A 72,089-nucleotide genomic window follows, 5' to 3' on the forward strand; every position below is an offset into this window, starting at 1 on the left:
CTGCTATATACTCGGCTTCCATGGTGGAGTCTGCAATGTTGGTTTGTTTAATACTTCACAAGACTACTGCTGCTCCTCCAAGAGTAAACACTGATCGAGAAGTTAAGTTCTGACTATCTCTGTCTGATTGAAAATCAGAATCAGTGTAACCAGTGGGGTTCAGATCTCCACCTGAATATACAAGTATATAATCTCTAGTATTTCTAAGATACTTGAGAATATTGTTCACTGCAATCCAATGACTCAATCTGGGATTGGATTAATAATGGCTAACTATCCCTACTGCATAACAAATGTCAGGTCTTGTACACAACATGGCATACATTAGACTGCCTACCACTGAGGCAGAGGGATACTATCTCATATTTTCCTCTTCCTGAGGTGTTTTGGGACACTCCTCCTTGGAAAGGAATACTCCAGAGCGGGTTGGCATATCACCCTTTCTAGAGTTTTGCATATTAAAGCGTTCTAGCACCTTATCAATATAAGTTGCTTGAGACAGTGCCAAAGTTTTGTTCTGTCTATCTCTAAGAATTTTAATGCCCAGAACATACTTGGCTTCTCCCAAATCTTTCACTTGGAATTGTTCAGCTAACCAGTTCTTTACCTTTGATAATGATGTTACCTCATTGCAAATCAGTAATACATCATCAACGTAAATAATGAGGAATACTACTACACCATCTTTGATTTGTTTATAGATACAAGGTTCGTCAACGTTTTGTTCAAAACCAAACGTTTTAATTGTGTCATCAAATCTAATATTCCAAGATCTAGAAGCTTGTTTGAGTCCATAGATGGACCTAAGAAGCTTGCAAACTTTTTGCTCTTGACTTTTTACTTCAAACCCTTCTGGTTGAGACATGTAAATGGTTTCGTCAAGGTAGCCATTCAAAAAAGTTGTTTTGACATCCATTTGCCAAATCTCATAATACATGCACGCAGCAATGGATAAGAGTATACGAATGGATTTTAGCATGACTAGAGGAGAAAAGGTTTCTTCATAATCAACCCCTTCTTTCTGTGTATAGCCTTTGGCTACAAGCCTTGCTTTGAAAGTCTCTACTTTCCCATCCGCTCCTCTTTTCTTCTTGAATATCCATTTGCAACCAATGGGTTTGATATTCTCATATGGATCTTCAAGAACCCAGACAGAATTGGAATACATCAATTCCATTTCTTGGTTCATGGTGTCTTTCCATTTGTCCTTGTCAGATTCATTCATTGCATCTTTAAATGTCAATGGATCGTCTTTGTTTGTGTCAGACACAAGCATTTGAACTTCGTGTTCATAGCGAATGGGTTACTTACTAACCCTCCCACTACGATGAGGCTCTCTACTATTTTGACTAGAACTAGAAGTTTCCTCTTGCCGTTTTTCATTGGTTGTTGCTGGTGATTTTTCAACTTCATTCGAGACCATCTCCTCCAGTATAACTTTATTGCGAGGTTTGTGGTAATTGACATTGTCATGTTCAAGAAAAGTTGCATTTGTTGATACAAATGTTTTATTTTCTTTTGGACTATAGAAAATTCCACCTCTAGTCTCTTTGGAATATCCCACAAACATGCATACTTCAGAGCGTGATTCCAACTTCCTGGTCTTTCCTTTAAGCACGTGTGCAGGACACCACCAAATTCAAAAATGGTGTAAACTAGGTTTACAACCATTCTGTAATTCCATGGGTGTCTTCTGGATAGACTTAGATGGAACAATATTCAATATGTATAGAGCACATTGAATTACATAGCCCCAGAATGATAGTGGTAATGATGAGAAACTCATCATTGATCTAACCATATCTAATAACGTTCTATTCTGTCTTTCTGAAACACCATTTTGTTGTGCGCGTTCCAGGTGCTGTGAGTTGGGATTGAATACCATGCTCACGCAGATGGTCCTCGAATTCAAAATCCAAGTACTCCGCTCCTCGACCAGATCGAAGAACTATTAGTGATTTACCTAATTGCTTTTAACCCTCTGCTTGAAATTCTTTGAACTTTCCAAAAGTTTCAGATTTTCTTTGCAATAAGTATAGGTAACCAGATCTTGAATAATTCTCAATGAAAGTGACGAAGTATTCATAACCTCCTCTTGCTTGTACATTAAGTGGACTGCAAACATTCGTATGCACCAGCTGAAGTGGTTCTGTAGATCTTGAACCTTTAGCAGAGAAAGGTATGTTGGTCATCTTGCCTTCTAGAAAGGATTCACAAACAGGAAGAGATCCAATAGATAGTTCTCTTAAAGGACCATCCTTTACAAGCCTATTAATTCTATCTAGACCAATATGGCCCAATCTCAAGTGCCACAGCTATGTTTCACTATCGGAATCAGTCTTTTGTCGTTTAATAGATCAAGGATTAGCTCTTTTAATTAATTCAGATTTATAAGCAAATTTCTCTTTAGCTTTCAGTTTATAAATCCCATCAATAGATTTTTCATAACATATCTTAAAATCATATCAAGAAATAACAATCAAATTATTATTGAAAGAAATTTTAAAACCTTGTTCATGCAACATAGAAAAGGAAATTAAGTTTCTAGAAAATCCAGGAATATAATAAACGTTCTTTAAAACAAGAAATTTATTCTTCTTAAATTCTAGATGGGTTGTTCCAACTACTGCTATAGAGACAATTGGACCACTGCCTACCCTCATAGTCACCTCTCCATCAGTAATCTTCCTCGTCGAACTAGGAATCTATAGAGAAAAACAAACATGATTAGTGGCTCCTAAATCTACTATCCAAGATGAGGAATTGTCTTCCACTAAACAAGCTTCTAACACAAGTAAATCAAATTTACCTTGCTTTTTCTATTTTAGGGCAGCGAGATACTTTGGACAGTTTCTCTTCCAGTGACCATCTACTCTACAGTGAAAACAAGTCCCTTTAGGGGTTTTCTTTTTGGAGCCTTTGGTGTTCTTGTTCTCTTTGCCTTTGGATGACTTTTTAGACTTCTTTGAATTCTTGTCTTTTTCTTTCTCCTTGTCCATTACATTTCCATTTTTCCTCTTTTTGGTTTTAGCCTTTGAAGAGAATGGGTTAGAATCAGTAACATTTGCTTCTCCTTTTTTCTCAGAACCTTTGTTAAGAGATTCATAAGTTTGCAATTCATTCAACTGCTGTGTCATGTTATATGATAATTTGTTCATAACATAGTTGGTTGTGAAACCTTTAAAAGCTAGAGAAAGTGATTAAAGTATAATGCTTACTTAAGTCCATTCATCAATGATTGCCCCATGGATAAGGGCATCGTGCATTATATTGATCTTGTCTAATACATGTTCTCTGACAGAAACTCCTTTCTTCTTTTTCATGGTCATGTAGGATATGGTGGCCTCATGCCTACACTAATCTGACTGCTGCCCAAACATATCTTGAAGGGTATCCTAGATCTCATAAGCATTCTCAGTGTTCTCAAGCTTCTTTCTGAGCACATTGCTCATACTTGCAAGCATATAACACTTTGCTTTGTTGTTTGATAAGATCCAATTATCAAACTTTTCCCTTGCAGTTTTGACAGCAGTAGTGGAAGGGACTTCAGGACATTCCTCAGTCAAGACAAATTTGTGGTTCTCACATATTAATACAATGTTCAAGTTTGATTCGCATTTCATGTTGTTTTCACGAGTCAACTTTTCATTGCAAGTAAAGAAGATACAGGATTTGATCTAGACATGATTTCTGAAAATAAATAAATAAACAAAAATGAATTTATGCATATAATAAATATCAGTAATTTTTGGAATAGTAAACGTGATGCATGAATGCAACAATTAAAGACCACATAAAAACATAATTACTAATTCCACGATTAATTAATTTGAACATTAATGAACCAGCCTTAGGGTAGGTCGGACTAATTCCAAATTAATTTTGAGACAAGTTCTCAAATTTATAAGTCAAAACTTAAATCAACATTTCTCTTTTGACTTATAAACAACCACTTGTTTGGTCCAGAATACACTAGTCCGCTCGAAAGCCTAATGTACCTTGTGAGTGTAACTCATTATTTTAGATCAATGACTTAACTCAAGAGTCTGCCTTAGGGCCAGTCAAACTTGAAATACATCATTAAATCCTAATCTTCAAAAAGAAGTTTCCCTTGAGAATAACACAATTGAAAGCCTTCGTTAGGGGGACACAAGCAATGGTGCCGCGAGACCCTCTCCATGCTACCTCGGTGCCAACTAATAATGGAGACCATGGGACTTATTGTCATAACTCCCTCTCCCACTCACTATTTTAAAATATGTGTTTTCTCAAAACATGTTATGCTTTTTAATTAGTTTGTAAAAATAAAGTGATCTATTTTTACCAAATGATATTCTAATAATTACTAATCAAATTAAGCAAAATTAAAATTATATAACTATGCCCTAATTAATTCAATTTTAGTTTGCTATAATTACTAGGAATATCATTTATTATTTAATAAAATAATTTTATTAAATACTAGATATTAAACAACTTTTAAAATCTATTTCCACTCTTGAACTAGTCAAAATTAGATTTATTATTATATGGTTCATCACATAAAGCATATAATCACAAAGGACAATCCTAAGGCATGTTTATGCTCATATGAGATGCATGCATAATTTTAAATACTGTGTGGGTAATATATATGACATGTCAAAAATGCATGATAATGTATTAAATAATTTAATCACATTCAAACTTTTAAATAAATAAATGCGGGCCGGGTGTCTTGGATAATTCTAGAAAAATTGCAACACTTGCAAAAATATACACAAAAAATGTAAGAAACTAAATAAAACCTAAAGAGATCAATATCTTCAACTTTGGGCCTTTACAAGTAGTCTTGATTCATTAAGCCATTTATCCATTTAACTTTGAATTAAAATAACTTTTAATTATCTTAAACAAATTTTAAGAATAATTAACTTGGGCTTTAATGCTCAATAAATTATTAGGCCCAGTTTTGAATTTGGGCTCAAACAATTAATTCAAAATAAAACAATTTCTTAATTATGGGCTAAAATTAATTAAGCCCACAATTTAGATGAATAACAATGTGCAAACCCTAGGATTAAAACCCCTAGGGTCCGGGGCACACTAATGCTCGGCATAGGGAACGACAGATGCCAAGAGGGGCGGCGCATGGGCATGAGGCAACAGGTGTAAGGTGCACGCGAGGCTGGTAGAAGCGCAGGGGCGTGCGCACGGCTGGCAGCAACGCAGGGGCGCACACGGGGTCAGCGGTGCAGGGACGGGCGCGGGGCTGGTAGTGGCAGTGGCGCGCATGGGGCTGGGCAGGGGCATGTGGCAGGGCTTAGGCTTCGGCTTCGGGGCACAGAACCCAGGGCTCGGGCCTTACACAATTTTTCTAATAATTTAATGCAGTAAATTAAATTACAAAAAATTCCTATGCCCCATAATGACTTACATTTTTCATCTAGAAATTTAAGAACAATTCCTAAACCCAAAACACCATATAATTAACGACACTTAAGAATAAACTTTAAACATACATACATCCATCACTTCACACATATTACAATAACAGGAGAATGCATATTATGCCCACACAACAATTGATCTATGCAGAGATTAATGACCGCTCTGGTACTAATCGTTAAGAATGAGTTTCCTAATACACAGCAGAATGGTGGTGGGTTGGCCCAGTGTACAACAAAAGTTTTGTAACATATTTAAACTACCTTTAAATATGCAGATCCATTAATATCATACATTAATCATAAGCAAGAAAATAATAGAAAACAGACCTCTTGATGCCTATGAAGTGTCCTTGCTATCTTCTCGTAATTTGAACGAACTTCCTATCCAAGCTGCTCCAAGGTACTCACACCAAGATCACCCACAACGTTCTCTACGCCTCAAGAAGTGTGTGGGCACTTAGAGAATAAATGATAGCTAATTTCTTATTCTACTTGATGTACTCAACACATGAGATCAAGAGAATATGCCTGAGATTGGTTCTTTATCTTTTTCAGGGAATGATAGAAAAGTATCGTTCTTTTCTTTTAGAGCGAGTAATAGTCTGTTTTCTTATTTTCTTATAAGTCTACCTTAAATAGAAAATATTTATTTTTAAAAAATAAATATGTAACCAATTTACAATTTATCTTATAATTAATTAAGTACCTAATTAATGAAAATATCCAAAAACTAACTTTTGAATTTTACATTAATTAATTAATTAAATAAATAAATAAAATTGAAATGCCTATCCCTGAAAAATGTGGAGTATGCGCCACACACAGTCCATGGACTGTGTGTGTCGTGTTCCACCCTATATTTTAGGAATATTTTATTTTTTCACAATTGTTTAATTACTTATTCAAACTACCTTAGCAGACAAAATCCAACAACCTCATAATTAATTCAAATTTGAATTAATTATCTTTTTAACTAACTATCAACTATAATTAATTATATGATAAATATCAATCTTTTAAATTCAAATCTAATTTTAACTTATCAGATTATTATTCCCCACTCAAATAAAGATATTTAATTAATTCTACCAATTAATTAAAACCAATTTAAATTAAATAATAATTTCAAAATTAAATATTTAATTTATTATAATTTTGTAAAAGTATAAATAATTAAATATTTAATGTAATTTTGAAAATAAATTTAATTATTTAGTATGATTTCGAATACTACATAATAATTAAATATTAATTAATTTTGTTAATTACAACTAATTTGTAATTAATTAATTAATCACTGCTATCACATAATTGCATATTTGGCCCGAAAAACAAATTTCTTCTTAAATATTAGGGTTGGGCATGGGTTGGGTTAGCCAGGTTGAGGGTTTTTGAATGAGCCAACCCAATTACATCGGCCTAGAAAATTCTAACCTATTTAAAACATTTTTAATATATAACCCAACCCTGCAAATTACATTAAGGGTTGGGTTGGGTTGGGTTATAACTCATTTAAAAAAAATCTATAAAGTTTATCAAAGTCAATATAGAGAAAAAATATAGCATAATAAATTATGTATAATGTAAAATACAAATTGGTGTAGTATGTGACTATGAGTGAACTGTATACCAAGACAATGCATAAATTATATATAATATAAAATATAAATAATGGGAATGAGAATGTATAAATTAAAAGTGAAAATAGACTTTAAAATATTTTAGATACACACAAACACTAAATACAAATTGGTCCTTATATGTCTAGCTATATACATATGCACATAAATATTTATATATTTATATATACACTGATTTTGACTTTAAATATAATACATACATTAAAGGTGAAAATAGAATTTAAATTTTAAACCTGTAAACTAAAGTCTAAGTCGACAACATCAGCAACAACAAGTTAACAAAGCAAGAGCAACCATCCATATATGCTTTAGGTGAAAATATACTAACTTACTAAGTGTGTGCACCGTGTGGTACTGAGACTGACTAGTGACTCTCGTGAGTGATGTAACCAGCTGCCTATGAGAGATGAGTGAGTGACAGAGCTAGAGACCGAGAGTCGACAGAGTGAGTGACAGAGCCGTGAACGGAGCTGGAGATCGAGAGTTGACAAAGTGAGTGATGGAGTTGTGAAAGAAGATGAGTGACGGGGTGACTGAGACCGAGAGTCAATGACTAGGAGCTGGAATGGATAGGGTCCACGACCTGGAGCTGGATTCGAGACGGTCCACAGGCTGGAGCTGGAACCAAGAGAGTCGACTGCCTCTCCGTGTGCCTGCCTCCGACTCCGACTGCCTCCACCTAGTGCTGCATAATTGCAGAACAGAGAAGAGAGAGTAGAGAGAGATAAGAGAGGTCAGAGGTGCACAACCCCAAGCTTTTACATGATATTCAATGTATTATAATATTATATGTAACTTAGTTTAGTGTTATGTTATCTTTTACGTGATATTCAATGTATTATAATATTATATGTATTATATGTTATCTTTCTTAATACAACATATAAGCATATAGGCCAGCCCAAACTTATTCATATATGTATAAAAAAGATGAATAGAGCATATAGGGTCGGCCCGGGTTGGGGTAATTGGGTTAGGATTTATTTGGGCCATGGCCGACCTAATCAAGTGCGGGCTAAGCAATTATAGCCCATTTAATTTCGGGCTGCTAAAATTAAGCTTGTTCGGCCCATTATACGGGTTGGGTTGGCCGGTTTGGTCAGCCCACTGATGAAAACGCCCAGCCCTATTAAATGTCTTTCAACCATTTCTCCCTTTATATCAACTCTTACATTGAAAAGTGTTGATAGAGCCACTGTGGGGACCTATGGACCTATAATTTAAGCTCCAATAAATTTGAGATTATTAATTAGACTCTTTAATTAATAATCTTAATTTATTAATCTCATGATTACTCCACGATAAATATGAGATTGCACTCTTGTAATTATAGACATTTCATTTACTGAGTACTTTATAAAATAAAACTTCAAATGATATAATCATTTCATACAAATTAACCCTCTAATAATGGTTCATAATTAATCGGGAATAAAATTACCATTTTACCCTTTTAATTATATCTTGTTTCCTTAAGTACCATTGGCTTCACTAGTGACGGTTAATTCTTAACTAAGTTATGAATTTGAGCTTAGTAACTTTTTCAGTCCCAAAAGTCAACCCTTCAGAGAACCATTATTCAATCTCTTATGAGAAGGTATAGAATCCATATCTCTATCCTATTTCCCCATCCATTTACATTTATGAGTTCCCAAAATAGAAGTTTCTAGCCTGATCATTCTGACAGACCATAATGAGTGAATCAAAGAACTCATATAACATAAAGAAGAGTTCATAGTAACTTCAGGATTAAGATCTATTTGTATATGATCATCATTTGATGCATTTAATTAATACTTCGAAACTTCATTTAACTAAGTATTAATAAACATATCTAGTCCACTTCTATATATTCTCTAATATATAAAGTACCTCCACTAAAATGTCCTACTACACTAGTGATCTGGATCTAGATCACATGTATTCATAATACTAGGGTACCGTGCTTGCAGTAATTAATCTAACTTTATTTTACTGCAAACTATTCAAGTTCATTTTTCTCAAACATAATCCTCCCGTACCAGGTTGCCACGACTGGGGTTGGTTGAGGAATTTACTGTAGATAGCTCATTTTGTCGCTTAGGTCGACTGTATTACTAACTTTTGAATTGTAAAATATTTTTTAAAATAGTATTGTGGGATCTCAAGTGTATAACTTTCATGATTTTAGTGAATGTCCAAATATTTTGTAATTAATGTTGTCAAATGAGTCTTTATTTCAATTTAATCACACTTTTCAACCTAAAACCTCGATTAGAAAGCTAATGACACATTTATAAATCACATGGTAACGACTCTACGGTAGTAGTGCATTACACCGCAAGTCGCACTCGAGCTGTGGAGGAGGACCTGACTAAAACTCGCGAAGAAATCTGGTTGAGCCAAGTGGAGTCTTTGGCCTGTGCCGAGGAGCTGAAGAACACCATGGAGGACGCTGCACAGGCCACCAAAGAGGCCGAAGACCTCCGTCATGGAGCATAAGAACTAGAGAAAGACCTCGATGTGATAGCCGACGATACACACTTTTTTACATGGCAGAGCAATAGAGATATAGATCTCTCCTCCACCAAGGAGCCAACATGAGGACAATTTTCGAGGGGCGTCTCAAGGTGGAAGAGGTCAGGGCAACCCAGGAGAGGGAAGCTTTGGCTACGGGTTACATTCTTGAAGTCAACCCTGTGTTCGAGATGGTGGCGTAGGTACCTCTAGGCCAAGGGCCCCAGTAATTTTGTCCTGTATTACATTGTAGCTAAGTGGGCCTACGTTCCATAGATTTTCGGGGCATGGACAATCAACGCTCGAACCCCCAAGCACTGTTGTAATTATTTTTCCATTAAACTTATGCATCCTGCACTACTTTATTTCCATGATCGCACTATTATTATCAAATTGATATTTAATAAATAGGCAACATGGACTTTGCTGATTCAGCTCACTGTGCTCGTGAGAGTCCCAAGTCGCCGAATCAGGTCTTGTACATGAATCTTGAAGACTTGAGTTTTTATCGAATTCTCTTAGTATTTAGGCACATTTTACGCATTTAGTGTCGCTCTATAGGCTCACGATCCTTGAGAGTAACCTTAACACGTGTCAAGTGAAACTTGATGCAACCCTACATCTCCGAGTTCCAATGACTCAGGACGGGGCCTGCTTGTGGTATGTAGAGCTTGAGGATCTCCTCGGTAGTGTTTAGACGCTTGTGCATCTAGTGTTTCATATTAGGCTCAAGGTCATAAGAGTAACTTTGATCCGGTGTCAAGTGTGAGCACTCGACTATCCTACGCCTTCGAGTTTCAATGACTTGGGCTTTATGAGGGATTGTATTGTAGGGTTCTGCCTTAGTGCTCCACCCTCAAGACATCCAGGTTGCCTTCTAGGCTAAAAGTCCTTGAAAGTAACATTAATGTCTTCCCGTGTCCCCGAGTCCTGATGACTCGAGATTTTAGGGGGTCATTCATACTAAGCTATCTGCTCCCTAGAACATGGTGATTGGTGGGCCAGCTAGAGATTCATGATTTTCCCCCTGATTACACAACTCAGGATCTAGTCATATGGAAGTCGTGAACTCATTATCCTAGGCCTAGGAGGTTGAGTTCCCATCCCTTTGACTTGGTATTTCGTGACACTAGAGTTTTAGCACTCAAGGTCTAGCTTCGAGTTCCAACGACTCGGGCCTTCGTTCGCATCTCGATATCATAGGACTAATCACTGTTCCTCAAGCACGGTGTCCTCATAAGGTAAAATCAATCCATACTCGCGCTACTTAGGCTTTATTTACTCTTAGGCGACTTATGCTCGTGCCCATGTACCATGACTCGGACTTATGCTCGGGAGAATGCACCAAGTCCAATCTCACATTACTTGGATCCTTTTTGGCCCTGTCTTCTGCCAGGCCATTTAGCTATGGGGTCCCATGGCACTAGAGGTGCTTCCCTTCTCGACTAGCCAAGCTCCCCATGTCATGGACTTCGTGACGCTGCTTTTGTTCAAGGCATATGGAGGACTTGGGAAAAAATCCTCGGGTGCAATGGCCCCGGGAAGCATTCCAAGTCTGCCCCAGGACCAAGTACAGAGTTCTCTATCTTCCATTTGCATCTCGAGATTAAGGGACTTGTTCAGAGCTCCTCGGGGGCAATGTCCTCAGGAGGTGATGCAGAAACATTCTTGTTCTACTAAGATTCTTAGTTTAGTCTCTAGATGCTAAGCCTTACTCTGGTTGGATCAAGCTTAGTTTCTTAGGTTAGGCTTAAGACTAGTTACCTAGGTTTTTTCTAATCTCGGGGTAGTGACACTAGGCTTACATCACTTTCAACAAGCTTAGCTTCCTAGGTTGTTCCTTGTGAGGCGTGACGTTGTCTTAACTCGATGCCCCCCAAGTGAACAGAGACTAGTCTGCGTTCACTTGTCCAGGCCAGCGAGTGAGTGCTCTACACATAGCATTAATAGAGTAAAGGAAGCTAAAAAATATAAGCAGACAAACGAATTTCTTCTTTACCATATTTTATTTCTTCTTTACCTTTTCTTTAAGGTGGATTTGAGCATCTTATTGACTGCTTCCACTTGCCTGTGGGTGGGTGACGAAAGAAAATCTTTTCATTATTCTGTGTCACTGACAGAAATTCATGAATATCTTGCTGTCGAACTATAGACTGTTATCAGAGACTATCTTCCTAGGGAGCCCATAGGGGCAGACAATGTTCTTGATGAGGAAATCTAGAGCTTGCTTGGAAGTGATAGTAGCGAGCGGCTCAGCCTCGACCCACTTCGTGAAGTAGTCGACTGCCACTTTGGCATACTTCACTACTCCTTTTCCCATGGGCAGTGACCTGATAAGGTCAATGCCCCAGATCGCAAAGGGCCAATGACTCTTCATTTGAGTGAGCTCATTCGCAAGAGCTCGAGGTATGTTGGCAAAACGTTGGCACTTGTCTCACTGCTTGACATAGTCCATCACATCTCTGTTCATGGTGGGCCAGAAGTATCCCTACCTCAAGATTTTCTTAGTGAGGCCCTACCCCCTGCCGTGGTCCCCACAAAAACCCTCACGCACTTCCCTGATTATGATACTGGCATCTTGCTTGGACACACATCGTAACAGAGGCAACAAATATCCCTTCCTGTATAACTTTCCATCCATGATAATATACCGAGGCACCTGGTAAACTAGCTTTCGAGATAATTTCTTGTCTTGCGGAAACTCTCTTGAGGCTAGACACTTCACTATGGGCTCCATCCAACCATCCTCGAGCTGGATTGCCTTCACCTCCTCTAGAGCTAAAATTCTTGGGGAAGAAAAGTAGTTGATGTGGACTACATTGATTAGTTTAGCACCTTGGTGGTTGCGAGCTTGGCCAGGGCATCACCATTCGAGTAATGTTCCCGTGGCACTTGTCGAATTGTGAACTTTCTGAAGCCATGTAGCATCTCTTGGGTCTTCGCTTGGTAAGCAACAATTTTTGTTCCTCGGGCCTGGTACTCCCCGAGTACTTGATTAACTACTAGCTACGAGTCACTGAAAATCTTGAGGCCCAAAGCCTTATGCTCAAGCGCAACTCGAAGTCCAGGAATCAATGCCTCATACTCTGCTTCATTATTGGAGGCATCGAATCAAAATCTTAGGGTGCTGTGGACCCTGTGTCCTTCGGGGGATACTAAAATGAGACCTACCATGACACTATTTTCATTCGATGACCCATCTTCATACAACTTCCACATGGCCCTGTCTACAGGGGTGCCCATAGGTCCTTGATTTCTTGTGCACTCAGCAATGAAATTTGCTAGTGCCTACCCCTTTATAGTTTTCCTCGAGAGATAAGCAATGTCAAAATGACTAAGTTCGACAGCCCACTTGAGGAGTCTACCAGAAAACTCCGGCTTTTGGAAGTCTTGCCGCAAGGGGTGGTTCGTGAGGACCTTGATGGGTGCGCCTGGAAGTAGGGCCTTAGCTTTCGAGAAGCTACCATCAGGAAAAATCTCTGTTTTTCCATGAGCGGGTATCTGGACTCTGGTGTGAGGAGCCTTTTCCTCACATTGTATATGAGGTGCTGGACACAACCTTCCTCGCGACACTGATGGCATTCTCAGAGACAGCCATGTAGAGCAAGAGGGGTTCCTTATCCACAGGCTTTGATAGAATAGGAAGGTTTTCCATATGAGCCTTTACCTATTTGACCATTTTCTCACACTCCTTAGTCTATTCAAACCTTTGTCCTCCTCAGAGGATGTTGAAGAATGGGATGCACTTGTCTGTCGCCTTCGAAATAATGCAACTCAAGGCCGCGATCCTCCCAATGAGGCTTTGGATGTCATATGATATGGAATTTTTATCAGGGCTTTAATCTTCTCTGGATTGGCCTCAATTCCCCAAGCACTGATGATAAAACCCAAGAATTTTTTGGAGGCGACGCCAAAGGTGAACTTTTGGGGGTTCAACTTCATTCCAACACATGCGAAGAACTCAGAACACCTCCGCGAGGTCTCTCACCTGATTGGGTGCCATTCCAGACTTTACCAGCATGTCATCTATGTACACCTACATGTTCCACCCCAACTGTTCTTTGAACATACAATTCACAAGCTTCTGGTAGGTGGCCCCCGCGTTCTTCAGTCCGAAGGGGATCACCGTATAGCAGTAGACTCCTTTGTCTGTCCGAAAGCTGGTATGCTCTGGACCCACGACATGCATGGAAATTTTGTTGGATCCCGAGTATGCGTCCATGAAAGACAAGAGTTCGTACCCAGAGGTGGCGTCCACCATCTGATCGATCTTCGACAGTGGGAAACAATCCTTAGGACATGCCTTATTAAGGTCTAAAAAATCTATGCAGATCCTCTAAGTGTAGTTTGGCTTAGGTACGAGGACCGAATTGGATACCCAATTGGGGTATTGTGCGCTCTAAATGAAACCGTTCGCAACTAGCATGTCCACCATCGCCTTTAGGACTTCCTTTCTAGTCTGATCAAATGTCCTCCGCTTCTGTTGGATTGGAGCGATGTTGGGATCGACATTCATGGCATGGCAAATGTTATTTGGGTCAATTCTTGTCATGTCATAGTGAGATCAAGTGTAGACATCCTGGTTTTCCAAGGGGAAGGCTAGGAGCGAGTTTTAGACTTTTTTCTCTAGATTTTTCCCAATTTTTGTTTTCATGTCGAGAATGGTTGCGTCGAAAGTTAATTCCTCGACTTCCTTCATTGTTTCGACCGCCCTCTCTTCTTGAACTCGCAGGTCCAACTCATTGGACTCCTCAACCAAGAACTTCTGCACTTCTGTGTCTGGCGGAAGATACTTTCCTTCGACCACCTCCTTGACTACCATTATTGGTTGTTTGAGGGAAACATTGTAGTATTTTCTCTCCTCCTTTTGGTCGCCTCGGGCCATACCAATTCCCAAGTCCATGGGAAATTTCATGCACAGATGCCGAATGGAGGTGACGGCACCGAACTCCACTAAAGTTGGATGCCCTAAAATGGTGTTCTACGCAGAGGGATAATCAACCACCACTTACGTGCAATATTTGAAGTCCTCGCGAGGCTCATCCCCCAGTGTCACGGGTATCTTGATTTGGCCCATTGGTATAAAATCCTCTCCCGAGAATTTGTAAAGAGTCGAGGTGCACGTGGACAGGTTGCTTGTGGTCAGTCTGATCTTCTCATAAGCAAACTTGAACAGGAGGTTTAATGATCTCCCATTGTCACCAGGATCCTAGCCACCATCTTATTGGATACCTGGCTCTTGATCGCTAAAGGATTGTGGTGCGAAAAGTGAACTCTTCGAGCATCATCCTCGGAGAATGTGATAATTCGGTCAGTCATGTACGACATCCGGGCTGGCAAATAATCTAAAGCCAACACCTCATCATTGTTGTTTAAGGACCGCATGTACCTATTCTACGAGCCCTTGGAAGTTCCTCGCAAGTGGGGTCCTCCCGAGATAGTCCTTACTCTGTCGTTCATCGAAGGGGGCCTGTTAGTTATTGGTTTTGACGAAGCTATGGGTACTGGGCTCAGAGATAGTGGAGCAGCGAATAGTGCAGGCATTATCGATGCTTGGGTTAGAGCTTGGTGAGGCCCGCTTCGAGCATATTGGTGGAGGTGTCCCAACTTGATGAGGTTCTCAATCTTAGCTTTGAGCTAGCAGCACTCATTGGTATGGTTCCCTATATCGCTGTGAAAACGACAAAAATTGCGTGATCTCTCCTTTCCCTGTCCCTCTGGATGGGTTGTGGCGTTTGGTAATGGACATGTTGTTTCGTGGCCACAAATATGTTCTCCCAGGAGTCCACTAAGTCAGTGTAATCGGAGTATTTGAGACATACTTCTCGCCAAGGGTAGTTCCCTGTTCAGCCTACGCGGTCTCTTTTTCCTTGGGCTTTCTACCTTTACCCTTGCCCCTACGTCTACTACTGCTAGGGGTCTGACTGGTCTGGAAAACTGGGATGGAGCAGCAACACCAGCATAGAATGGAGGCTAAAAAGCACTATACCCAGTGGGCACCGCTCTATATCTCCTCGGAGCCGCCCTAAAACCAGATGTTGGCATGACACTAAAGCCAACTAGCGGGATGTTCAGACCAGGCTAAAAAGCACTATACCCAGTGGGCACCACTCTATATCTCCTCAGAGCCACACTAAAACTAGTTGTTGGCATGGCACTAAAGCCAACTGGCGGGATGTTTAGATTGGACTAGGATCCCCCCAAACTCTGTTGGATAGGAGCATAAGGTGGATATTGGGTCCCCAAAATGAAGGGTCTTGTACCCTAATCTTAGCATGAGTTCATTCACTCAGCTTGGGTACAGCTGGCAGACAAATACGTGGAAAAGTAATCAAGTAGAATATTTGAGTATTATTTAGACAGATAGCTTAAGGTTCATAATGATCAGACCTGGTGTTATGCATCTTGACCTTACCACGAACTACGAATAAGATAAGTCATTAAAGCACTAGCTCGAGGTCGGATAAGTGTTAGAATACAAGCCCATGGAAGATAAGAAGCTCGGGGAATTTTGATATAACTTATACTGCATACCAAAGGATCCCCAAATATTTGGGATTTGCTTATATGCTAATCCATGATTAGCCTGTCATATTTATTATCTAAGATAACATGACATATTTACTTTGTGATCAAATCATATCCCAATATAGATGGGAATTATTTGTATGGAATGTAGACATTATGTAAATGTGTGATTGACTCACGCGGTTACCCAAACCTATCCATGAAATTCCCCTATAAATACTAGGAATATTAAACAGGAAAGGGAGAGAATTATGTAATACCGAAACTCTGCCAAAATAGAGAGAGAAACAACAATAATATTGACTCGTGGACTAGGTAGATTTTGACCACTGAACCACGTAAAAGTTATGTGTTCTTGAGTGAATTTTGATTATTTTCCATTATGATTTACTATTAAGAACTAATCTGCCTTATTATTTCTTAATACATTGTTGGCAAAAAATGGCGTCAACAGTTTGGTGCTTTCATTGAGAGCAAATTATTGCTTCGTCAAAATCCCAGCCGATTCTCATCATGGTGCTCACTTGCTCAATGCATGATAATGAGATGGAACAGCCTGGTGGGCAGGAGGCCCATCATACCGCTGTTCTGGATGAACGTGGCCTTGAGATTCAGCAATGTCCGGGAAAACAACTGGCAGGACAAGGCGAGTTCGGTGTCATTGCCGCCAAATCCAAATCCAGACTACCTAAATATCATCGAGTTGGAAACCATGTAGTTGAGGAGCTATCTTGCTAAGGAAAACAGGTATATTGAAGAGGTTTTGGCTCGGTTACCCCCTTTGGCAACCGACGTTAATGTCGGAAAGAGGCAGAGTGGGTCTCATAAGTCCTAAAGGAATCACCGACCCAAACTGAGTCGATCAGTCAGAACCACAACTCCAAGTTCTATACCTACGGGGCAAGATCGCCAAAATGCTCGACCCAACGATCAACATAGGGGTCGTCAGCATGTCAGTCGGTCGATTAGAACTGCAACCCCAAGTCTGGTGCCTTCATCACCAACCCCCAGGAATGCGCATGAAAATCCATGAGGGATGGTTGGGACAGGCTCACGAAGAGAAAACTCTCCAACAAACCCTCCTATGCCGCGATCGGATCACCAGGCACAGAGAACTAGAGACATTGGAGTAAAACATGGGCGAGCTAATTTATTTCGTCCAGATGGAACGAGGATAGCCTCACCAATAAGGCATCCCCTATCGCCTATAAGACATCCGACACCACCTCATCCTCAATAGGACATTCAAGCTTATTGAGACAGTAGGAGGAATCCTCCCCCATCCGCCAATACTTACGTCCCATGAACACATGTTGAAAATCCAAATCCTCGGCCCCAACCGCGATCTGTAAGCTTCATAAATGGGAGCTACTGGACCAAAGGTCATCGCAGCGGTAGGTCTGAGGGCGACCTAAGAAATCAGTTGAGTTCAGCACAGAGCCCTTGGTACGATCTATAACCCAATTTGTACGATCGTTTGAATTCATAGAGAAGGAATACATCTCAGAATGAAGATATTAGCTATACTCGACCAGAAGGAGGTCCATCAATAGTACACAATAATGGGAATGCCCCACAAAACCAAGCTCGAGCTTAGAGGGACAATAACTCTTCAAACGCATATGATAGGATGGGAGCTGTCGAACAACCCCCAGGTGACATAGGGACTAAGGACCAGACCCTCGAAAGATTAGCCTTAATGGACGAGAAAATGAAGAGGCTTTTATCTGGAAAAGAAAAACACGAATGCGACTCAGATGAGGAGCTCGAGCCTTTCACTCCAAATATTGTAGTGGCCACATATCCTGTAGGCTTTAGAATGCCACACCTATCAAAATTTGATGGAAATGGAGATCTGTCAGATCACCTCAGAAAGTTTAACACCATGATGATTGCTCACAATGTCGGGCTTGATCTAAGGTGTATTTTATTCCTGTAACTCTGGTCGGGCCAGCCAGGCAATGGTTTAAGCAATACAAGAGGCATTCAATACGCTTGTGGAAGAAGTTTTCTTCTGATTTCATAAAATCATCCCGAGCTTCACAGGAAGCTTGGATTGATACTGATTCATTGGCTAATGTGAAGAACATCCTGGTGACATGTTGAAAACATATCTAAGTAGATTTTCCAATGTCACTGCACGCGCTAAGGATACAGATGACAACTCTAAGCTTATGGCAATGAGGACAGGAATCCTCGTCGGGGGCGACCTGTGGCAGGAACTCCAAAGAAAAGGATTTAAGAGTGTGGAGGATTTCTTGGCCCGAGCTCAAGAATGGATTAACCTAGAGGAGGTGCGAGCTTCTGTTGTGGGAATCAGCCAGACCCCTGTTCAGCCCGTTGGAGCGGTAACAAAAGTTGCAGCTATGGCTTAAACCGTTACCTAGAATAACCAAGGGGGGAATAAGAAAAGGAAGGGAAATGGCATAGGCAATCAGAGTGGGATGAAGAAAAACAAGCCCGCGGAGATTTTTAAACCTATCTACGCCACGTATACCGACCTAACAGATACATGTGAGCATATTTTTTTGGCTAATTCTACTAGCCTTCTGTGAAAGAAACCAGAGCCATTGAAGAACTAGAGAGCAAACAGAGATCCCTCCAAATTTTGCCGATTCCATAACGAAATCGGTCATAACACTGATGATTGCCGACAACTAAAGGATGGGATTGAAACTATCATTAGGGCGAGACCTTTGGCCTAGTATGCCCGAAATCGGGTGAATCCGAGTCAGCCCGTTGGGCACAACCCACTGCTAGTTCTGAATGCTTCGACAAGCCAACACGAAGCTTAAACAAATCAAGTCGACCCTCCTCCGATAGTAGGGGGAGTTATATCCACTATTGCGAAAGGACCCCATTTGACAGGCACGAGTAGCGGGGCCCAGAAGAGGTACATTAACGAACTTAAGTCTCATAATGGGGTGGAGTTCGTCCCGGAGCAACGGTTATCGAAACAACAGTGATTGGAAAAGCAACCAATCACTTTCACAGAAGTGGATGCTGAACACGTCCAATTCCCACATAATGATATGTTGGTCATAACCATTCATCTTGCCAACCGGAGGGTCCAAAGAACACTAGTGGATAACGATATTTTTGTGAATCTACTTTTCAGATCCACCCTGGAAAAAATGGGTTTATCTGTAACTGATTTGAAGATGACCTCAATGACTCTGTATGAATTTTATGGTGAAGGGTCGGCAGCCATCAGGACGATCAGATTAGTGGTGACATTGGGAGAAGACTCGCAAACTATTTTCAAGTTACTTGAGTTCATGGTAATCGATTTCCTGGCTGCATACAATGTGATTTTGGGTCGACCTGCTCTGATGGCGTATGAAGCCATAACCTCTATCCGCCACTTAGCAATGAAATTCCCCTCGGCATCAGGAATATGCACCGTCAGAGGTGATCAGTTCGTCGTCAGGGAATGCTACAACATTTCTATGAAGAGAAAATCACAAACCTGGCAGCAAGCGATGGTCATAAATGACGGAGGTGAGGAGTCCCAGGAAGTAGAAGTTACTTGCGGGACGGAAGAACCTCAGTAAAAAGAGGATGGTGATGTCGCCCAACGCGATGACATTGACTCACGGGTAGGGAAAGACTGATCAGAACTCCAAGCCATAGAAGAGCTCGAGGAAGTAAACATTGACCCCAAAGATGCTTCAAGAGTCGTAAAGATTGGGAAGAATCTTGATGATAAAAGAAAGAATGAGCTGGTTGATTTCTTACAGGAAAACCTGGACGTTTTTGCTTGGTCACATGAAGATATGGTGAGAATAAGTCCAAATGTAATCATGCACACCTTAAATTTGGATAAGAATGTGTCTGCAAAATCTCAAAAACGGAGACGTTTGGGAACGAACCGAGCTGAAGCCCCTGAAGAAGTAGCTTGATTATTAAAATGCGGGTTTGTCCGGGAGGCAAAACACCTGATCTGGGTTGCCAATCCCGTGCTGGTCCTGAAGCCAAATGAGAAATGGAGGAGCTGTTTCGACTTCTTAGACCTAATTAAAGCTTGTCTCAAGGATTGTTTCCCACTACCAATGATTGACATGTTGGTAAACCCCACGACAGGTCATGAGCTCATGTCCTTCATGGACGCGTATTTTGGATATAACCAGATCACAATGAAACCTACAGACCAGGAACATACTAGCTTCATGACCGAACATAATGTATACTGTTATAAAGTTATGCCCATTAGGCTTAAAAATGCAGGGGCTACATATCAACGCTTGGTCAAAAAAATGTTCCCTAGCCAGATCGGGAGAAATATGGAGGTGTATGTTGAAGACATGCTTGTCAAATAAAAAATTTCCAACAACCATGTGTCTGATCTAGAAGAGTGTTTTGGAATATTAAGGAAGTATGACATGAAACTGAATCCCTAGAAATGTACTTTTGGAGTGGCGTCTGGAAAATTCCTAGGGTTCATAGTTAACACGAGGGGGATCGAGGTGAATCTTGAGAAAATCAGATTGTTGTTAGAAATTCCCTCACCCAAGTCGCGTAAGGAAGTTCAAAGTCTAACTGGAAGGGTGGCGGCTTTGAATTGTTTCATTTCAAAATCCATTGACAAGTGTCTGGCATTCTACAACTTGCTTAGAGGAAACAAAAAATTTGAGTGGACCGAGGAGTGAGAACATGCATTCTACGACCTAAAAACACATCTGGCCAAGCCCCCCATATTATTTAAACCTATGTCTGGAGAATCTTTGTTCCTTTATTTGGTAGTGACAAAGAATGCAGTCAGTGCCGTGTTAGTTCGAGAAGAAGACCGTGCTCAGAAACCTATTTACTATATAAGCAAGAGACTTCTCGGAGCCGAGTCACGATATCCACTGATAGAGGAGCTGGCATTCTCTCTGATATTGGCTTCCAGAAAGCTCTGGCCATATTTCCAGTTCCATTCAATCAACGTCTTGACTGACCAACCTTTAAGGCAGGTTTTGCAAAAACCTGAAACGTCGGGACGTCTTTTAAAAATTTCCATCGAACTTAGCTAGTTTGAGATATGGTACATGCCACGGAACTCAATTAAAATTCAGGCCCTTGATGATTTTATGGCTGAATGCACCAGTTTTCAAGAGGAGCTCTTGAGGGAGCCGGTGCAGGAATTATGGAAAATCTTCGTTGATGGATCGTCAAATGATAATGAATCAGGAGTTGGGATCATATTAATCTCACCAGAAGGGCATCGATTTCATATAGCTCTGAGTTTTGGATTTGAGGCATCCAACAACGAAGCCGAATATGAGGCCTTACTAGCAGGACTGAGGGTAACAAAAGAACTCAAGGCGAAATCCATCCAATGCTATAGCGATTCCCAACTCGTGGTCAATCAGGAATTGGGAGAGTATCAAGCCCAAGGTACCAAGATGGTGGCCTACCTAACTAAGGTAAAGGGAAAACTATCAGAATTTGAATACAACTTTGTTGAACAGATACCCCGCGAGCAAAATTCTAATGTTGATGCTTTGGCACGGCTTGTTACCACAAAAGAGGCTGAGACATTGAATGTGGTGCTAGTGGAGTTCTTGGAGAGCCCGAGTGTGACAAGAGATCAGGTAGAAGTCGGAATGATCAATATAAGGCCGACTTGGATGACTCCCATCATGGAATACCACGCAGCTGGAAAGTTACCTGACGACAGAAAAGACGCGAGAAACATACTTTATCAGGCTCCACGATACATAATAATAGATGGAACCTTATATCGGCGTGGTCACTCATTGCCTCTCCTGCGATGTGTTCTGCCCAAGGAAGCCAAAACTATTTTACAAGAAACACATGAAGGCTTTTGTGTAGATCATGTTGGGGGGCAAAACCTGGCACTGAAGATACTAAGGCAGGGCTATTTCTTGCCCACTTTAACGAAATACTCGATCTCGTATGTTCAGAAGTGCGACAAATGCCAGTGTTTCCCGAGCTGCTCTGGTCGAGCTAACAATGATTTCATCCCCATGGCCATTTGTGGTGTGGGGAATCGGCCTAATAGGTCCCCTACCTATGGGAAAGGGGGGAGTTCGTTATGCAGTGGTGGCGATCGACTACTTCACAAAGTGGGTAGAAGCCGAGCATCTGTCTACTATCACTTTAAAAGAGTCTTGGACTTCATGGTGAAGAATATTGTATGTCAATTTGGGCTTCCTAAAAAGATCGTATTGGACAACGGGACGCAATTTGACAATGATCTTTTCACAGACTTTTGTGAAAAATATGGCGTTGTGAAGAGTTTCTCATCGGTAGCATACCCACAAGCCAGTGGGCAGGTGGAGGCTGTAAAAAAAACCCTTAAGGCGAGCCTGAAGAAGAGGTTAGGCGAAGCGAAAGGATTGTGGTCCGAACAGCTCCCGCAAGTACTTTGGGCCTACTGAACTTCTCACATTACCTCCACCGGGCATACTCCTTTTTCCCTGACTTTCAGAAGCGAGGCCATGCTTCCAATAAAAGAAATGGTAACTACTCACAGGCAAAGGACGTTTGATCAAGAACAAAATAATAGATTACTTAACGCATCCCTCAATCTGATCGAAGAAAAATGAAAGGAATCGCAACTACAGCTCGCCCATTATCAACAAAATATCACTCGCTATATATATTCAAAAGTCAAGGGTCGTAGACTGGGATTAGGCGACCTGATTCTCCGAAGGGTCTTTTTGGCGAATAAAGACCTTAAGGATGGTGTGTTGGGCCCGAACTGGGATGGACCATACTAGGTTGAGGAAGTCTTACACGAGGGAACTTTTAAGATAGATCGACTGAATGGAAAAATAATCCCAGAGACCTGGAATGCTCTGCATTTGAAAAAGTATTATCAATATGTCCACCATCAATGTAAGGCTTATTTATAAAAGCCATTTCAATTAAGTAATACATGGATTGTTAAATAACCATTTCCAAGTGTTATTTTTGCAAGCTCGTGTTCTCATATTTGTAAAAGTAACCAATAAATTTTAAACATTCTAGTTACTTGGGGGGCACATAACCAAGGTTGGCAAAATTAAGCCTGCTCGGATTAAGATTCAAAAACTTAAAAGCTTGGAAATATTGATTATTCAACGACTTTTTAAAGCTCGAGTTTTCAATAAACCCAGCACGAACGAAGTTTAAATTATTTAAAACCCTGGACGTAACCAGGTCCAAAAACATAGAAGTTTGGAAAAATTGATTATTCAACGGCTTTTTAAAGCTCGAGTTTTCAATAAACCTAGCGCGATCTAAGTATAAATCGTTAAAAAACCCTGGATACAACCAGGTTCGAGGCCAGATTCTTAACAGGTATGACACAAATAAAAAAAATAAAAATTTGGATATAACCAAGTTTGATAAAATCTATCTTGATCTAAAAGTCGATTCCTAACATCTCAAATGTACAAGACTCTAAGGATTCATAAGCATAAGAAGATAATAAAGGAAAGACAGGTGGATCAAAAGTTAGATATATATTGAAATAAAACAAACAAATTACACCGAGGAGAAATAACCTTGAACTGAGCCCGAAGGAAAATGTTTAATATCAAAAAATTGTCAGACAATTACAAAGAAAATCATAAATAAAATCATTGGGCCCCGTCCGCTCGCCCTGCAGAGGTGACCTCCTTGTCATCTCCCTCCCCTACTCCAGAAGCCTCACTAGTTTCCGAGGGTTCTTACAAGAACCAAGCCTTGAATTTAGCGAAGTATGGATCCCACAACCCAGGCTCCATAAAAGAGAAGTTCCCGTCCTGGTTGAAAGCCCAGCAATGGTACATCATCTCCTCCATGACTGATGATGACGTCGTTTTTTCCTCCTTGGCTTTAACTTCGGCCTCGAGCAGTTTTTCTTTGAGATCACCAATCTCGACCTAGAGTTGTTCAGTACAATGGTTTTCTTCTGTGGTCTGAGCCTGCGAGGCAGAAAGTGCGGTCTTTCTGGCCTGCTCTTTTGCTTGGGAAGTGGTGACAGTAGACTTAGTAGCTTGCTCATTCTTCTAAGCAGCTGTCAAGACTGCTTTGGCAGCTTGCTCACTTTCCTTAGCAGCGTCCAGCTCAGCCCGGAGCTCGTCATTTCTGGTCGTAGCCTGAGTTATGCTGTGGTATTGGGCCAGGACAAACTACAAAGTAACAAAACAAGTCAAAAATATAAGATGAAGAACACAAAAAAAATTATCACCAGGTGTGGAAGAAAAACTTATGATGAGGTTCATCCCCGTGGAAGACTCGAAGACATTCTCCGTGCTACGCTCCTCTATGGTTCTCAGGTCCCTCATACTGGATTTATAGGTGTGGCCTGCCATATGAGACGTTGTATCATATATAATACCCCAAAAGGCTTTTGGGATCCTCTCTAGGTCTTGGGGATCAACTAGAGCTGGCTCCCAAGCCAAGCTCGTGTCCTCACTCTTGGCAAAGGATTTTGAAGTGTTCCCAGTTGCAGGAGTCGCCTTCTTCGCCACCCTGGGCCTCTTCATGACGGAGCCCGTGCTGGTTTTCCTAGCCTGAAAGGCAGTTCCTAGGTTGGGAGCCCCGGTCTGTTCCATCTCTTCGCCTAAAAAGAACAAAAGGAGTAAGTTTACATAAATGATGCTTTAAAAACAAATAAAGAAAGTGGTGGAAAAAAATATCCTAGCCTCCGGGCTGGGGGAGGAATCTATAATCACCAGCTCAGGTGTATGAACCGGGCTAAGCATTGTGACCTCCAGCTCTGGAAGTAATGGAGTGGAGGGTGAATCTAGGGGTACAATCTCTAAACCCTAGGGAGTTTAAGTTCCTCCTCAGGGCTAGATTCGTTTATACACTGCCTAAATCCAGGACTAAATGACCCTTGGAGCAGAGAGGGCCAAGTCCTAAGGTTGGTTCCATATTCCTCAAAAATAGACGACATAAAGTGCAGTGTATTGTCAACAACAATGGTGCCTTTGGGGTAGCTATGGTCGTAGCGTACCACCAAATAGTATGGGTTATAATGGTCCACGCATTGGAGGGGAGTTACATTTAGATACAGATCGATGGGGTGGTGACTAACTAGCTGGTTGGGGTTGAAATGAATTAACCTAAAGCTAGCAGCAGTTCGATCTAATTCCCTAACATAGTATGGGTAACCTCGGCCGAAAGGGCCTGCTACTGCCCCAGAAGCAACTTGTTCAGGATCAGGTATCTAGTATGCTTCAGGGGCCCACCTTTTTTGCACAAGAGGCATCTCGTCCTCTTCTTCCTCGTCGTCCTTAGTGGTTGGTAATGCCTCTTGAGAGGCGGGGACCTCGAGGATCATCGGAAGAGGAGCCCGTTGTTAGGAAAACTTATACAGGATCTTTATTTATTTTCATGTATATCTCATATTAAACAAATTAATATGAGATAGCCTAAAACATGTTTCTAAAATTGAATTCAAAGAGAAACAAAGAATAGAATACTTACAGTATACGCAGCGGAATTAAAGAGTCCTTCCTTCAGTTTCTCTAACTCTTGTATCCTCTCTGTCGCAGAGTATTATCAAGAAACTGAATCGATCTTCTATTTTCTTCACAGTCTTCCAATGTATCCTTAGAATCACCTAGACTAGTGTGGGAAACTCTCAACACATGAGATAGATACAGAGAAGAAGAAGAGAAAATAATCAATGAGGCTTAGAAATGGACTTGTGTTTAGAGAGAATCTAAAACTATCGGAAAACCAGTGATTAAACTTATCTGTCGTCTGTCTTGACTTCTCTCTAAGCACTCTTTTTATAGACTCAATTAGGCCATTTGATTTAATTAAAAAAACAATAAAATAATAGCCTTTTTAAAGCCCTAGGTCGAAATTATCATGGGCTTTAGGCCCGTGAAATTTCCCATTTGATTATAAGCCCATTGGACTTAAAATCAAGGCCTGTATTATTTTCTATTGATTTAATTCATTAAATAATTATTTAAATCCTTTATCAAATTAATTATTTATAATTTGAACCTTGATTTAAACTTATTTATTAATTTAGATACCAATTTATCTTAATTAATAAATCTGCCATAATTTCTCTTTTCTTCTCAAAATTACACAACTCTGTGAAACTATCCAAAATTGACCTGGTCAACTTTGATAATTCTAATTAATAATTAAATAAATTAATTGAGACTATCTGGATGATTTTATCCAAGGTACAATGGGGACCATGGGCCTATGAAATCAAGCTCCAATAATTTATCATAAATCTAACAAATAAATTTACTAACTTATTAATTCCTCGTGACTCCACTATAGACTCGGAATTGCACTCTTGAATTCATAGAACGCTCTATAACAAATATAGATACGCTATTAATTATCCATTGTTACAACCATAATTGCCACTCAATCCTCTATAGACGGTCTACAATGAGATAGGACTAAAATATCGTTTTACCCCTCGTATTATTTTATCCTTGAAACACTTAGTTCCTTGTAAATGATATTTCAGTAAACTAATTTAATTAATGAAATGAGATCCCTATCATTTAACACCTTGAACCAAACTAAAAGGAAACCATCGTTTCACTTCTTCATCAGAAGCTATAGATGTTCATATCTATGATTAACACTCCCACTCAATTATACTACCGAGTTCCCAAGATGTAAGTATGGGCTAGTCCGTAGGGTAAGCTGGCAACGAACAAATCAAAGAACTCAAATAATACAATCAGTTAGAATACTAACCACTCAGAATTGAGATTGAATTGACCTATGGTCAACTATATGATATGACTAGAATACATAATAATGGTATGTTTACTTATCTTATCAACTATCAATATCGGTCCTCTCCGATGTAACAAATACTGGTCCAGAGGAAGGAAGGCCCCAGCCTTCAGGAGCTCATCATTCCAAGCCGCGTACTCGTCTTTCAAAGCGGCACAGCTCCGTTCCCCTTCGAACGTAGGTTGGACGTGGAGAGCCCTAGCTCCAATCTCTATGATGTGGCTCAACATAATCTTATTCACCTTCCCCTGAGTCGTGATCTTTGAGATGATATGCTCGGCCTCAAAGAACGTGTTGGGGTCGACGAGAATTTCTTTCTCCACTATCGGATCGAAGTGCGAAATGGGAGAGTCAGGCATGATCTTCTTTCCTTTTTCTTTGCATTGGGTAGATGAGCTCACAGATTTCATCTTTGGGGGGGCCATCAGATCGCCTAATGACAAAACAACCTAGTTAGTAGGTGACCTATGATGATCTATAAGTAAGTCGCGAGGGTACAGACAAAATGGATTGTTTTTGTTATACGAGCTAAAGTTAGCCTCATCCCCATCGTGTGCCGCCACGCGATATCCTAAGCTACACGCCTCAGTTTCCTAACAGTCCCATGATATTTATGGATCCATGTGTCAGAAATGTCATACCACTATTTTCCCTGGGAAGCAATTTAGTGCAAAACCACCCAAGAAAACGTAACCCCAACGCTATTCGGTTTTAAACCTAAAGACCCTTCAGTTTCTTTACCTCGAATGGGTATTCTTTAAATCAATTCACCATTAGGGTTACCTAGATTTACCCAGAAATTTCCACAGTTTTATGGATGTCTTATTTCTAAAACATGTTTGGACTCACCCATTGAACCTAAATCGAAACCTATTCCCTACGAACATTTTGAAATAGCCTAATAGTAACAACAATGAGTGTTGTTGATGAACATAGTTAAGAACAGAAATTCCATTGAAAAAAAAGGGAAAATGTTTCAAACCAAGGGATGAGATACTTACAGGAAAATATGTTCGCTGATTAGAGGGAGTAGACTCGACAATGGGAAGCTCCTAGAAATCTTCTGAATATCTGGGCACGATGAATAGTTTTGGGGATTCTGGGAAAGAAGGGAAGCATGAAAGTTTAGAAAATGAAAATTTTTAAATGCAAAGGTGGTGAGGTGTGAAATTTTGTCATCGTATTTATACGTAAATTATGGAAATTAATCTGGGCCTTCCAATTGGGTTAGATCAAGATCCAATGTCCAAGATTAAATAGACCAAATGCTGGGAAAAAGTTGATAAGACAATTATTACAGTCCTTGAAACCCGAACATACGCCAATTGCAGTACACCACATGTCCAGTACTCGAGTATTAGGCAAACATACTTTTATGTAGAAGAAGTTTAAAAGCCCATACTATGCAGGTCAGAAAATGATGACATTATACATGAGCAGGAGCTTAGGGGGCAAATGTTGTACCCTAATCTTAGCACGAGTTCATTCACTCAGCTCGGGTACAACTAACAGAATAATACGTGGAAACGTAATCAAGTAGAGTATTTGATTATTATTTAGGTGGACAGCTCGAGGTTCGTAATGATCAGTCCTTGTGTTATGCATCTTGACCTTACCACGAACTACGAATAGGATAAGTCATTAAAGCACTAGCTCGGGGTCGGATAGCTTTCAAAATACAAGCCCGTGGAAGATACCCAGCTCGGGGAATTCTGATATAAATTATACTGCATACCAAAGGCTCCCAAGAGATTCGGGATTTGCTCTTATGCTTATCCATGATCACGCTGTCATATTTATTATCCAAGATAACATGACATATTTACTTTGTGATCAAATCATATCCCAATATAAATGGGAATTATTTGTATGGAATGTAGAGATTTTTTAAATGTGTGATTGACTCACGCGGTTACCCAAACATGTCAATGAAATTCCCCTATAAATACTGGGAATATTAAACAAGAGAGGGAGAGAATTCTGTATTATCGAAACTCTGCCAAAATAGAGAGAGAAACAACAATAATATTGACTCGTGGACAAGGTGGATTTTAACTACTGAACCACGTAAAATTTCTGTGTTCTTGAGTGAATTTTGATTATTTTCCATTACGGTTTACTATTAAGCACTAATCTGCCTTATTTTTTCTTAATACACTGCTGGCAAAAAACCCTGTCAACAACGGGGCCAGGAGGTTTCGAAGCAAAAAAAACGACGGGCCCCCCAAATGCTCAGATCTGGGCATCCTCCCAGGTGATATATTCCTGTGCCCGACGGATGAAGTTGTCGAACCGTCGGCACCCTCTCCGTTGGAGTTCATCCCACAACGGGGACCCCGCACGGATGTTGGTTTGCAAAGCCATCAGTTGTTGGCCATTGTTAACCAACTTAGTCCTCATAGCTTCCTCCTTGAAGCGTTTGATATATTCCTTGAGGGTCTCGAAGGGTCCTTGCTTTATATTGGGCAAAGCATTGACCTCATAGCTCATCTTCCAAGCTGCTATGAACTGCCTCCGGAAGGAGGACGACAGTTGGTGCCACGAGTAAATGGATCCCAGCCTCTATTTCTTGAACAATTCGTATGTTGGTCCCACTAAATTTATCAGGAACATATGACACTTGGCATCCTCGGAGACGTGATGCACCGACATCAGCATATTGAACATCATAAGACGCCATCATAAGACGTGATGGCAGGCATCTTGAAGCCCTGCGGCAAAGGAGCTTCAACTATGTGAGGAGAGCATGACTCCCCATCTTCATCATCCGAGTTGGTGTTGTGGCCCTGTCATTGGGCCATTCTAAGCATGATCCTCTTCAAGCTCTCCAACTCCGCGCGAAGCGGGTCATGGTCTTGGTTGGCACTTTGTGTCTGGTTATCTATCCTCCAAGCGTTGAGATTGTCTCTAAGGTCCGATGGACATTTCTTTATGGGTTCACGTCTGTGGTCTTATTGCATCGAAGAGCATTAAGGTCATCCCATAGGTCAGCCTGACTTCAGAACGCGCCATTGTCCTCAGGACAAGCCACCTCCATTTCCCCTTCAGACTTAACATTCTCATTAATAACCGAGATGCTCATGTTGTGCTCTCTACAACCAGGGAAGTTTTGCATGCTATTCCCTCATCCATCGTTCCTATGGTGATGACGAGGTGCTTGGGGTACACCACCCCTGGGCCTCGTGCGATCCATATTGATGGTCTATCGGTGTCCTCGTGCTCCTCGTCCTACACCCATGCTAGCTGGCCCTGGCCCTGATTGTCTATGGGGTTTTGACGAGCCTTCTTTGGTTTGGTAGCAAGGTTATCGTCAACCTTACCTTTGTCACAGTCCGGTGGAATGGTTGGGTTCCATCTCCAGGTGGGTGCACGGGAGGCAGGCCAGCTGGCGGATCTCGCACCATCTCAATCGGGTGCTTATGAGGCACACCTGCCTAAGCGATAGGTAGCATTCTAGCTGGGGGCACAGGTGGCACACCAGCTGGCTGCCTAGACGGTACTTTGCCATAGGGGCCACTCGCAGCCCTTGGGCCGCCAGAGTAGCACCCATGGTGTTAACCATCTCCTACAAGGCGGTGATGTTACCCTCTTTGGTGTTGATCTACAACTGTTGAGTGGCCACCTAGTCACGGAGCGCCACCACTTCTGTTGTCTCCTCTGCATCATGGGATGAGGATATTCCTTTTCATAGTATTCATCGTCTCCTTTGTCGTCCATGCCGTCGCACTCGAAATTTTCGTCGTAGTCTTCCACTGCTTCAGGGTGGTCTTCCCGCGAGATGTGACTAGTTTCTCCTACCTCAGCTGCGACATACGAGGTAGTATCGTCTGGTGCATCCTTTCAAGTGGTCACAATGATTTTTCTCTAAGCTTCCTTCAAGCTCTCAATGAAAGCACCAAAATTGTTGACTGCCTTTTTCATTGTCAACTTAATCTGAAAGATTAAAGAAAAAATAGGAAAGAACACAGGATTTTACGTGGTTTAGGCTATAAAAGAGCCCTAGTCCATGATTCTCTTTTATTTAGTGAGCTTGAAGCTTGTAGTGGCAAGCTTCAATGGTTGTTCTCAGGCAGCGTATATATTTCACTAAGTTACAGAGTTTCTCTCTCTAAAATACCAAACACTTTTCAAGGAGATACCCCAGCCCTATTTATAGAGGTCGGGGTCATTAATGTTAATCATCTCTCATTAATTTCAGATTCCCCCTCTTGGGGTATTAATGTTAACTTAATACAAAAAGGGTTTTGCTAAAATAAATACTATGGCCCACGTGGATTCTATAGGGCCCATTGCAGAAAGTCACACTCCAACTTTATGCAGAACATAATTGTGACTGTCAAGGTGCGACGCACGTTTGCCCATGTCAGGCGACATTGTGGGAAATGTCAATTATCGAGTGTCAGAACTAAACACCACTAATCGAGGCTCACCAAAAGTTTTTAGAAGTTCCTCTTGAGGCCCACACCTGCAGTGACTGCCACCTGATATCAATTCCAAGTCTGAAGACTAGAGTCTTGGACTTGGATAATGGTATAGTGAAAATGGCACCTCGAAACGTGAGCTTACCTGGAGACACCCTCGCTCCGAAGACATGGCTCGAGGCGTGGCCTCACTCAAAGACATTCGTCACTTGGAGACTAGCTCGGGACGTGGCCTCATTGGACTTTGCAGAGGAGCTCGCCCTCGAAGACCTTAATGGCTTATCTTTCATTACTCCTAATTGCCACGTGTTGCGGGTGAAAACACGGACAACACTCATGTCTTTACCTAATGCATAGGAAATCATAAAAAATTTCAAAGTTGAAAGAGTTCCTATCTATGGCTTAGAACCAATTAGGGGAAACGCTAAAGATCTTTTGATTTGATAGGGGTAGAAAATATTTGGATATGTAGTTCCAAGATCATTTAACGAAACTTGGGAGTTTATCACAACTTACAGCCCTGGGTACTCCACAACAAAATGGTGTAGCGGAACGCCGTAATAGAACTTTATTGGAAATGGTTAGATGCATGCTTAGTTACTCAACTCTGCCAACTTCATTCTAGGGAGAAGCAATTGAAACTGTAAATGCCATTTTAAATGTCGTACCATCCAAATCAATTCCCAAAACACCTTTAGAACGTAGGAATGGTCGTGAACCTAGTTTGCGTCATTATATAATCTGGGGGTGTACCGCCCACGTCCTAAGGAAAAAGGAAGGAAAGCTAGAATCGCAAACCAAAGTTTGCATGTTTCTTTGCTATCCTAAAGGCACTTGGGGTGGACTTTCTATAGTCATTCATAATAGAAAGTGTTTACTTCTACAAATGCTACTTTTCTAGAAAAATATTGTCCAAAACTTTAAACCTCGCACCAAAGTTGTTTTAGAGAAGATGGTTGAAGAATTGATTCCAACCAATGTTCCATCGTCATCAATGAAAGTTGATGATGAAATCCCCACTCTTCATGTCCAACTAATGCAAGTCGATTTAAATGAAGAAATTACTATTGTTACTGAACAAATAGTCACAGAGCGTCTTCGTAGTATGAGGGTTTCTAGGAACCGAATTTGCTATTGTTTGGATGGTGAAACCAATATGGTTGTTGGTGACACTGGTGACGATGATGCGCTCTCTTTCAAACAGGCAATGGCAAGCCCTGTAAAGGAACTATGGCTCAAATCACCTAGTGACTTTAGGGCCATTGGGTGCAAGTAAATTTACAAGAAGAAATGAGGTAATGATGGAAAGAACGAAACTTATAAAGCTCGATTAGTGGCAAAGGGTTATACCCAAAGAGATAGCGTGGACTATGAGGAAACTTTTAGTCCAGTAGCCATGCTCAAGTCCATTCACATCCTGGTATCCATAGCAGGCGATCTCGACTATGAGATCTGGAAAATGGACATCAAGACAGCTTTACTTAACGGGAAGCTTGACAAAGTCATTTATATGAATCAGCTAGAAGGATTTAAAGTAGATGGACAAGAAAGAAAAGTTTGCAAGTTTAATAGGGCCATTTATGGACTTAAGCAAGCTTCTCGTTCCTGGAACCTTAGGTATAATAAAAAATAATAAAAACCTATGGTATTAAACAAAATATTGATGAGCCTTGTGTTTACCAACTGAAGGCAAATAAAATAGTGGTATTTCTGGTTCTTTATGTAGATGATATCTTACTCATTGGAAACAATGTTATGAAATTGTCAAATGTGAAGAATTGGTTGAGCACTCAATTCCAGATGAAGGATTTGGGTGAATCGATAATATGTGGCAAGGGGAGATGTGAAGGTTATGAAGATTGCATCGGAAGACAATCTTGTAGATCCATTTACAAAGACACTACCAGAAGCTACATTGGATAAGCATATCAACGAAATGGGATTAGTGAAATTAAGGCATTAGTTTCAATTAGTGCAAGTGGGAGTTTGTTGTGGTTTTATGCCCTAATTAAAACTCAATTTCTTTGTAATCTCAATTTATTATCAATAAAAGAATAGAAATCATTTTTTGACTTAGTCAATCACTTTGCTCACATGATTTATTTTCATGTTTATTTGTTTATTATGAACTTCTATTAAATCGCGAGCATATAGCTAATCATACTTATAGTGACTTAATCATAGTCGAATATAAATATGATTATATGTTCAAAAATAAGTTTGTCCTGAAATTAGTCAGTGCATAGGATTTACACTGACTCGCCAATCTACGATATGTCACATTGTAGTGTTATGTTCTTTCCAGAACATTAGCAAAGTAGATAAGATCATATGTATTTGTTACATCGGATAAGATCGATATTGACAGTAGATAAGATAAGAAGACATGCAGTTATTGTCTATTCTAGTCAATCATATAGTTGACCATAGGTCAATTCAATCTCAATTCTGAGTGGTTAGTATTCTAACTGATTGTATTATTTGAGTTCTTTCACTTGTTCGTTACCAGCTTACCCTACGGACTAGCCTACACTTACATCTTGGGAACTCGATAGTATAATTGAGTGGGAGGGTTAATCATAGATATGAACATCTATAGCTTCTAATGAAGAAGTAAAATAATGGTTTCCTTTTAGTTTGGTTCGAGGTGCTAAATGATAGAGATCTCATTTCTGTAATTAATATTAGTATATTGAAATATCATTTACAAAGAACTAAGTGTTTTAAGAAAAAAATACAATGAGGGGTAAAACAGTATTTTAGTCCAATCTCATTGTAGACAGTCTATAGAGGGTTGAGTGATAATTTTTGTTGTAACAATGGATAACTAATAACTTATCTATATTCCTTATAGAGTTCTCTATGAATTCAAGAGTGCAATTCTGAGTCATTAGTGGAGTCACGAGGAATTAATAAGTTAGTAAGTTTATTGTTAAATTTATGATAACTTATTGGAGCTTGATTTCATAGGCCCATGGTCCCCGTAGTACTTTCGATAAAATCATCTAGGTAGTCTCAATTAATTGTTTTAATAATTAATTAAATTATTAAAGTTGACCAGGTTAATTTTTGATAATTTCATAGAGTTATGCCATTTAGAGAAGAAAAGAGATTTTAGGGAAGTTTTATTAATTAAGACAAATTGGTGTCTAAATTAATAAATAATTTTAAATCAAGGTTCAAATTATCAATAATTAATTTGTTGTAGAATTTAAGAATTTAAATAATTATTTAATTAATTAATCAATAAATAATAATACGGGCCTCTAATCTATGTCCAAAGAGATTAGAATTTCAACCTAATGGCTGATATTACCTATTATTTTATTTATTTTTAATTAAATAAGTGACCTCATTGAGCCTTTAAAAGGAATGCTAAGTGAGAGTTGAAAACAGATGATCAGAAGAACTAGTTTTGATGCTTTAGGGTTTTAGACTCTCTTTATAATAAATGTCTTTTTCTAAGCCTCTATATTCTCTTGTCTCCTTCTCTCTATATCTATCTCATGTGTTGAGAATTGCCCACTCTAGTCTAGGTGATTCTAAAGATACTGTGAAAGGTTGTGAAGAAATTTGAAGATCAGTTGAGTTTCTTGGTGATACCCTGAGAAAGAAAGTAATGCCCTACAAACTTAGAATTGTTACCATGTGATTTATAAATGTGCCATTAGCTTGCAAATCGAGGTTTTAGATTGAAAAGTGTGATTAAATCAAAGTAAAAACTCATTTGACGAATGTTAATTACAAAAGATTTGGACATTTGTTAAATTCATAAATGTTATTCATTGGGATCCAATAATATTGTTTCAAAAATGTGTTACAATTCAAAAGTTTGAATACAACTGACCTAAGAGACAAAACCAACTATTTACAGCATACCGCGCAAAACAATTCCCGACTATGGCAGCTAGGTAGGCTGAACGTGTACATACCGCTACTCGATCTCTAACTCATGGTTGGTCAACCTTTCCTTTGCCTTTACCTGCAACATAGAGCACTCATGAGTCATGGCTTAGCAAGAAAACTCAACATAAAGCATATCTCAGTTCAATCCAGTAATAAACAACTTAAACAGATAATCACTTAAACACATAGCGACCTATGCCGACCTAGATTCTTTACCAGACACTGGGTTCACGGTCTTCACTGAGCAGGTGAGTACATCACCCTTAGAGGGTCTCAGCCCAGCGGCTTGCATTCAGCATGCTTAATCCCGATCCCAGCCTTTGTCATCCCCGACCTTTGCTATTCTCGGCCTTCGCCCTTCATTTATTATCATGCACAACATTGCATAACATTTATAGGTATTCACACAGACATTAAACACAAATAATAGGGCCATGCCCTGCACTACGGGTACAAGCAATGTTCTTACCTGTGTCTCGAGCTGATTAATTAATGCGATCCCAAGCACAATCCCCTAAACCTGAGCCTTGACGTAAAACCTAGTCACAATGCATCAATAAATAGATCTCCATAATTCCCTAATCGATTAAGAACTTCGAATTAAAATTCTAGCCTTCGGGACCTCGAATCCTACTAAACTGGGTAGAAGAATCCTTCCCGAGCCCTTAAATATGGGTTCCCGAGCTTAAAACCCTGTTTTGACCAAAATGCCCTATTTGAGCGACGGCCAACCCATTAGGGTCGCGACACGCCACCAGTCAGAGAGTCTTGGGCTCTCATTAAGGGGAAACAGGCCGAACCGCGACCCCTGGGAAAATTCAAAGGCTTTAAACCCTCCAGATTCATGCGGGTCACGATGCTCAAGACCAGCGCTGCGGCGCAACCCTGCGAATCTAGAATATCCAGTGTTTTCATAATTCTAAACATCCTAAAACTTGATCAAAACATGTTCTAACTCCATAATAGAGTCCCAAAATACTACCACTACACCTAGAGTAGTACATAAACCTGAAAACTTAACCAAAACCTCATCACAACCTTCTTAAATCTCTTGAGTTCAGAACTTCCACAATACTAAGAAAACAACCCCATAAGTTAATTAAAGCAAGGTTAGAGCTTACCCCAGCTATGAATTGTGACCTTGAACTGCCTCAAGCTTCCTCCTAAATGAACATGGGCGAGAGAGAGAGGGAAGGCAGCTAAGAGTGTTTGGTTCTTTTCCTAAAGGTTCTGTGATGATAAGTCTAATGAAGATCATTCCTTAGCCTTAAAATGACCCAATTACCCCTACGATCAATCCTAGCCCTTTAATACCACCAAGGGTAGATCCGTCATTTGTCACATCCCGCTAATTTCTGGAGTGTTCCTATAATTCCCCATTTAATCCCCAACATCCTTAAATAATCGCTAGATTACTACCCGTCACCCGGTAATCCTGAACACGTGCTACATTCCCAAAATACCCCTAGGCTCACCCCAAGCCGGGTATTCGACCCTGTTGTGACTATTTTGCTATTCCGCTCCCTTGGACCATCTCGGATCACACATCACAAATAAATCACCATAATCTTGTGGTCTGAAGCACATCACACATATAATTTACAATTACACCCTCAATGGGTTAAAATTACAAATATGCCCCTACTAACCAAAATGGGCCCACATGCATATTTAATTCACCTAAACATGCATTTCTAATCACATAATCATTTATTCCACGTAATAACATAATTAAATTAATTATTACCATTTCCGCACGCTAATCAAGGCACTAAGCCTTATTAGCAAATTTGGGACGTTACTACTATCTCGTCCTTACAAAAAATTCGTCCTCAAAATTTACTTGAATAACTCGGGATATCAGTCTCACTCTCCCAAGTTGCCTCTTCGACCTTGTTGTTCCTCTACAATACTTTCACCAAGGCAATGGTCTTATTCTGCAAGACTTTATCTTTTTGGTGTAGAATCTAAACTAGCTTCTTCTTATAAGACAAATCTTGATCCAACTCCAAGTTTCCATAACTCAGCACATGCGTAGAATCTGATACGTACTTCTGAAGCAGGATAGATGAAATACTTTGTGAACCCCTGATAAGGCTGAAGGCATTGCCAATCTGCAAGCTACCCCTCCAACCCGTTCTATAATCTCAAAGGGGCCAACGAACCTAGGAATTAACTTGCATTTCACTCCAAATTACTTTACTTCTTTCAAAGGAGAAACTCTGAGAAACACATGATCGCTGACTTGAAACTCTACACTCATGCGTCTCAAGTCTGAATAACTCTTCTGTCTCATCCCAATGGATGGGAGATCTGCACTTCCTCCCATATAACATTTCATACGGAGCCACTCTGATAGTTTCCTGATCGTTGTTATTATAGGAAAATTCGATCAAAGGGAGATACTTACTCTAAGATCCCCCAAAATCCAGCACGCAGACCCGTAGCATATCCTCCAGTATTTGAATCGTCCTCTCAGACTGTCCATCCATCGGAGGATGTTAAGCGGTACTAAACCGCAATTGTGTGCCCATATATGCCGGCTCTCGCAAAACTTAGAGGTGAAGGTGGGGTCCTTGTCAGAAACTATCGACCTCAGAGCCCCATAAAGTCACACAATTTCCATCACATAGAACTCAGTATACTGTTCCATCGTATGAGTTGTTTTAACAGGCAAAAAGTGGGTTGATTTGGTGTACCTATCCACAATCACTCACATAAAATCATACGGTCCTACTATCTTCAGTAATTAAACCATGATGTTCATGGTGATATCCCCCCACTTCAACTCCGATATCCCTAAAGGTTGCAGCAACCCTGTTGGCCTTTGATGTCTAGCCTTCACCTGCTGATAGGTTAAACACTTGGCCACATAATCCACTATGTCCCTCTTCATCCCTGACCACCAATACAAATTTCTTAAGTCTTGGTACATCTTCATCGTACCTAGATGTAAGGAGTAGGGAGTTGTATAAGATTCATCTAGAATCTCTCGCGTGATACCAGAATCCATCAGAACGCAAATCCGACCTTTATACCTCTGTAAACCCACCTCTGAAATAGAAAAGTCTCTAGCCACTCCAGCTAAGACATCATCCTTGTGCTTCCTCAACTGTGGATCCTCCTTCTGTACTCCCTTGATCCTTTCAAGGACCATGGACTAGAGTGTGATATTGGCTAGATGACCAACTACCAATCTCTCTGATATCTGCCCCGAACTGAATAACTGCCCTGGGCCCTTCTGACTTAATGCGTTGGCCACCACATTGGCCTTCCTTGGATGGTATAAAATGTCACAGTCGTAGTCCTTTACAAATTCCAGCCAACGCCTTTGGCACATATTCAGGTCCTTTTAAGTGAAGAAATACTTTAAACTTTTATGGTGGGTGTATATTTCACACTTATCTCCATATAGATAATGGCTTCATACCTCCAGTGCAAATACCACCGCTGCCATTTCCAGATCGTGAGTGGGATACCTCTGCTCATACTCCTTCAGCTGTCTCGATGCATAGGCTATCACTTTTCCGGCATGCATCAATACACACCCAAACCCTGCCTCGAAGCATCGCAATAGACTACAAACTTCTCATTATCTGATGGAAGACTCAATACTAGAGCGAAGATCAGTCTATCCTTCAACTCCTTGAAACTATTCTAACATCTATCTGTCAGACATACTTGGTCTTCTTACACGTCAACTCAGTCAAAGGTGTAGCTATTCTAGAGAATCCCTCAACAAACCACCGATAGTACCCTGCTAATTCCAAGAAACTCCTAACCTCTGGTACACTGCTCGGTTTGGGTCAATCTCTCACAGCCTCAACCTTGCTTGGATCAACCAGAATCCCCTCCTTACTCACAATATGGGACTGAAATGTTACTTGGGGCAACAAAAACTCAAATTTCTTGAAGTTAGCATATAACCTATGTTCTCTCAGCCGATGTAGTACCAAATGAAGATGTTGCTCGTGCTCTGTCTCTGACTAGGAGTGCCCTAGTATATCATCGATGAATACGATCACAAACTTATCCAAATCATCCCTGAAGACCCTATTCATCAAGTCCATAAAGGCTGCTGAGGCATTGGTTAATCCAAAGGACATGACCAGGAATTCATAATGTCCATACTTCCTACAGAATGTGGTCTTTGGTATATCCTCCTCTTAGAAAATACCGAAGGTCAATCTTAGAAAACACCGTCTTCCCGTGTAGCTGGTCAAACAAGTCATCGATCTTGGGTATTGGATACTTATTCCTAATGGTTAAGGTATTCAACTCTCTGTAGTCGGTGCACATCCTTAAGGATCCATCTTTCTTCTTCACAAACAACACTGGAGCACACCATGGCGAAAACTAGGTCTGATGAATCCTAGATCCAGTAACTCCTGCAACTGAATCTTTTGTTTCTTCAACTCTACTGGTGCCATTCTATAAGGTATCCTAGATACTGGCTCCGCCCGTGGTGCCAACTCTATGACGAACTCGATCTCACGGCTTGGTGGCAACCCTGGCAAGTCTGTTGGGAATACATCAAGAAATTCACACACTAGTCTGGTCTCATTCGATCCAACTGAGACAGTCCTAGAGGTATCCACTATGTTTGCTAGGAATCTTATGTAGCCCTCTTCCTTAGGTCTCTAGCCTTCAGTGCAGAGATCATAGGTAATCGTGGCCCACTCACTGACCCCACAAATACAAAAGGTACCTCCCCTTCCAGTTCAAAGGTCAACATTCTTCTCTTGTAGTCTATCGTCGCCCCGTACTTTGATAACCAATCCATAAAAGTCATCCATATCTAACTCAATCACATCCACAGACAACTCTCTACTGTCTATCTCTACTAATAATGCTCTAACCCATCTCCTAGAGACTACCAGTTCCCCTGTTGGCAACAAAGTCCTGAATCCCCTAGCATACATATCAAAAGGTCTACACAAACGATCTATCACTCTAGCGAATACAAATGAATGGGTAGCTCTTGAATCAAATAATGCATTAAATGAAGAACTGAAACTAGAACTCTGACCTATCACGACCAAGGTACTAGATGAACACTCTGGCTAGAGTGAGGTTGTCACTTTTCTTTGATTCTTCCTTTCTGGCTTGTGGGCACTCCTTCCTTAGGTGACTAACACTCCCATAAGTGAAGCATGCTTTAACTCTGCACTCCCCTAGATGTCGTTGCCTGCACCAAGGATACTCTGGGAAGCTTCGCCAGTTCTCTCACCTACCCTGACGACCAATGAAAGCACCTAGTGCCTTCCTATCTGGGCCAAGAGGATCAAAGGAATCTGGGGCCTTTCTCTTCTGCTCACTGAGGCAACTACCCCGGCTAGAACCAGTGAAAGGAGGCACCATCCTCTGAGCATCACGCCTTGCGGCGACCTTTCTCCATATCTGATCTTCAGCCCCCTTAGCTGTAAGTGCCTTCTTCACTACCTGAACATAAGTGGTAGTCCTCAGATCTAATGTTATCTTAACATCACAGGCTATCGTGGCGTTCAATCCCCGTCCAAATCTATCCCTTTGTGCCATAACAGTAGCCACCAAGTGCAGCGCGAACTTCGCCAATCGGTCGAACTTCAGTGCATATTCTGCAACCATCCTTCTGTTCTGAGTCAGGTTGATAAACTCATCTACCTTTGCAGCTCGGACTGCAACACTGTAGTATTTCTCATTGAAGACATCTTAAATTATTCCCAGGTTATAGCCGTTGCATCCCTTTTTTGGGACACAACTTGCCACCAGATGCGGGCGTCTTCTCTTAACATATAACTGGCACATGCACTACAAGAAAAAACAGTATTCATAACACTTAAAAACTGCTAACCGGGAGTATTGATAACGCTTCTAAAAACGCTAACATAGCCCCTGTTATTAAAAGTCCTGTCTTTTCTATAACAGTATTCAAATGTTATGTTCAATGTTATCTTAAACTATTCAATAACACATTTTTAGTTGCTATAATATTCAAATAATAACATTTAGTTAGAGTACTTAGTTATAAATTTGAAGTTTAATCTTATACTTTATGCATAACACTTTCCAACTGTTATGAAAATTGTTATATTTGATCATTTTATAACATTTTTAGTTCATTCTATTATATAAATCATAACTTTTTGTCCCAATTATAATATATTATACAAAACAACCATAATTATTGTAAATTCTCCCAGTAATAACATTTTGTTATTTTGTAGTGTGCATTTTTAATTGTTGTAAAAAGTTTTTATTATTTTATTTTTATTAAAAAAAATCACAATTGATCACAAGTGTAATATTAAATAGATCAAAAAATCTAAAATATTCAATATATATGATAAACCATGAGTATTTTTACATTTGAAGACGAACTACTTCAAACCATGACACTGTCCACTTCAAAAGTTCTTAGTTCTAACTTGAGTTTGAAAGCATACATAATAAAATTCTATAGTCTTGCACATCTTTTGCTTCAAAAGTAAAAAACAGAAACACAACAAGATACACAAAAAGTAAACCATGAAGCTTGCTCCACCCTCCAATTCATCATCCATTCAATTGTGCACTTGTCTTTGTTGTGAGGTTGATTTTCTTAGCTACACAAGAGTTTAAATAATTAATGCTCAAACTTAGAGTTAATAGTAAACTAAAAGAGTACAAAAAGAAAGAAAGTTAATAAACTCATTACGACTTTATAAGATGGCCATGCAATTACACTAACTACAGCACATAGGCATGGAATATTGAAGATTTATGCTTGGTAAAATACTCATTAGAAAAGTTAGCTCAAACACTTTATGATTATGAAATGAAAATGCAAATGATACACCAACCAAACATATAAATATATATATATACAATACAACAACTAATTTATAAAGAAAACCCAATAGCATAGACACATGAACTAGAATTAGATCAAATATAAAGTTCCAAATAACAAGAGTAACGAATTTGCCATTTTTATTGTAGATTTCCAAATACTGTCTTCAGGGACCCTTGAAAACTCTGCTGTAATATAGAATATCAGTTCAGTGGCTTTAGGGACCCTTGAAAAGGGTATATGAATAAACTAATTCCAATCATGAAACCTTTTTACTATAAATAAACCAAGCATTTAGGTTCAATTTCTTCGTGTTCAGCCAAGTGTCATCATATTGTATTCTACTAAAATATCATAAATTAAAGAATGCTAGTAGTCATCACCCTCTGCCACCATACTTATTAATCACCCAAAAATGAAAAAGGAAAATGCCTTGGCACTAAAAGGAAAGGTTCGGAAGTCCAAAAAAGTGCTACTGCCCAAGTAGTATGAGCACGTTATGACATTAGAAGAAGAAGACCAAAAAAAAGTAAAACAATCAGAAATATATCAAAATAGCAAGTTCCCTAAATCAATGTAAAACACAATAGCAGAAGAAAAAATTTGAGCATAAGACATGAGCAAGTCAGGATCAATAAGGCTACAGAATTACTAGAATCTAGGCTACACTAAGCATCATTGGAAAAATCATTCCCAAAATATTAAAATCCTGCTAGGCAGTAATAAACTGTCATGGTAGAATATTAAGTTATTACCTGGGCAGGATGACTTTGGATAGTATCCACTACATATTTTTCATGACCCCGCTCAAGATGGAAATTTGACTCAAGCTTTGAAGACTATCTCATTTTTCTTTTTACCAATCCTCCTACAAAGCATTAAAATTTAAAAATCATCAGGATCAACGCTCAACAGCAATGATAATCACTGCATAGAATATATTTATGCACACATAATCTGTCTATAATTTGTTCATTATTCAGCTCAATGATATAAACACCTTATAAAACTTCAAAAGAATTTAAAATATATTAGATTAATAACCAAATATTATTCATCTTGTATGCGCTCACAATATCATTGATTGATTAGGGTAACATTCTGCATATCCCATGTGTCATACTAACCTCCAACAATTTCAACATGTAATCATTAAAACTTTTGAGGTTATCCTTTTGAGCTTCTTGGACAGCTGAAATAATTTCCATTTCATGCACCTGGTGCATAGGTATGATTAAGAAATCATTATCAGTCACAAACATGGCCAAAGTATATCAAGTTGTTAGAAGAACAGCTATTTTCTCAGAATCAATTAAATTTTCAGGCTTGCTTGCAGCTATATATTGAATGATTCTCTCTTCTTAACAAAATATAAATATATATTATAGAGGAGAGTGAGAGAGAGAAAGAGACTATAAAACTAATTCACATGCCAACAGTCAGTACCAATGGCTTGAATAAACACTTGTATTTTAGAAAATTCGAATAATTGTTTTAAGTAGCTAAATTGGTTATAAAATTATGCCAACACATTCAAACCACTCTAACAAAAGTAACATAGAAGGATAGTTACTCCAGAGCAAGTAGAGAAAGCAAAAAATATCTTTTAAACAAAAAATAAAGAATAACAAGCACAGATGCAAACAATTTTAAGACTAACGTACCTACTGCAGATATTCCTCAACAATTGTTGCCTCCGCAGGGAAAACATCCTCAAATGTTGTCTTCATAAAACATACAGCAGAAGAAAATCAAATGGCAAAGCAATTATAAATTTTAAAAATACTGCATAGTTGTTATATGAAATTCAACAAAAACACCAAAGAACAAAAGTAGGGAGAGCTTCAAAAAGGACATGTTTTACTACAAGAGAAAATAAAAAAGGAAAGTAGTTGAATTTGGATCCAATACTTTTGTAAAAGGTTGTTGAGCTGAGGAAACGATAACTGAAGAATAAAGGTACAACAACAAACTTATTTTAATTAGTTTTATAAGTCCAATTAAATTTTTGAAAGATACAAAATCTTATTTGAGATTTAAAGTTGAAATGGTGCAACTTTTTTTGCAACTAATACTTGTCAATAGTTAAACAAGTTTGAAACCACCTTGACAAAAAAAAAAAACTAGAACCCATGGAGCAAGATTATATACACGCATACACATATCATCACAGCATCATCAACACACAATACTTCAATATTTTTTTACTTAATTTTGCATCATATGCTACAGAACCCTTTTGACCTTTCAAAAAACATTATTGTATACTCAAATACAATAAAGTTTTCCATTATTGTAAATGCATTATTTGCCTAGTTTTCCATTATGTACTAGTGCATTCCATTCATCAACAACAACCATATACTTCACACTAGTTAAAACAGAACATTTCACAAATGACAAATATGGAATAGAATATAGAAATAAGTTGAGACAACTGCAGTTATATAAATATATAGAGAGAGAGAGAAAGAAACCTTTTCTAAACTATGAGGCCTTGAAAGTGAGTATCAAAATCTGAAATTCCAGAGCTTAACTGGTCAGAATCCATTGATGCTTCTGTTGCTTCAGCAACGCCCAAAAGCTTTAAACACTCATTCCAACACTCAGCACCCCTCCATAGAAGCTTAGCTGCAAGACCATAATACCCAACATCATTAACTTCTTACATGAATACCCTATTTCCTCCTGTTTTCTTCAAAAGATAAAAATAAAGAGTACCCATTAACCTTTAGGGGAATAAGGATGAAGTAGTCCTCCAGAAATTCCAAAAGCACCTCCTCCAATCCCAATTTCATCATAAATATCTATTCGTAAGTTTAAGTCCTCTGCAGTAGTCTCCTGCATATGTATATAACAACATTGGTGCTCTCAAAAGTTTATCTCTTAACACATAAAAGCTCTTTGGTCTTTCTTGTATTCTAATGCTTACAACCTCTCTAATTTTTCTCACTATATCCTCTCCATTAGAAACAATTCCAACACAAACAAATATATGTATTGATATATTCAAAATGTTTCTTGATATTAAACTAAAATCTAAAAACATAAAAAGAAAAGAAAACTCACTGACAAACGGCTTCTTGAGCAGCTGGGTTGCTTGGGTTCTTGCTTCAGCAGGGGCATCATCATGTGTGCTTCAGCGGCTCAATAGAAGAGAGTGACGAGAGACTAATAGACTGTATTTCATTTCATTGATAGCTCATCTTTTTTGTACTGGCTTTAGCTGCATTGCAAATTTAAATTGTATGTATGTTAGTTTAGTGAATCTAATAGACTATATTTTATCTTTGACATAACTGCTTCTTTATTAGATAGCTCATACTCAACCTACAAATTTGCACACTTGTACATATATCAATAGTGGAAAAAACTTGTTAGACATATGACAAATAAAAAAACATGATCAAAGCTTCTGAGTGGTGCTTATTGCATAATATCACTTAATATATGAGTGGTGCTTCCACAACAAGCAGCAATAATTATATACAGCAACAGAACAATCAAGCAATGGCTACTAGGTTCAATGTTATTCATAAAATAAAACTACATTTTAAAGTAATGAAATTAGGAAAAAAAGTTTTACCTGAGCGAATATAGAGTTGACTTCAGAAATTTTCGCTCAACTCTATAGACAATGAAGCTCAGGGAGGAGGTTTAAGCTCAGTATTACAGTATATCTATATTCGCTTAACTCTATAGACAGATGTAACTCATAAAAGTATATCTCAGAAACAGTATTACATGTATATACCTGAGCGAATATAGAGTTGACTTCAGAAATTTATTCAAAAAAAAATCTTAATAAATGAAGACCTGATGCCGTGAGATACTTAGGTGTTGTGCCTACTGCTTGCTGCCATCTGGCTTTTGTGAAGCTTTGAGGTGTCCTTCCGAATTGATGCCATGACTAGTGAGGTGAGTTGCCATGAAGACCTGGTGTCGTGAGGTTATGTGCCTTGCGTGAAAGATAAGAGTTGCAGTGCATGAAAGATGAGAATGCCTCTTGCTTTTTGTCTTTCATAAACCGAAAATCTTGGACTCTTGGAATATTTCTGTACACAACAAAAATAGCATATAATTTTTTTAAAACAAAATTGTACTTAGAATAGTATTCAAAATATGAAAACTAACAACGGCTTCGAGTACTTGAACTAATTAAGGAAACGTTTCCATTGATAGTCTTGAAAACAAAATCAAAACCAGACAAGAACATAATAGAACAAAACATTGAGAAGAAAAAATAATACATAAAAAGATCTAATAACCACCCTTGAGATCGTTGACAACATCGTAAGGAATGGGGGTGATAGTTTCCAACTGAGCTCCTTCGACCATAAAACCTGGCTTGGGACCCTCTAGCTGCCTCTTGGTACTGATGGCCTCACCCTTCAACTTGCCCTCGGCCTTGAGCTTATCGTTCCTTAACTTTCTGTTTCTGAACTCCTCAGTGCATCTAGAGGGCTGGACATGCTCCACACGAACATGAATCCTCTTCTTAATGATGCAGCTCCCAACCTGCTTGTTAACCTCCACGCCAATAGCGCGCTTGGTGATGTTCCAAACATGCCCAGTTCGGCCATGGTAGAACTTGTGGGGCATACCCTTGTGAATGGTGCCGTTCACCTTAATATCGACATACTCGCCGGTCTTGTAGGTCTTGAGGTAGGTGGAGAGAGGGATGTACCCCTTCTTCCTGAAGGGACGTGAAAATAGGTCTCGTGTCCTAGATCGTAGACCGTGTCCAGCCGGCATTTTCTTCTACCTCTCTTCTCTTCTTGCTCTAGGGTTTCTCTCTGTAACACGGCAAAGTCAAGCCCTAGATAAAATAGCACAGAAAATAACACTAATATTATTGCAAACTTGCATCATTTTCAAAATACTTGTACACAACCAAAAGAGAAATTTTGATAGAAGAGAAAAACCCAAATGAAACTCAAACTTCATGCCAAATGACTCTTCCAATTCAAAGAGAATCAAGTCAAAAGTGACTTTCTCAAAAGCTATTATGAAAATTATAGAGTATATAAATTCCAAGATCATAGTATTAATGACTACCTAGTCCCACGCTTGACCCCGCACACTGCCGAACATTCAATGACTATAGCGGAGATAGAAATCGTCAAGCTCCTGCGCGGTCGAGCCCCCGTCACCACCTCTGTCGAGTTTCCCACACCATCCATCTATAAGAGAGAATGTGAAAAAATGGAGTTGAGAGGTTAGAAATTAGATAGATGTGAGGGAGATAGAGCGTTGAGAAGAAAAAGGGTACGACGATGAGAGAAGAGAGAGATTAATGAAATAATAAAATAAGAAAGTATTTGGCGGTATTAATTCATTTCCTCAAAAATTTGTGCACCTTTTTTTATTTCCATAAAGTATTAATGACACTTCTTAAAATCTGTTATATTTCAACGTGATATTTGGTCAAAAATGTTGTAATGATGCCACCCTCTCGCTCCCTTCCACCCTCATAAAATCAAGGATGAAAGAAGTCATATTCATCCATTGCTCTACCAGCAGTGGGTCTGGACTGCCCTCGAAGGTGGGAGGGTGTTGCTTCCTGAACCTCTCGTATAAAGGCTCCCACCTATTCTCCATCATAGGCTAGGTTGGGACTAGTGCCATAACCTATGTAATTTGTAACCCAATACCCTCGGGAAGGGCATGCTGCCTCAGTGCTTGGAGCTCATCTTCCATATGCTGAACTCTTGCTTCCATTTTGGCAAACAGCTATTTCTAGTTCTGTGGGGCAGGTGGAGGGTCCTAATGCTGGTTTTCATCTTCGGCATTATTGTCATGAAGTATAATCGATCATTGAGGCATAACTTCAATATGCTTGCAATCAAAGGCGTTGCACATCAAGCATGATAACAACATCAATTCAAAACCACATACGCATATCATAAACACATAGAACTCAAAGGGGTCGTGCCCTGGCATCATATATATACAAACATATAAATCATGCTCTATCAATAATATTCAGTTAAATAGGGCAACTCGAACAAGAAATTAAACACATAATTCAATTAATACCGACCAACCCTGAGTCGAGCTTGTCTCTAGTAGCGAGCGCACATGTTTTGTCGATCTCCAGGAACCATAAACATTGGCATGCTCTGATACCATGTTGTAACGCCCTACTACCTTAGAGTCATTACCATATGATTTATAAATGTACCATGTGCTATCTAATAGAGGTTTTATGTTGAAAAGTGTGATTAAATCGAAGTAAAAACTCATTTGATGAATGTTCATTACAAAATAATTGGAAATTCTATAAAGTCATATAACTTATACTTTGGGATCCCAAAATATTGTTTAAAAAATGTGTTACAATTAAAAATTTTAGATATAGTCGACCTAAGCGACAAAACCAACTATTTATAGCACATCCTGCCAAACAATCCCTGGCCGTGGTAGCCAGGTAAACCGAACATGTACACGACGCTCCACGCTCTCCATAGAGCACCTGTGCACTGAGGCCCAACAAGAATACTCAACATAAAGCATATCATAATTCAATCCAGTAATAAAAGGCTTAAACATATAGCGACCTATGCAAACCAAGGTGCTTTACCAGGCACTGGGTTCACAGTCTTCACCGAGTAGATGAGTACATTACCCTTATAGGATGTTGCCATAGCGGATTGCATTCAGCATGCTCAATGTCGATCCCGGCCTTTTCCGTCCCAGGCCTTCACCATTCTTGGCCTTTACCATTCATTTATAATTATCCACAACATAACATAAATTTTACAGGTATTCACACACACATCAAACACAAATAATAAGGCCATGCCCTACTCTATGGGTACAAGTAATTTTCATACCTGTGTCCCGAGCTAATTGATTAATGTGATCCCAAGCATGATCCCCTAAACTCGAGCCTTGACGTAAAACCTAGTCACAACGCGTCAATAAATAGACCTCCATCAAGCCCTAATCAATTAAGAACTTCATATTAATATTCTAGCCTTTGAGACCTTGAATTCTACTAAACCGGGTAGTAGAATCCCTCCCGAGCCTTTAAATATGGGTTCCCGAGCTCAAAACCCTATTTTGGCCAAAATCCCTTATTTGAGTCGCGGCCCTGCCCATTAGGGTCGTGGAGCACCACTATTCATAGAGCCTTGGGCTCTCATCAAGGGGACATGGGCCACAATGCGCCTCAGCCTGTGTCACGGTGCCTGGGAAAATTCAGAGGTTCCCAAGCCTCATGGGTTCATATGGGCCGCGTCGCTCAATAACAACGCTGCAACGTGACCCTATGAACCCAGAATTTCCAGAATTTTCAGAATTCGAAACCTCCTGCAACTTGATCTAAACATGTTCTAATGCCTGAATTGAGTCCCAAAATACTACCACTACACCTGGAGTGGTACATAAACTCGAAAACAAAACTAAAACCTCATCACAACCTACTTAAATCTCTTGAGTTCAAAACATCAAAAATACTAAGAAAACAAGCCCATGTGTTAATTAAATCAAGTTTAAAGCTTACCCCAGCTATGAATTATGACCTTGAACTGCCTCAAGTTTCCTCCTAGCTTTATTTCCACATGTCCCCAGCCTCAAATCCTCAACTTCTGAGCAAATTTCTTCAATGTTCCCAATACTCCTCCAAACACCAAGAGAGAGGGCGAATGAACATGGGAGAGAGAGAGAGAGAGAGAAGGCAGATGAGAGTGTTTGGTTCTTTTCCTAAAGGTTCTTATATGATAAGTCCAACCAAGTTTATCCCTTAGCCTTAAAATGACCCAATTACCCCTAAGATTAATCCTAGCCCTTTAATACCACCAAGGGTAGATTCGTCATTTGTCACATCCCACTATTTCCTCGAGTGTTCCTATAATTCTCCATATATTCCCGACATCCTTAAATTATCACTAGATTACTACATGTTACCTGGTAATCCCAAACACGTGCTACATTCCCAAAATACCTCTAGGCTCACCCCAGCTGGATATTCGACGCCGTTTTGACTATTTCGTTATTCCATTCCCTAGGATCGTATCAGATCACACATCACAAATAAATCTCCACAATCTTGTTGTCTGAAGCACATCACACGTATAATTTACATTTATGCCATCAACGGGCCAAAATTACAAATGTGCCCCTACTAACCAAAATGGGCCCACATGCATATTGAATTCACATAAACATGCATTTCTAATCACATAATCATTGATTCCACATAATAACATAATTAAATTAATTATTGCCCTCCCAACACGCTAATCAAGAAACTAAGCCTTGTTAGCGAATTCGGGATGTTACTGAAAGGATACAAGGATTAGAAAAATTGTAGGAAGGACTTATTCATCCTGTTGCATATAATGTAAGTGTTCTTGTCATTATCTTTGTTTAAATTAAATTATAGAAACATGTTATAGGTTTTTTTTATATTAATTTGTTTAATATATGATTTACATGAAAATAAATAAGATCATGTATAAGTATTCCTAATAGACTCTACCATGAACAAGCTTTGAAGAATTTAATTCCAAGTTAGGTTTGTATAATATATACAATACAAATTGAGGGGGATTGTGGATATATTAGAATGTAAATCTTTGATTAGGATACCGTAATTATTAGGATTATTGTATTTTATTTCTTTCCATGTAAGTATATTTTATTATTTAATGTCCTAGTTTTTAGGATATTCTTTTCACAATAGAATTAGAGGATATATATTTTCATTCTTTTTTATATATATATATACATAGTTTGTAAATTTATTCTATCGACTAATAAAATTAATCAGAGAAATTCAACAACAGTGTTAAATTATGTTTTTACACTTAGAATACTAGTTTGGTTCACTAGTTAGGAAAAGTGAGGGATTACATTTTGTATCAAAGTCGAAGGTTATTTTGGTCCCGAAGACTTTCATGGTATACATATGAAGATTGGGAAGGACTTGACTCATCGCACTATAAATATCTTGTATTATAGTAGTAAAAAAATTTCTGAATCTTTACGCTTTTTTATTACTCGTATGAACAAATATATTCATATAGTGTTGATACATTCAAGAAGATGCCTAGAAGGAAAGTAAAGATATATTAGCTTATTTAAGATTTTTAAACTCTTGTCTAAGTGTGTTTTATATGTGAGTTAGCTATAAGGTTGTAGAAAATTGCTAGACTAGAGACTTTAAGTAGAATAATTAGTTGAGGTTGGTCACAAAATCTTGGTGGGTTGTTAACTTCAGAATAGTTAGTGATTTAATTATTTTTGCTTAAGTTAGATGCTTAGAAGTTTAGATAGATAAATTTGATTTTAGAGATTGCACCTGATGGATTACTAAGATACTTGGAAGTAACAAAGTGATTAAACTAACAAGAAAGTTGTAGGTTGAGGGTCAATATACATGGTGGTTTAGTGATCAAAATATATTTGATTTATTATTTACAACTAAGAAATAATAGTTGTTATTAAGGAGTGGAGTTGTGGACTAGTAAGTTTATTAATCAATGATGATGTGGAGATGAAAGTTAGAGACTGGTGAAGAATTCAAGTTACAACTACCCACTAGTGGAGTTAGTAGTTAGTGGCATGGTGTCACTTAGTTAGTAATTAGTCCAGTTATCCAGTCTATAAATTAGTTGCTTTAGCATGATGTTACTACTTTGGTAGTATAACAGCCAAATTTGGCAAAAAAATTTCTAGTTAGCTATTATCGATCATAGGGGGAACTATGATTGATTCATGATGTCTCCAAGAAGATCCATTCATTATAATTGTGTAGTAGTTAGTGGAGTTACCCTTGCTACTGAAGCAAATTAAGGAAAGTTTGGCGCAGCTTAGTAATCGCCATAATTTTCAAGACGAGGAATTTTTTAGGCAAGCTGCTTCTCGGGCACCTGCGGGGATACAACATGTTGCCAATGGTAGGTTACAACTATAAATGCTCAAGTACCTGAATTTAGTTTTCGTCAATCTACAAAAGGATTAGGAAGCGTCAATCGTTGACTTTTGAAAGAAGAGCATACCCACTAGCAATAAAGGAATGGATAAGTTTGATAGAATTAATTTTTTATTTTATGCAATTGATAGATGAAGATAGGGTGATATGTGCTGCTCATATACTGAGAAAGAATGCTCACATGTGGTGGGGCATTATCAAACAAATGAGGAACGTAGCGACTATAACTTAGTACGCTATGTAAAATAGGTACGCCTTCCAAGGTATTTTGGGATAATTTTGCTATGACATTATCATTAGGAAAGGTAACACTCTCATCTAGGGGGACACAAGTTGTTCTAATAGTGATAGACGATAAAAAGTTCCTTAGGGACTTAATTGAATATGATATATGTAATTACGATGTCAAGCTTGGGATGGGCTAGATTACAAAGTATGGAGCAACGATCAATTATCGAAGAAAAGTGGTAGTCTTTAAACCTGAAGGAGAGACACAATTTGTCTTTATGGGAAAAAAAATAGGACTTCGGACACCAATTATCTCAGCGATGAAAGTTTGGAGGATGATCAACATACCTTTCTAATATCGTGGAAATAACAAAGATGATGCATCTAGGACCAAAAGATGTGTGCATAGTATGCAAATGTCCAAAAGTATTTCCAAAAGACTTACTAAGACATTCCCTGACTAGGACATCAAGTTTGTCATAGAGCTAGCACCTGTTGGGAATTTATGGCTTACACTTTCTAAATGGATAATGAATAATTGGAATAAATTCAACAATACAAACTCTAGTGACTAGTCAAGATTCACATTCATAGTATGAAGGTAAATCTTGAAACTTCAAAGATTAAAGAAAGATTTTGAGAATGATAAAACAGTGAAATTATACCTCCTAGATAAATAGCTACCTCACATAAGATATTATAGAACTATCTAAGGTTTGAACATAAAATATAATGGGAAACCCAAAAATGAAATCAAAATAGTCTGTCTTAGATAGTTAGAATTTACAAAAATACACCCTTTGAATTGAACAATTGAATCTTCAAACTCGGCGAACATCTAAAGGCTTATACATGAGGAGTATTGATGTCCAAAATATCTATTCCAAGTCGTCCCTTAATATCTTGAAGAATCAACAAAATGGAATGAGACGTGGGATTTAACAAGAAATTGAAACTCACACAAGTCAAGCAATTCTTGGTGTGTTTCTAAGTGAAAACCTATAATCTTTTTGAGCTAGTGAGGGAGACAGGTTAGAGAGTGTTGAAAAGTGTGATTAAGACTTTTAAACTCTAATAACTCTTATTTATAGTGTAGGCACTGTAACGCCGAGAATAGTCAAGATCGTTACACCGTGCGTTAAAAATAATGCTTAACAATAAGTGAGTCATTTAGACTTAAAAGTGTAATTAAGGTTAAACAATAGTTTCATATTAAAAGTATTGGTCAAAATGTTGAACTTTTCATTAAAAGGTTTGAATAATTAAAGGTATCCCAAATATTTCTATATAAAACACAAGTTTGTCGAAAATTACAAACTGAGCCAACCTAAGCAGCAAATTTCAACTAATACCTCCTGTTCCTCAGAATATCTTGACTGTGGCAGCCGAGCCAGATGAGTATGTACATGCCGCCTCTATAGCTCTCCAACCCATGGGTAGTTCAACTTTCCATTGCTCTTACTTGCACCACGAAGCACCCGTCAACCAAGGCTCAACAAGAAAACTCCAAAAAATCATACAAATAATCAGATAAACATTAACATGTATTACATACCCCATAACCACAACTGATTCACACAGATTTTTCAAACAATATATGTAATGACCCAAATTTTCTAATAAGGCTTAGGGCCTTGATTAGCGTGCCTGGATGGCAATAAGTGATTTATTGTTATAATATGTGAATTTGTGTGAATATGTGATTAGTGATGCATGTTTAGGTGAATTAAATATGCATGGGGGTCCTGTTTGGTTGTTAGGGGCAAGTTTGTAATTTTAGCCCGTTGAGGGCATAAATATGATAATTGTAATAATTGTGATATATCTGTGTTGCACGATCCGAGACAGTCTTAGGGAGCGGTTAGCTAGAAAGTCACAACGGGGTCGAAAATCTAACTCGGGGCGAGTCGAGGGGTATTTCGGGTATTAGGCGTTTTATGGGGTTATCGGGTTATGGAAATAAATATTTTGAGATATATTTGAAGATAGAATGTTTAGGAGGGAATATTGGGAAAATTTACCATTTTGCCCTCGGGGACGTTTTTGGTACCCTGAGCCTTGAGGTTACCCTAGAGACTAAGTTAAATAAAACAAAACATAAGAAACATTCATAATTCACTAAACCGACCCAAGCATCCTCTCTTCTCTCTCTTTATTTTCTCTAAGTCACACCAAGGGAAATATTGGTGGAAACTAATCAAAACTAAGGAATTGGGCTGGGAATCTTGGGAGCTAGAAGCTAGAAGCTTGAAGCTTAAGGACCTAATTCAGAGACTCAACTCAGCTAAAGGTAAGCTTTAATCTTAGTGAATTATACTGGTTTTAAGCAGAAATTCTAGAGTATTGCATGTGTGTTGAGTGAAGAATTGACTTTGAGTTTGATGAGGTTTTGAGCTTGAATTCTTGTTGGGTTTTGTTGCTGAATCCATAGTATAACTTCTGTGATGATTAGCTTGAGTTGTTGGGTTGATTTTGGGGTTAATTGGATTGGTTTTCGTGGTAAAAATGGTGAGTTTTTCTGGGCTCGAGGGGTCGGGCCGCGGCGCTGTTCTTGCTAAGCCGCAGCCCCTTAGAACATTGGGGCATCTGGAAATGGAGGCGCGTCGCGGCGCCCTTCAGGAAGGGTCGCGGCGCGTGTAGGCTGAAATGAGGCAAGGCCTTGGGTTGAGTTGGAGGCCGCGACGCTTAGTGCATTTTTGGGCTTTAAAGAGGTTTTAGACTTGGGAATTCAATAGTTAAGGCTCGGGTTGGATTTTATCACCCGGATAGGTAGAATTCAATGTCTCGGGGACTAAAATTATGACCCAAAGTTATTTAATGGATTAGAACATGATGGATGGATATTGTTGGTATGCTTTGACTAGGGTTTCTACGAAGCTCAGACCAGGGGACTGTGCTCGGGATATTGGTGCCTGGAAAGCTCGAGACATAGGTAAGAAAACTACTGTTCCCGTAGAGCTTATGTTGCAGGGCACAACCCTATATGATTGTGTTGCAGGGCTCGGCCCTATGTGACAGTGTTGCAAGGCATAGCCTTTGATTGAATTTATATGTGTTTAAGTATCTGTTTAATTATACTATGTGTACACAAAAATGAATGAACGGCAAGAGCTGGGAACGGCGAGGGCTGAGAACGGTGAAGCCCGAGAACGGCAAGGGGCCGGGAGCAGCGTTTAGCACGCGGAGTGCGAGTTGCCAGGGTGAGACCCTAAAGGATACCAGGGATATCCTCACGATGTGGACCGTGAAACCAAGGCCTGGTAAAGCACCTGGGACGGCACGGTCGTACGTGTATAGCCTGTCGATGGCTTGTTTATATGTTAAGTGTTTGATATGCATATGTTATTTGCTTGTGAAGGTTTTCTTGCTAGGCTTCGGCTCACGGGTGCTCTATGGTGTAGGTAAGGGCAAGGGGAAAGTCGACCAACCATGAGTACGGAGAGCGTGAAGCGGTGTGTACATGCCCTTATAAAACCATGTCGGACATGTAGCACGATTTCATATTATCAATAAAAGTAGTAGAAATCATTTAGTTTGACAACCGTGTTGCTTACTTGTTTTATTACATGATTATTGAAATAATACAAACATTTATAAAATCCTGAACATATGGATAGTTACAATTATAGTGACTAGGTCACAGTGGATTATAGTTGTAATTATATGTTCAAAAGAACGAGTCCTAAGATTAGATCAGTGCATTGGATTTTCACTGATTAGGCAATCTACGATATTATCTACTTACACATTCAAGGTGTGATGTCTTGTCCAAGGCATCGACCAAGTAGATAAGATCGGATGTATTTAGTTACATCAGACTAGGACCGATATTGATTATTGATTGATAAATAAGTATCGTTGTTATCAAATCTAATCAATGTCACAATGTTGACCATATATTAAGTCGATCTTAATTCTGAGTGATAATATTCTACTAATTATATTATTTAAATCTTTTGACTTGTTCGTTACCAGCTTACCCTACAGTCTAGCCCATACTTACATCTTGGAGATTTATTAGTGTAATTGAGTGGGAGTATTATTCATAGATACGAAATCTATAACTTCTGTATGAGAAGTGAAAAGATGATTTCCTTAATTGCTTTGTTCAAAAGGTTAAATGATTGAGATCTCATTTATGTGATTAAGTTCACGGAAATATCATTTATAAGGAACTTAGTGGGAGTTAAGGATAAAATACTAATGAGGGGTAAAACGGTAATTTTCACCCAGCTCGTTATCGTTAGTAAGTCATCGATAGAGGATTGACTGATTGTAATGGTTATAACAATGGATAACGTATTTTATGGTTTTGAAAATACGTTCTATGAATTTAAGAGTTCAATTCCGAGTCTATAGTGGACTCACGAGGAATTAATAAGGTAGTGAAATTATTCGTAAATAAATTCACGGTAACTTGTTGGAGCTTGATTTCATGGATCCATAGTCTCCGCATCACCTTTGAGCAAATCATCTAGAATGTCTCAATTAATTGATTTAATTATCAATTAGGATTTTTAAAGTTGACTAGGTCAATTTTGGAAAATTTACAGAGATATGAGATTTGGAGAATTAAAGAGAATCTTTGGGTAAATTTATTAATATTGATAAATTGGTATCAATATAAATAAATAATATTAAATCAAGTTTGAAATTATAATTAGTTAATTTGAATAAGGATTTAATTAATTAATTAAAAAATAAATAAATAAAAGGTTTTGAATTTAGGCCCAGTTGGGATTTAAATTCAAAACAAAGAGATTGGGCCCAAGTCCATTTATGGCAGCCCAAGGCTTTTATTTTTGTTTATTATTTTTAATTAATTTAAATTTAAATAAATCTCATTAAGTTGCCTATATAAGGAATATGATATGTAAGGTTTTCATAAGCAAGTGAGTTTCAGTTGATTGGTAAGTGAAAACCTAGATACTAACCTTTCTTGGCCACTCTCTCTTCTTCTTCTCTGCAAGATCTCTATCTCATGTGTTGAGAAGCAGCCCACACTAGTTCTAGGTTGATCAAAGGCTTGGTGAGGAAGACTGTGTTGCTGATCTTGTTCAATCTCTTGATAATACTCTGCTACAGAAAGGAATCTAGGGTTAGAGAGATTGAAGGATGGAGTTGTTCCAATTTCGCTGCGTAATGTAAGTTTTTACTTTACTTTGTATTTGTATCAATTTCATAGGAGCATGTTCTAGGAATTTGCATGTTTGTTTGTTTGCATAAAAATAAATAAAGATCCTACAATGAGTTTTTCCTACAATTGGCCTTAGAGCCAGGTTGCAAGTTTATTTTCATGAATGAACATGTATGAAATTGATTGATATGTTAGGTATTAATTGGATGGTACATGTTATTGGTGCATGTGTTCTTTTCTTATGTAAATTTAGCAATAATTTGGTTGTTTTTTTGCTTGTGTTTCGATTTAAAAACTGCACAGAATTTTTTTTTTTTTTAAATTTTGGACTGTTTTTTGCAGTGTGTGTGCTGGGCACACATGGAGCCGCCGCCGGGACCCGGGCGTACGGACGCAATACGGATCCGTACGGACGTCCGTACAGCGTCAGTGCCGGAACTCGCATGCGGCGTTTTTTCGAAAAAAAATATATAAATTGGATATTTTGTGCAGTTAAGGTTAAAATATTTAAAATTGATTATCTAATAATTTTATAGATATTTTTTTCTTTTTAAAATATTTTGAATTTATTATCTGATAATCATGACATTTTAAGATATTTTTTATTTTGTTATAAATAAAATATTAAAATTAGTTATCTGATTATTCAAGATATTTTTATTGTTTAAAATATTTATAATTAGTTATCAGATAATACTAGATATTTTAAATTTAGTTAAAAGATATTTTGATATTTTAAAAAATTTTAAAATATTTAAAAATAAAATATCTTGCATTCCTAACAACTTAACAACATTGGTTAAATTAATTATTTGAAATTGAATTTTGTTTGATAAATTCTATTTTAATTAATTTAATATTTTGTAACTTGTTTAATTAATTATATTGAATTTTTTCTGATGAATTCTATGTTAATTAATTATGGTATTTTACAAAATAATATATTGTTGTGGTATATTTGCATAATTTAATAATACATGCTTATAGAGTAGCATGTTAGGCCCATCCAATTATTAACATATCAAGCATCATTATTAAGTTATTTTTTGCATTTGGGCTTTAAACATAAGTATAATGATGGCCCAATTTTTGCGTTAAAAAAATGTGGGAAAACTCAAATAAAACTTTCATAAAATGTTAGGTTTTATTTGGGCCCAATTGAACATGTAAAGTTTAAATTCCTCTCTTGTGGATGGTTCCACTTGTGAAGGCCCATTTGCTTTGCATTACTAAATTGGGCCTAATCAATTGAATAACAGTTAATAAAACAAAGGTTCAAATTCCTGTCTTTTTGGGCTTTGTGTAGAAGTTAGGGAGCCTTAGTAGTGGGTCCGACATACTGAACCCAGCTCTCCTCTATGCAAGCTCGAATCGTTAAGGCCTATTTACCAAAGTTGCACTTAATTGTATTAAGTTATTCCTTTTAGTTGGACCTAATAATTGATTAGAAACATATTAATTCTAATTTTTGGATTAATTTTCAATGGTAATTTTATTATTAATGGAAAAATTATAAACTATGGTTTGTTGATTATTTTTATAATTTGGCGAACCTTAGTTGGTTTATTGATTATTTTGATAATTTAGAAAACCTAAGTTGTTTTTTTTCAAAAAGAATAAAATACTAAAATATTTAATAATAAGTTTTAAAAAATTTCAATTCGATCTCCACCGTTGATTTAACAAGGTTAGAGTTCAGTGGGGCCTCATGGCACTTTGATTTCGTCTCCCTACGGAAGGTGTTCACTGGACTTCTTAACATGGTTAAATTTCTTTGGATAGATGGTTATAGATGGACCTTCTATAGACTCATACCTACGGTGACTATAGGAATTAAGTCTATAATAATCGAAACCGTGGGTCAAACTCATAAAGTAAGAAATATTTGTGACTCTCGCCTACTGGGACACATGAGTTTCCGTTACTTTGATCGGATGGAATAGGTAGTTAATAAAAGTCTATGACGTTTTATTAATTGAGATGTTTCTCTATTTAACTACGTGAATATTTGTGACTCTCGCCTACCGGGACACATGGGTTCATGGCTAGCTAAAGTACCTAAGAAATAGAAGATAAGTGTTTTAGTATTTTGCTTATCTCAAAACATTTTGTATGTTATGCTATTTCTAAAAAATTTAATGAATAAATGTTTGTCAAGCAATGCGTTGATTTCTACTTAGTTGATAATAGAAGCTCTAGGCTTCCCACCTCATACTCTCTCTGATCTCTAAAATGTTACTCTATGATGAGAACCTCACGAAATGTTTGTCCAGCATCCACATGGTGTTAATTTTAGAAAACATCGAGTTCGTGATAATCAAAGATATTCCTACTTTTCCCATGCAACGATCACCAAATCCTTCAAATGGGATTGTTGATGGCAATTCGAGCAAATGAAAGAATGCTAATACTACTAAACAAGCTCAAGGAGAAGCTGCTTTGAGCTTCTTCTTCAAAGAGCAAAGAGGAAGAAATTCATACAAAAATAACAAGAAGTCAACTGGCAAAGGCACAAAATGTTGCAAAGCATCTTGGAGCAAGGCCTGATTATAAGTACACAAAAAGGGGAGTGTTTCCAACTGCAAGGAGACTGGGAATTGGAACAAGATTGCCCGGAACTCAAGGCATATGGAACCCAAAATAATTAAATTTGTCTTGGATGCATGTGATTTTAGAGGATGATACTTCGGTTTTGGATCGCTGAATCACAATCTACTAAACATGCATGTACCTTTTTACACTTTTAACATTGGGAAAGCCATGAAGGATAAAAAGCCACGGCTTGGTATCCATCAAGGGTTGTTCGTATCAAACAAGGCAAAAGGATAAGCTTGAATGAATTTTGGAAATAAATATATTGTTTTAAGACAATGTTTATTTTATTCCGATTTTCAATGGAAATTTTAATTTAAGTTTTTCTTATTACATCACAACAATTTGTAGTTACTTTCACAAGTAATAAAATCCTATTTCTTTAAATGAATGTGAATTTTGGGGTGGATGTATGAAAAGCAGGCTATACCTATTGTAACTAAACGAGCCCTATGTTATAAATAATGAGTTTTTTAAGACAGCTAATTCTAGGACCATTAAACGACAAAAGGTCAATAACATTAGAAATGTCGTACCTTTGGCATTTTCGCTTTGGTCATATTTGTTATGATAGGATTCAAAGACTAACAAAGGTTGGGCCTTTGCAGGAACTCACCTAGGGTGACCTGCCTGTTTGTGAATCTAGTCTCGAGGGCAGAATGACAAAGCGACCATTCTCTGTGATAGGAGAAAGGGCCAAAGAACCACTAGGGCTAGTATGTTCAAATGTCTGGGGACATATGAATGTTCAAGCGAGGGGTGGTTATGAGTATTTCATTACCTTCATCGACAATTGCTCTAGAGACTCATGTCAGTACCTAAAGCATAGGAATTCTGCGAATTTGTTAAGAAGTTCAAAGAACTCATTACTATGGCTTTAAAACCAAATTAGGTAAAACGTTAAAGATCTTGCGATCTGATAGGGGTGGAGGATATTTGGATAATCAGAACCAAGATCATTTCATTAAACTTGAAGATTTGTTTAAAACAACTACCCCAAGGACTCCACAACAGAACAGTGTTGCTGAGCAGTGTGAATCGCACGTTTATGAAAATGTGTGTTCTATGATAAGCTATTAAACTCTACCAACTTCTTACCCAGATCTTTTCTGGAGACATACTACCTAGACCGCATGTGATATTTTTTTTTAAATGTTGTGTCGTCTCAAAAGCTGTCTCCAAGACACCACCAGAATTATGAAATGGTCGTGAACCTGGTTTACGTCATTATGGAATTTGGTGGTGTCATGTTTTTGTCATGAGGAAAAAGGTAGAAAGCTAGAACAATGAGCTGAGGGTTTGCTTGTTTGATGGCTATTCTAAAGGTACTAAGGGTGGTCTGTTTCATAGTCCAGTAGACAAGAAAGTGTTTGGCTCTACAAACTCTACTTTTCTAGATAACGACTACATAATGAATTTCAAGTCTCATAGCAAAATAGTATTAGATGGAAAAACGATAAACTATTGTTCCATCCTTACCGATGCAAGTCGATGAAAACAAGGTACATTTAGAAACCATCAATCCAAGTCAGAAAGTTATGATGCCTCGTCATAGTGGGAGGATTTCTCGGAACCCAGTACCTATGATATGGATAGTGAAACCCACAAGTTGGTTGGGGACACAAGTAACAATGATTCGTTGGCCTTTAAATAGGCAATGGGTAAGTTTGAAAGGGATTTTTGACTCGAAGCCAAGTACCAGGTAATAAAGTTTAAGTACTCTTAATTTGTCTGAGATCTTGTAGATGTGCCATTGGACTTTAGGCCCATGGGGTGCAGGAGGATCTATAAGAAGAAGAGAGGAGTTGATAGAAAGGTCGAGACATTAAAGGCTCAACTCGTGGCAGAGAGAGAAATTTTACTTAGAGAAAAAAATTTCTCCGGTAGCCATGTTAAAATTCATTTAGTATACTCTTATCGATAGCCACAACTCTTGATTAAGAGATAAGGAAAATGGACATCAAAGAAGCTTTTTTAATGGCTATCTTGATGAGACAATTAACATGCACTAATCATAAGGATTTAAAGTAGTTGGACAAGAAATTCAGCAAGCTGAGTAATTCAATCTATGGACTTAAACAAGCTTCGCGCTCCTGGAACTTAAGGTTAAATGGAAACATTAAGACCTGAGTTCTTGAACAAAATGTAGTTGACCCTTGTGTTTGACAACTTAGGGAAAAATACATTGTGGTGTTTTGAATCCTTTATGTAGATGATATCTTATTCATTGGAAACAATGTCAAGAAATTATCAAACATAAAGAACTGGCTAGAAATGAAATTCCAGATTTCGTTGTAGCAAGTCGTGTTCTTGGTATCCAGAACATCAGGGAAATAAATAACTGAACTCTAGCTCTAACTCAAGCGACCTACTTTAGTGAAGTGCTTGGTCATTAATCTGTAACAAATTCTGAGAAAGGATGTTTGGTGTCTTGACATGTAATTTATTTTTCTAAGCAGCAGTCTCCACAGACTCCTCAAGAGAAAGAAAAGATGTAACGAATTCCTTATGCATTTGAAATTAGAAGTCTAATGCATGCTATGTTGTGTGTTGTGATCGAAGATCTTCTATGCAGTGGGAGTGGTGAGCAAGTGTCAGTAAAACCTTGGAAATAAACAATAGATGGAAGTCGATATCTTTGATGGACTAGAGACTATATGTTAGTCTTTTCAGGTGGATCTTTGTACCTGTTAGGCTACACATATTCAGATTTTAGACTGATGTTGATGACAAGAAGTCTACTTCTGAAAAATGTGTTTACTCTTGGGGGTGGAGCTATGATTTGGAGAAGCATTAAGCTATCTGCCATTTTAGAATCCACTTTGGAGGCTGAGTACATAACTGTGTCTATGGCGGCTAAGGAAATAGTCTGGCTAAGGAAATCTATACGGAATTCGGTGTTATTCCAAAAATGGATAAACCACTCATTTTGTCTAGTGACAGTAATGAGGCAATGGCAAATTCGAAAGAACCTCGAAGCTACGAAAGAGGAAAGCATATAGAGAGAAATTACCACATTATTGAGGATGTGTGGCGAAGGTGTGAAGTGAAGGTGATGAAGATATCATTGTAAGGCAATCTTTCCTATCCCTTTACAAAGATATAAGTAGAAAACATAATTGTGAAGCCTGTAGAATGCATGGTTTTGAGAAACATGTCCCATTTGTTTTAAATGGGAAAGTGGGAGTTTGTTGGGTTTTATGCCCTTATAAAACCATGTCGGACATGTAGCACGATTTCATATTATCAATAAAAGTAGTAGAAATCATTTAGTTTGGCAAATGTGTTGCTTGCTTGTTTTACTACATGATTATTGAAATAATACAAACATTTATAAAATCCTGAACGTATGGATAGTTACAATTATAGTGACTAGGACACAATGGATTATAGTTGTAATTTTATGTTCAAAAGAACGAGTCCTAAGATTAGATCAGTGCATTGGATTTTCACTGATTAGGCAATCTACAATATTATCTACTTACACATTCAGGGTGTGATGCCTTGTCCAAGGCATCGACCAAGTAGATAAGATCGGATGTATTTAGTTACATTGGACTAGGACCGATATTGATTGTTGATTGATAAATAAGTATCATTGTTATCAAATCTAATCAATGTCACAACGTTGACCATATATTAAGTCGATCTTAATTCTGAGTGATAATATTCTTCTAATTATATTATTTAAATCTTTTGACTTGTTCGTTACCAGCTTACCCTACGGTCTAGTCCATACTTACATCTTGGAGATTTATTAGTGTAATTGAGTGGGAGTATTATTCATAGATACGAAATCTATAACTTCTGTATGAGAATTGAAAAGATGATTTCCTTAATTGCTTTGTTCAAAAGGTTAAATGATTGAGATCTCATTTCTATGATTAAGTTCACGGAAATATCATTTATAAGGAACTTAGTGGGAGTTAAGGATAAAATACTAATGAGGGGTAAAACGGTAATTTGCACCCAGCTCGTTATCGTTAGTAAGTCATCGATAGAGGATTGACTGATTGTAATGGTTATAACAATGGATAACGTATTTATGGTTTTGAAAATACGTTCTATGAATTCAAGAGTTCAACTCCGAGTCTATAGTAGAGTCACGAGGAATTAATAAGGTAGTGAAATTATTCGTAAATAAATTCACGGTAACTTGTTGGAGCTTGATTTCATGGATCCATAGTCTCCGCATCACCTTTGAGCAAATCATCTAGAATGTCTCAATTAATTGATTTAATTATCAATTAGGATTTTTAAAGTTGACTAGGTCAATTTTGGAAAATTTACATAGATATGAGATTTGGAGAATTAAAGAGAATCTTTGGGTAAATTTATTAATATTGATAAATTGGTATCAATATAAATAAATAATATTAAATCAAGTTTCAAATTATAATTAGTTAATTTGAATAACGATTTAATTAATTAATTAAAAAAAAAGGTTTTGAATTTAGGCCCAGTTGAGATTTAAATTCAAATTAAAGAGATTGGGCCCAAGTCCATTTATGGCAGCCCAAGGCTTTTATTATTGTTTATTATTTTTAATTAATTTAAATTTAAATAAATATCATTAAGTTGTCTATATAAGGAACATGATATGTAGGGTTTTCATAAGCAAGTGAGTTTCAGTTGATTGGTAAGTGAAAACCTAGATAGTCTAACCTTTCTTGGCCACTCTCTCTTCTTCTTCTCTGCAAGATCTCTATCTCATGTGTCGAGAACCAGCCCACACTAGTTCTAGGTTGATCAAAGGCTTGGTGAGGAAGACTGTGTTGCTGATCTTGTTCAATCTCTTTATAATACTCTGCTACAGAAAGGAATCAAGGGTTAGAGAGAATGAAGGATGGAGTTGTTCCAGTTTCGCTGCGTAATGTAAGATTTTACTTTACTTTGTATTTGTATCGATTTCATAGGAGCATGTTCTAGGAATTTTCATGTTTGTTTGTTTGATAATATGTTTGTTTGTTTACATAAAAATAAATAAAGATCCTGCAATGAGTTTTTCCTATAGGTATCTCCCTGAACACACACCGCGGTGCAACCCACCTGGCGCTGTGGCGCCAAGGCAATTCATAGAACCGACATAGCCTCTGAGTTCATGTGGATCACGACGCACCAAGAACAGCACCGCGGCGCAACCCTGTGAGCCCTGTTTTTCAACGCTTTTCTCTGAGCCAAATCTTACACAGTTCACCCCAGACCACTACCAAACCCATAATTGAGTCCAAAAACCTCATTAATACACCTAAGGCAACATATATACCACAAAAAACTAAACTAAAACTTAACCACAGCTCAAAATTCAAACCTTGAGCTTGGGAAACTCAAGAACACCAAAACCCAAACATAAATTACCAAGAATAGAGAGAATTCTTACCTCAATCTGGTAAACTACAACCTTAAGCTGGCCTTAACTAGATTCCTAGCACCAACTCATACTTCAATACCCCCGGTAATTCACCAGATTAGTAAAATACCCTAGGCTCACCCCGAGCCGGGTATTAATCCCTGTCGTGAATTTTTTGCCAAATTGCTAACTTGGATCGTCTCATGCCACACATCGCAAATATATCAACATAATAATGTGGTCCTACTCACAAAACACATATATTTACAGATATACCCTCAGTGGGTCAAAATTACGAAAATGTCATTTTTAACAAAAACGAGCCTATACAACACATTTAATTAAGCATAAGTTGTCATATCATAATATAAATCACAAAATTCACATATATAATTACGATTAAATCATACTAACACATAGGCATCCTATTATGCCTTCCTAGCACACTAATCATGGCACTAAGCCTTATTAAAGAATTTGGGACGTTACAACTATCCCCTCCTTATAAAAAATTTGTCCTCAAAATTTACTTGCACAGCTCGGGATACTGATGTCGCATGTCTGATTCTAATTCCGAGGTCACTTCCTTAACCTTGTTGTTCCTCAATAACTCTTTAACCAAGGGTATAGTCTTGTTCCTCAAGACACTATCCTTTCTATCTAAGATCTGTACTAGACGTTCCTCATAAGACAAGTCTGTCTGTAGATCCAAATCCTCATAACTCAATACATGAGTTGCATCCGACACATCCCTCCGGAGCATCGATATGTGAAACACATTATGGACTCCTGACAATGTTGGAGGTAAAGCCAAAATGTATGCTACCTGATTAATCCTCTCCATAATCTCAAAAGGTCCTACAAATCTAGGGTTCAGCTTGCCCTTCTTCCCAAACCTTTTCACCCCTTTTAGTGGGGAAACTCTAAGAAAGACATAGTCCCCCACTTGGAACTCCACGTCTCTACGCTTCAGATCTGAATAACTTTTCTGTCTACTCTAGGATGCGAGCATCTGAGCTCTAATTTTTTTTATGGCCTCATTGGTCCTCTGATCTGCTTCAGGACCCAAGTATCTCCTTTCATCCATATCGTCCTAGTGAATGGGGGATCTACACATCCTACCATACAACATCTTATAAGGAGCCACTCCAACGGTTGACTGATAGTTGTTATTGAAGGAAAATTCTATCAAAGGCAAATACTTACCCTAGGACCCTTCAAAGTCTAGAATGCATACCCGAAACATGTCTTCCAGTATCTGAATTATCATCTAAGACTGTCCATCAGTCTAAGGATGGTAGGCTATATTGAATTTCAACTGTGTACCCATAGCTTTTTTTAGACTTCCCTCAAACTTAGAAGTAAAGATGGGGTTCTGATATGACACAATAGACCTAGGAGCTCCATGGAGGCGTACTATCTCTTTTACATAAAGATCGGCATACTTATCCACTGTATAGTTCATCCTTACTGGCAAGAAGTGGCCTGATTTGGTATACCGATCCACAATCACCCACACTGAATTATGCTGACCCATTTTCCTCGGTAACCCAACTACGAAGTCCATAGTGATGTCCTCCCATTTCCATTCAAGAATACCCAAAGGCTGTAGTAACCTTGCTGGTCTCTAGTGCTCAGCTTTGACATGCTGACATGTCAGGCACCTAGCCACATATTTAATTACATCTTTCTTTATCCCAGGCTACTAGTATAAGGTTTTTAGATCTTGGTTCATTTTCGTGACGCTCGGATGCAGAGAATACGGTGTTGTGTGAGATTCATCTAGAATCTCTCGTCTGATAGCAGGTTCCATCAAAACACAAGTCCGCTCCTTGTATCTCAGGAAACCCATCTTTGAAATAGTATAGTCCTTAGCCACTCCATCTAGGGCGTCCCCTCTGTGCCTCATCAACTGAGTATCACTCAACTAACCCTCCTTTATCCTCTCCAAAAGAGTGGATTGCAAGGTGATGTTTGCTAACTGACTCACCGCCAACTCTTTCCTTGCTCTAGTCATCTATTCTGCCTACTTCTTTGAGATATGCTTCAAACTAAATAATTGTCTCGGGCCTCTCCGGCTCAATGCATCTGCCACAACGTTGGCTTTCACTAGGTGGTACATAATCTCACAATCATAATCTTTCACCAACTCTAGCCAACACCTCTATCTCATGTTTAGATCCTTTTTGGTAAAGAAATACTTCAAGCTCTTGTGGTATCTCATACTTCTTCCCATAAAGGTTGTGACGTCATATCTTCAATGCAAAGACAACTGATGCTAACTCCAAATCATGCGTAGGGTATCGTTGTTCATATTCTTTCAACTGGTGTGATGCATATGTGATCACCTTCCCTGACTGCATAAAAACACAGCCTAACCCTGCCTTGAAGCATAACAATAAACCACAAACTTCTCCTGACCTGATGGAAGAATCAGTATTGAAGCATTAATCAATCGTCGCTTCAACTCATGGAAGTTTTTCTCACATCTATTTTAGCATACAAACTTCTTATTCTTGCGTGTCAACTCTATCAGTGGTGTAGCAACCCTTGAGAACCCTTCCACAAAGCGACGGTAGTATCCTGCCAATCCAAGGAAACTCCTGATCTCTCAGGCACTTATGGGCCTTGGCCAATCTCTCGCTACATCAATCTTAGTCAGATCAATGTTAATTCCATCTCTGCTAATAATGTGACCAAGGAAGGTCACCTGAGGTAACCATAACTCACACTTCTTGAACTTGGCATACAACCTTGGCTCCCTCAACCTCTGAAGTACCAATTGGAGATGTTGCTAGTGTTCTGCCTCTGTCTGAGAATAGACTAGGATATCTTCGATGAAGACATTCATAAACTTTTCAAGGTAGTCCTTGAAACCCCTATTCATCAGAACCATAAAAGTTTCAAGGCATTGATCAATCCTAATGACATGACCAAAAAGTCAAAGTTTCCATATCTTGTGCGAAAGGCCATCTTCGAAATATCCTCATCTTTGATCCTCAATTGGTGATAACCAGATCAAAGATTGATCATTGAGAATATTGTCCTACCCTGCAATTGGTCAAACATGTCATCAATCCTTGGCAACGGGTACTTGTTCTTGATAGTCAGCTTGTTCAACTCCCTGTAATCGATACACATCCTCAATGTCCCATCTTTCTTCTTAACAAACAACAATGGCACACCCCATGGTGAGAAACTATGCCTTCAACTCCTTCAACTCTGCTAAAGCCCTTCTGTATGGTGCTCTGGATACTGGTTCTGTTGTTGGTGCCAACTCTATAACAAACTCAATCTCTCATTGTGGAGGTAACCATGGTAGGTCCTCTTGGAATACTTCCAAAAACTCAAAGACCCATTTGGTCTCTGCCAGCCCAACTGGCACATCCCTGGTCGTATCCACTATGCTCGCTAGGAATCCCATGTAACCTCTTCGCAATAGGTGTAACCTTCAGTGCAGAGATCATCAGAATATGAGGCTTGTTCATCACGCCCATAAACACAAATGGGTCATCCCCCTCGGGCGCAAAGGTCACTATCCTTCTTTTACAATCTATGGTTGCCCCGTACTTGGCTAACCAATCCATGCCCAGAATCATATTAAAATCCTCCATAGCTAGCTCAGTCATGTCTACTGACAACTCTCTACTATCCACTTCTACTTGTAAGGATCTAATCCATCTCCTAGAAACTACTAGTTTCCCCATAGGCAATAAGTTCCCAAACCCCAAAACATAGAAATCTCAAGGCCTACATAGTCTATCAAACACTTTACAAGACACAAACGAATATGTAGCACCAAAATTAATCAATACAATGTAAGTATAGCAAGAGCTAGAAATCTGGCTTTTCACTACCGAGGGACTAGCCTCAGCCTCAGATTGGGTTAGTGTGAACACTCAGGCTGGCGTCAAACTATCGCCTTTTTTTTTGTTCTGCTCTCTTCAGTTGGGGGCAATCTCTCTGAAAAATTCCCACTACCCCACAAAGGAAACATGCCTTAGCACGACATTCTCCCACATGGCGTCTCATGCACCTGGTGCAAACTGAATAACTTCTCTAGGCCTGATTACTGCCCTGGAAGCCACCCTGAATACCTCGACCTCTCCTATTAGGACCAGTAGTAGCAGAAGGATCAAGGGTCTTCCTCTTTTGGTAACTAGGACCTCCTCCCCTACTAGACCCAATAAATGGAGGCCTCCTAGCGTCATGCCTCACAGCGCCCTCAAGCCAAATCCAATCCTCTGCGCCCTCAGTAGTAAGGGCCTTCTCAACTACCTGAGCATATGTAGTAACTCCAGGAATTGAAGTGATCCTAACATCCCACGCTATCATGGGGTTTAGACCCCGAACAGACCTTGCTCTCTTGACTGCATCAGTTTGCACCAAGTCAGAAGCAAACTTGGCCAACCTGTCAAACTTCAGGGCATACTCATTCACAATCATGTTTCCATGAACCAATCTGGTAAACTCATCTCCCTTCGCAATTCAAATAGCGTCATTGTAATATTTCTCATTGAACAAGTACCAGAACGCATCCCAACTCAATACATCAACGTTCCGTGTCTGAGATACAACCTCCCACTAGATATGGGCATACTCTCAAAACATGTATGTGGAACTGGCCACCCTCTCATTACCTACGACCCTCATAAAGTCTAGGATGATGGTGGCCATACTCATCCACTACTCAACTCGCACTGGGTCTAGCTCTCCCTCAATGGTCGGAGGGTGTTGTTTCCTAAACTGCTCATAAAGAGGTTCCAATTTGTTCAATGCTTCTGCCTGTCCCAGAACTTGTACCTCTGCAAGTGGCTGAACCGGTACAACGTTCCATGATGGAACCTGCTGCTGTCTCAAAAGTCTGATCTCTTCCTCCTCTCTCTGCAGTCTGGCTTTCATTTCAGAAAACATCTACTACTAGTTCTCAAGAGTCGAGGGAGGTTTCTGACTCTGGTTATCATCTCTAGCCCAAATTTCAGCGCCGACTAGACTGTTTGATCACCTTGGAGGCCTAACTCTCCAAGTATAATTGCAATCAACAACTCAGCTCATTAGGCAATGATAACAGATTCTACCACGTCCCTATAATTCATAATTGAACAAATATGCAACATTCATAAACATCATGCTACTTGACATTCCACAAGCATACATTCTTATACTCATCTAGTAGTCAAGAGCTAGGCCCTATTAGTGTAGCTCATGCTCCCTAATCAAGCAATCAGATAAGGCATATATATTTCATTTAAACAATTAAGCACATAATCATATAATTAGCTACCAAACCCTGATTCGAGCTTATCTTTAGCGGCAAGTGTACATGCCCAGCCAATTTTCAAGAACAAATAAACCATGGCAGCTCTGATACCAAGTTTAAATGCCCTAAATAGTCAATACTGTTACAGCGTGTGTTAAAAGTAATGCTTAACTCGTTAAGTGAGTCATTTGGACATAAAAGTATAATGAAGGTTAAACGATAGTTTAGTATTAAAATTTTTGGTCAAAAAGTTGAACTTTTCATTAAAACATTTGAATAATTACAAGGGATCCCAAAAATTTCTAAAAAACACAAGTTTGTCAAAAATTACAGACTTAGCCAACCTAAGAGACAAATTTCAACTAATAACTCATGTTCCTCAAAATATATCGACCGTGGACGCCGAGTTAGCTGAGTATGTACACGCCACCTCTACAATTCTCCAACTCATGGTTGGTCCATCCTTCCTTTGCCCTTACTAGAACCACAAAGCACCCGTGAGGCAAGGCTCGGCAAGAAAACCCCAAACAATCACACAAATAATCAGATAAACATTAACATGTATTGCATACCCTATAACCACAACTGGTTCACACAGATTTTCCAAAAAATATATACAATTCATACAGCGAAGATGGATGTCACATCTTTATAATGGCCTTGCCACTATGGTGGATATGGCACTGGCATTATGGCCCCACCACTAAGGCATACATTACACATGTAATGCCGTTAATGACCTCCCAACCGAGAAATCAATACAAACAAATATATCAACATAGATTCAAATACTGCAGACATTAAACTATAAATAGATTCATGACATGGTCATTCCTCGTGCTCTATAATTAGGTCACACGCCTTACACTCAGTGCAAGGGACAATTTTCTTACCTCAAGTCCTTTGCGATAAGGTAAGGCGATAATGAACACGATCCTTTTCTTCCCGAGCCTTCCAGTACCCCTAGTTACAAGATATAAAAGGTTAAACATAAAAAAATAAACAAATTAAGAAGTTTAAGATTGAGTCCTAGCTTCCGGGACCTTGAATTCTCCTAAACCGGGTGTAGAATCCTTCCCGAGCCCTTAGGTTTGAGTCCCCGCAACTCAAAATCGTATTATGCCAACTTTCCCAATTAGAGTTGTGGCGTGCACCTGAAGGGCTGCGGCGTGCCTCTAATAAAATAGCCCCCCAAGCTATCTCCTTGGACACGCACTACAGTGAAGCTCACATGGCACTGCGATGCCAAGGCAATTCATAGAACCGCCCAAGCCTCTAAGCTCATGCGAGTCGTGGTGCACCAAGAACAACGCCGCGACACTACCCTGCAAACCCAGCTTTTCTCCGAGCCAAATCCTATAGAGTTCACCCCAAACCACTACCTAACCCATAATTAAGTCCCAAAACCCCATTAATACCCTTAAGGCAACACAGATACAACAAAAAACTAAACTAAAACTTAACCACAACTCAAAATTCAATCCTTGAGATTGGGAAACTTAAGAAAACCATTACCAAACCAGACATTACCAAGAACCTCAATTCGCTAAACTGCAACCCTAAGCTCCCCTCAACTTGATTCCTAGTTCCAACTCTATCAATTTCCCAAGCTTTCACCTCAAAAATCCAAAGAACGCCTAAGCACAT

General features: G+C 38.7%; 1 protein-coding gene and 2 long non-coding RNA genes across 3 annotated transcripts; all 3 read right to left on the reverse strand.

The window, feature by feature from the left end:
• Positions 1-41,484: 41,484 nt before the first annotated feature.
• Positions 41,485-42,747, reverse strand: LOC133821313 (uncharacterized). The gene is made up of 2 exons (XR_009887467.1): positions 42,691-42,747; positions 41,485-41,708 (listed from the first exon to the last, which is right to left on the reverse strand). It is a non-coding gene; the product is annotated as an uncharacterized LOC133821313 (long non-coding RNA).
• An 877-nt stretch (positions 42,748-43,624) lies between these two features.
• On the reverse strand, positions 43,625-44,770 carry LOC133821314 (uncharacterized). Its single transcript, XR_009887468.1, has 3 exons — positions 44,665-44,770; positions 44,413-44,566; positions 43,625-43,659 (listed from the first exon to the last, which is right to left on the reverse strand). It is a non-coding gene; the product is annotated as an uncharacterized LOC133821314 (long non-coding RNA).
• Positions 44,771-45,730: 960 nt separating this feature from the next.
• LOC133821315 (large ribosomal subunit protein eL21x/eL21w-like) lies at positions 45,731-46,776 on the reverse strand. The gene is made up of 2 exons (XM_062253685.1): positions 46,207-46,776; positions 45,731-45,990 (listed from the first exon to the last, which is right to left on the reverse strand). The coding sequence occupies exons 1-2, from the start codon at positions 46,688-46,690 to the stop codon at positions 45,956-45,958; spliced, it is 519 nt and encodes a 172-aa protein (XP_062109669.1). The 5' UTR covers positions 46,691-46,776; the 3' UTR covers positions 45,731-45,955.
• Positions 46,777-72,089: the final 25,313 nt, after the last annotated feature.

This window comes from Humulus lupulus, chromosome 3 (assembly GCF_963169125.1).
Source record: "Humulus lupulus chromosome 3, drHumLupu1.1, whole genome shotgun sequence".
NCBI lineage: Eukaryota > Viridiplantae > Streptophyta > Magnoliopsida > Rosales > Cannabaceae > Humulus > Humulus lupulus.

Coding starts and splice junctions, on each gene's coding strand:
- LOC133821315 (XM_062253685.1), bottom strand. CDS start 46,690: ATGCCGGCTGGACACGGTCTACGATCTAGGACACGAGACCTATTTTCA. Junction 45,991..46,206: donor TGTTGTCAACGATCTCAAGG/GTGGTTATTAGA, acceptor TGTTGTGTACAG/AAATATTCCAAGAGTCCAAG.